This window comes from Thermobia domestica, chromosome 3, assembly GCF_964235325.1.
Source record: "Thermobia domestica chromosome 3, izTheDome1.hap1.1, whole genome shotgun sequence".
Taxonomy (NCBI): Eukaryota; Metazoa; Arthropoda; class Insecta; order Zygentoma; family Lepismatidae; genus Thermobia; species Thermobia domestica.
This window is the reverse complement of record NC_137456.1, coordinates 194,235,670-194,307,758: the sequence shown is the minus strand read 5'-3', so window position 1 is coordinate 194,307,758 and position 72,089 is coordinate 194,235,670.

Sequence of the window (72,089 nt, the reverse complement as noted above, 5' to 3'; positions counted from 1 at the left end):
TTCTATAAACAAGACCAACATAGTTCGCGACCATAAACATACTAAAAAAGTAAAAAAAAAAAAAATGTTACTAAAACATGAAGTTGAATCATTGTACTTTAAAAAAAAATGTATAGCCTAAGAAAGGTGGAAAATGTCTTCCCAGGCTGGGAAGACTAAATTAAACTTAGAGACAGGGAAACCAAAACTTAGAAGGGGGGAAATTCCCAGGCTTCCCTGGCTACAAATAAATCCCTGGTCTCAGCTGTAGATACGGGCTCAAATCCCGGGGAAATGGAAGACGTTCCCCCAATATTGGAACTGGGGGACTTCCCCAATAACATCTCTGTTTCCCTTATCCTCCACAGCATTGTTTCCCAACTCATAAATATTTTGAACATCGCTTAAAAAAAGATTATGGGGACGGTCTTATGGGGAGAGTAAGAGAAAGATAGAAAGAGGGTCCTAAGAATTAGAGAAACATTTTTAGGGGACCCAAATACGCGTATTAATGCTCGCTCCCCAGAAAAAATCTAAGTTACGGCGCTGGCTAAATATATAATGAATTTGTATAAAATACAAACTGCGTACGAGTCGGTAAAATTACTGTACAAGAGGAAGGGCAAGAAGCAATGTATTTGTGTGTAACATTTTGTTTATCGCGTTCTTCTACATGGAGTACTGCCTGGACCAAGGTTCGGCCTGGACTACTGTATTCGCTGTATTCGATTCAAGAAGCGAATTCTTCACCCGAATTCGCACTCTTGCGCAGGCGCAACAGGAACAATATTGCCAACGATAGCTGCACGAAAAGGAAAGAAAGAAAGAAAAAACTAAAGCGAAAGTCAAAAATTATTTGTTATTGTATGTTAGCGATCGTTTCTTTCGTTTTTGTATTTTAAACTAATGAGGTCTAGGAACCCTGTAAAAGAATAAAAGTCATCATTTCTTGTAGCTGAATTAAGATGCGGGGTAAAATAGATAACCTAAAATATGACTGAATTGGTAACACTGCAGATGAATTCGAATACTAAAGTATCCGAGTCTTTTCTGTCTGCTTTGCAGCTTGCTTACATTACAGTCAACTTTAGCAGCGGAAGTCTGTTGCTTTTTCGGGCTGGAGGCAAGGAAATGAGGTAACCGTGTAATTCTTTGTTATTTGTGATATTCTCATTATGGAGATTTAGCGTGGTACGAATTATCAAACAACACTTATTCTTCCGAAAATAAATTGTGAAAGAATTAGTACAGCACAAAGTAACAAAAGCGAATACAAAAAGAATTCGAATTCTTTTCCGTAGTACTCGAGGTATCCGAATTCTTGGGCGAATCGAATGAATCGAATTCGCTGTATTCGATTCGGCCCATCACTAGTCAGTTGAGTCATAACAACTGGTGAGTTAGGTGTTTGTGTTCAGCGTCTCTGTGAAATACTTTGTGCTATATTGCAGGAAAGATTTCCCATCTAAAGCTGTTTAATAATAAAAGAAAAATAGTTCTTTCATTCTAAGTAACAATAAAAGAACTCCCCCAAACGTTTTGAATTGTAAATAATCCTAATAAAAACAACTAGGCCTAATTAATCTTGAGTGCGATAGGGTTAAGTAATTAACCTGTCGCCATATTAATGTTTATTTTAGGCTTATAAATATTTTTATAGCTTGTATTGTTTGATAACAATGGCCAGTTCAAGTTTCTCATGTATTATTTGTGGGGATGAATTGGAAGGAGATACCGTAATAGTTAAAAAGGGGCTGAAAACGATTATTGAAACTAGCTTAAAGTTCAACGATGGGCTTCATGAAAAGTTGGAAGGAAAACAAAATATTACAGTTCATAAAAGATGCAGGCAAAATTATACTCGACCTTCGAGTATTAACGCTGCTATTAGAAAATCAGATAAATGCGAAAGTAATCCATCCTCAATGGCATCTTCGGTTTTGAGGAGTTCGGAAGTGAAATTTGACTTTAGAAAAGATTGTTTTCTTTCTGCAAAACCAGCAGAAATTGACACAAAGGTACCTTCAAACCGAAGGAAACCTATTCATATTGTAACGACAATTGAAATAAGAGAAAACATGCTGAAAAAGTGTGAAGAAAGAAACGATACCTGGGGACAGAAAGTAAAGGCCAGGCTTCTCAGTGTTAGCGACCTTATAGCTCCTGAAGCAAGGTATCACAAATACTGTTGCAGAGATTTTTGTAGAACTACCAAACATGATCACGGGTCGTTTGGTAGGCCAAAATCAGAGTTGAACGAAGCATTTTCTAGATTATGTGAACATATAGAGAATAGTGACGAATGCCAGTACACAATAAAGGAACTACAGAACCTTTCAACCGAATTTTCCGGTCTCCAGGAAACGTACACAGATAAACACTTGAAGAACCTTCTTAAGGAACATTTTAAGAATCGTTTATTCATGTCAAATATAAAAGGACAACAAAATGTTCTGTGTTTATCTGATAAAGCTAACAAACTGATTGATCAGTGGTACAGAGATAGAGAGACAGATCCTGCTACAGAGCGAATGAGAATAGTGTTAGTAGCTGCAGACATTATTAGAGAGGATATACAGAAAATGATGTACGATTTTCAGAAATATCCAAGTGTTGATGAGATCAGAAGTGGAGGGGAAAATCTTGTTCCAGAGACTCTTAAATGTTTTACTAATAGAGTAACAGAAAAGAAAGGAGCTCCAGATACGAAGAAAAATGAACGAAACTGTGCGGTAATAAATCACACAATAAATTTCTGCTGTGAGACCAAGATCGTTTTTATCTCCCATTCAAACAGGTTTGGGATTAACACTGCATAGGATATATGGATCAAAACATCTTATTGATCTTCTAGCATCAATGGGTGTTTGCGTCTCATACAATGAAGCATCTCTATACATGAAGTCACTCATAAATGCTGGATCGCCTAAGGTAAATGATGAAGGACTCATCCAATACGCATTTGACAATGCAATGTTAACGTACGAACACTAGACGGGTTAAACACATTCCACGCGATGGGAGGGATAAAATGCATAACACCAAGTAAATGTGTTAAAACAGAAGTGGAGGTGAAGCGAACTCCGTTGGGAACATTTAATCCTGAAACTATTCGTATTCTTTCGTATGCCAAAAAAAAGTCACCGTAGTGGGCTCTCCAATATTTTTGTGGAAGATTTTAATGACTTGAAAGTTACCAGAGGAATTGAATGTCGAACGGTACACCCCATATTTCCAATGAATGTTTTGTGGATTGCAGGCGCAGATATGCAGCCTGGGTGGAATGGATTTATGATCCCCGTAACAAGTAGAAGAGAAGATTGTGAGGATACATATATATTAGAAATTCCCTTTATAAACATAGATCCTATCAATCCATTAACAATTTTCTCTGCTCTCAGTTATGCTGCAGAACAATGTCAGAAGCAACGCCGTGCCTGTATTGTTACGTTCGATCAACCATTGTTTTTAAAGGCGGCTGAAATTGTAGCGTCAGCAAATCCCAACATTGAAGTGTCAAAAATTATTCTGAGGCAGGAGGATTCCATCTATTAATGTTTTTTATGGGTGCTATTGGAAAGATAATGGAGGGGAGTGGTTTGGAAGACCTATGGGCTACAGTTTACGGTAAACTGACTGTGAACCACATGTTGAATGGTCACGCATACGCAAGAGCTGTCCGAGCATATAGCCTTACTGCTTGTGCGATTGTTAAAGTGATGAAGAGCAGTTTTCCTGAAATAAATGGCTCTCTTGCATATTTGGAAAATACTTCTAAAGATCTTCTTGAAAAGGGTTTTAATGAACAAGATGTTCTAGAAGAACTAGCTGTTAAAGAAGCTTGGAGCAAATTTAACGATTTCTTGCACGAAATTAGAACTTTAAGCAGAACAATTAAGCTGTAGGTTAATCTCCTTAGGTGCATTGACCTTATAATGCTGTTTATCTTTGCAGAAAGATCAGGAAACTGGGATTTACATCTGAATACAACAATTCAAATGCTCCCATATTTTCATGCTGCCGGACATCTCCCCTATGCTAAATCCGCCCACTTGTATGCACAAGAGATGTGCAAACTTGAATCAAAACTCACAAATCAAGAACTAGTTCTTTTTAAGGAGAAAGGGTTCTTCACTATTAGGCGAAAAGGCAAGTACTGGTCAGGAACGTGGTCTGATATGTGCATAGAACAAGATTTGATGCGACCCATGAAATCTGTTGGAGGGCTGACACATGGCCGTGGCATTACTGACAATACTCTTTCAAAATGGGTACTTGGAACACCATTCTTTCTCAAAGTCCATGAGGCTGTAGAAGATTTTTTCGGAACAGCAACGCAGTTTAGCGAACAGCACGTTGAACTACGAGAATCCAGAAAGAAGAAAGACTTGTCAGACTTACAGAAGTTTACATCTTGGTTACAAGAAGACAATCCTTTTACAAAGTTGTCTGATAAACTGGTCTCTTTGGCCACTGGGTTTGTTCGTGATGATTCAATAAACTGTGATCAAGCATACGATGTCGGTTTGTCTACCATAAACAAAATTAAAGGTAAAATTTTCCAACAACTCAAACTGCACAGAAAAGATATGGTGAAGACACAGGCAGCACAGAAGTCAGCAAGAGTAACATCAAAAGAGGTCAATATCAAATCTCAACAGCTTTTTAATCGGATGTTGTGTGTCTGTGACAGCGGGAGCAAATTAAATACATAATTTGAATATGAATTTGCAGTACGCCCACCAGCTCTGTTTGATGAAGTTTCTCTTCGAAAAGGTACAAAATCATCCTTGATGAAAGTTTTTGAGGAAGGAATCATCGAAGAACTAGATTGTAAAGGATGCAACATATATTGTAGAGGAGGGTTTCTTCTTCACCATCTGCCATGGCCAAAAAATTGTACCTTTGGAGCTGTCTTAGAAAACTATTGTACACATGTTCTTAATAAATATGGTCAAAAATCTATCGTTGTTTTTGATGGTTACCCTAGTGAGCCTACCACGAAAAATGAAGAACAAAACAGGAGAGCGGCGAAAAAATCTTCACAAGACAATTTTTTTGTCAAAACACAGTCTGTGCCACGGGAAAGGACGAGTTCTTAGGTAATAGAAACAATAAGAAGAGATTATCGTTGGCTCTGGGGTCTGAACTCGTGAAACGGGGATTGACTGTAATAACAGCAGAGGAAGACGCAGATGTTGACATTGTAATGACGGCCATTCAACAGATGAAAACTGCTTCAAAAGTTATTGTTGTAGGATCTGATAATGACCTGATAGTCTTACTTACTGCTTTGTCTCCTGAGAAAGAAAGTGTTTCTGTTTACTTCTGTAAAGAGAAAGGTGCTGTGATTCCGAACACACGGTACTTCAGGATTGAAACATTGATTGAAAAGTTTGGAGATTGCCGGCAACTACTTTTGTTCTGTCATGCGTTTACAGGATGTGACACGACATCGTGTTTTTATGGTATGGGCAAATTAAAAGTAATAGATATGCTCAAATCACCGGAATTTCAAAACTGGGCCAGAGTGTTTTTGGATATTTCAAAATCTAAAGGAGAAATATTATCTACAAGTGAAAAATTAGTTTTGGCTTTGTATGGTTTGGGAAAATACCCAAATTTGAATGAAGCCCGATACCACAGATTTTTGTCTTTGACAAAGAAAAGTTCACTAAGATCTAACTTTGACCTGGCCAAACTACCTCCAACTTCTGAAGCGTGTAATGAACATTCGCTCAGAGTATTTTTGCAAGTACAGAAATGGTTAGGAAATAAACTTCCTGACAGAGAATGGGGTTGGAGGATAGAATTAATTAAAGAAAACGGACGCTCCAAAAAGACATTGAAACCTATTCCCACATCCAAGCCATTTGCACCAGACGAGCTTCTGTACATAATATCATGTTCGTGTAAGCAATGCTGTGGCCAATACTTTAAATGTAAAATAGCTAAAATAGATTGCTCTGCAATGTGTGAGCACTGTAGTGGGCTGTCTTGCTTAAATTGACATTTCTATTCCGAGCAAGAACTTGTAGAATCATCATCCGAAAATTAAATAGTATACTGTATAGCTACGCAAGATTAAGTTGAAAATACTGCAGTAAGCATAGGGGACATGTTCAAAATTAAGATGTAAACATAATAAAAATGTTATAGATATAATTTCATATGCTAATTGACTGAGGAGATCCAAGACAAAAAATAGGGAAAGGAAGAGCAAACAAAATATTTCAAATTTTTATATTTTATTTGTTTATCTGGAAATTGTTAGATTTATAAAAAAATAGAAAATAAAATAATTTTATCACTTTTTAAGAATAAAACAGAATGTAAAAATTATCAGTGTGTTGAATAGTTTTGGAGATAATACCTTTTGTCAGAAACGCTTATTTTTAAATTTGGAATGGTAATGGCGATAGAGTAAGGGTTAAAGCTTCACAGGGCAGGCAGGACTAAACAAAAATGCTTTTCTAACAATGCAGTGGTTTATTATTTGAAAAAAAAAGCTTTGTTATTATTTTTTTTTCTTTCGAAATGAAACATAGTGACTGATATTTGAGGCGAAAATTTGAGACCGCTCGTCTTGAAACTTACCTCGCTACATGGCTAATTTTAAGAGTAACCCCCACAATATATACACCGTTGGAAAGATGATTTTATGCTCTTTAAAATTTATTTGAAACATTTTTCCATATCACAACTCACTAAGGAAATACAAGAGGAAAAACAAAATGGCGCGGGCGATTTTTTAAAGTTAAAATTGCCAAGAAACCATTCGATTTATGAAAACCTTTAAGGAATACGAAATTGTAGAGCACATCTCACAGACTACGAGGAAAAAAACAAGCATGTCAATATATCCATTAGTTTTGAAGATATGGCATTTTTTCTAAAACGCCCATTTTTTAACTTTGAGGGGGCGTGGGGGGAAAGCTCCAGGGGGAGGGTCGGGGACTTTTGGGAGAAAATCAGGGTCTATCACTTGGGAGAAAATCAGCTTTACCCAAATTTTTTCCTTGCAAAAACCTTTATTGACTGGGCTATGAGGTTTCAACGATCATTATCTTTGTTCTACGAAGTATTTTGTTGACACGTGAATCACACCAACTTCCGCCAAAAATGCAAATTCAGATAGTTGCCGTCGTAAAGTTTCGGGAACCCAGTAGGGAAGTTGGGGGAAGGGAGACTGCTCAAGGCGTAAATGATTATGAAACTGGAGGGGTAAACACGGGTTTCGCTTCTCAAATTGTCATAATAAATCCCTCGTCAGCATTTGTTCTTCAAAGAATGTCATCCGTAGTAATTTATGAGGTTTGCAAGTGGTCTTTTGCAGTGGCGGCCTAAGGCAAACTGGGGCCCGGGGCAATCATGATTTATACACTTCTATTTTTGACATTTATTTCCATAATCGTTCTCTCTGTTTACTCCTCCCCTTTCCCGCTGGTGTGTGTGTTTAAACCTTCTTAATCTGGGATATATCAAATAAATGGGGATGACATTCAGCATTTTTTAAATGCTCAGAACCGCCTTCAGGCTGGTATCTAAAACTAAAACCGGACCAGAACTATCATTGCATATTTTTTAAAATTCATTTTTAAACAAAGGACACGATAGAAAAAGGATTAGGGATACAAATGTAATGGAAACAACAATTCACGATAGAAATAACATTATCTTAAGAAGAAACGAAACGCAACAACAAAGAATCCAGAATTTATTATACACCTATGCTATCCTAGTTTAAACGTGTACTGTAATTAGATGAAATAGTGGAAGTAATGCTCCTAATAATACATTTAGAGACAAATTTACATTACAAATGTAACAATGAGCTGATATTGAGAAAAACGCAAATAATAATACAACCGCTGCGATTTCTAAATGTAAGCTCTATGTTTCCTAAAATTTTCTTGTTCAGTTCCCGCTTTTGGTGTTTCCCCTCTCCAGTTTCTTATATGATTAAGTTTATTAATGGTTTCTCACATGTCAAGTTTATGCTATATATATATATATATATATATATATATATATATATATATATATATATATATATATGGGTTTTATTTGATTAATTTTTCTCCTGGAATTAGCCCCATTCACTTTAACATTCGGTTTCTCTCCATTGTTGATCATACTTAAACACTTTTTTTTTTTTTTAAATCGAACTATCAGTAAATAATGGCTAGAATAGATTTCTCTCCTGCGTGTCTTCTTCACTTATTTTTTACTAGGTTTCTTTCCAGTGATAATCTATTTAGTCTCGTTGCTTTTGCCGAATTATCAATGAATAGTTAAGCACTATAATGGTTTCTCCCCTGCTTGTCTACAGAAGAAAGTAGTAAGAATACTTGCAGGAGTAAAATGGAACTCTTCTTGCAGAAATATTTTTAAGGAACTTGGAATAATGACTCTTCCCTCAATGTATTTGTTCGAAATATTAATGTATTTGAAAAAACATAGTAGTGAATTTATTGTTAACAAAGACATTCACAGTTATAACACAAGAAGTAAAGACGACATTCACTTGCATGCACATAGGACAAATATATATACAATAAATCAGTTACGCACAAAGGTACTCTATTATACAATCTACTTCCATCATGTATAAAATATCAGGTCTCTGGCAATAGCTTTAGATCCAAACTTAAAAGGTACTTGATAGAGCATTGCTTTTACTCGGTTGAAGAATATGTAGAAAATAATTCGTATACGTAAAATTAAATGTATAGTACGTAAATTAGTGAAACCATAAGAATCTATATGTAATAATAGTATGTATGTTTATGTATACTGGTATATATATAAATGACATGTCCAATTTCATTGTATGACGATGAACGGATGCGATAAATTATGATTATGATTTTGCTATTGTTTCCAGATTTCATACTTATTTTATGATTATACTATTTTGTATTTAATAATTCAGTTACGTTTACATTCTGTCACTTACGACTGTTTCCATTACCGCTTATTAACACAGTATTAGAATATATTATAACAAAAAATCCTGAATATATTGAATAATTGGGGATATATCATAGATTAAAATTCTGCTACGGGTTGTACCATCCTATTTTCCATTCGCACCCATCACCAATCAATTGATAGATCTTGACGGCCTTTTATTATTCTTGTGGTACTTTTGTAATTTTATTAAGTTGAAACATGCTCTTAGGGGCTAAGATCGCGTTTCGTGGGGACGGGTGTGATTTTTAGTTGCAAAAATTTGATTACTATTTCAGAACACTCATGCTATTAAAATAATAAATTTTCAAAAAGTAATGTTAGCTTGAAGCACACTTCATGTTGTGCTAAATGTAGAATATTTTCTGCAAGCCTATGTAATTGGTTGTTTTTTAAGTGAATAATTCATTGAAGAAAAGTAATATTTGGGGCATTCAGAGCACAATGGATCCAAGATCATTTTCAATAAGGTTCAGGTTTGCTCAGCAAATGAATTCTATTTCCAAACGTTATATCTTCGCAGTCAAGAGTCCGCAATAAATATAACTAAAACCTCGTGAAAGTTTCATATGACAGCCGCTAGATAGGGGAGTCAGTGGGGCAGGAGGGTATCCGCCCCCACCCCACCTTGAATTTCAGATTTTGGGTGCAGTAAGGCAGTTTTAGAAACCTTTCGATAAGCAAGGTCCAACGAAACAAGTTTGAGGTCCTTACACCGAATAAATAAGGAGGAAATGCAGATGGTCGAAACTGGAAAGTTGTTCCAAATGATGGTTTTTCATCTATAAAACTAATGTTAAACGATTCCAAGTTGAACGGAGACTGACAAGGTACTTTCGCGAAGTGTTCCCTCGGGATTCGTGTAAAATTGATTCAAATGCGAAGTTCTCCGTGGCCCAATGTGTATTGTACTAATTTAAGCTGCCCATACCGGTAATTTCCATATTCATGGGCCTTCATATATATCCGAAATCAGTGGCGGCTCGTGAGTATATAATATGGTAGTGCCAAAACGTATAAAATAAATAAGCGCATATCCGCAAAAAATAGTACATGTAAAGGCACAAATAACATTATTTTATTACACACACACTAACTAACTTACTAACTCTATGGCCTATGGAACCCGGAGGTTCAATGCTGCGTTCACAAAAGCTCTCCACTAACTTCTATCTTTAGCTACCTGCATCCAGTTTCTACTTTGTATTCCAATCTCTCCGAGATCCATCTTAATATCCCATCCTCCTATCTGCAATAGGTCTTCCTAATGGTCGTTTTCCGATTGGTCTTCCAGTCAAGACTTTGAAAGCGTTTCTACTTTCTTCCATTCTAGCTACATGACCCGCCCACCTAAGCCTCCTAGACTTGACGACCCTAACAATGTTGGGTAAGCCATATAAATTATGTAGTTTCTCGTTATGAAGTTTCCGCCATTCCTCATTCCCGTTCCTCTTGGGTACGAATATTCGTCTCAGGATCTTGTTCTTAAATACTTTCAGTCTATGTTCTTCCCTCAGAGTAAGTGACCATGTTTCGCAACCATACAGAACAACAGGCATGATTATCGTTTTGTATATTTTAAGCTTCAGATTCCTCGACAGAATTCGCGACGACAAGAGATTTTGAACCGAATAGTAACACGAATTCCCTGCTTTCAGTCGACATTTAATTTCTCCGTGAATATCATTTTTCTCTGTTAATATTGATCCTAGATATTTGAAAGTATCCACTTTATCAAAAGTATTATTTATTTTAATGCATCCATAATTTGCTGTATTCCGGTCCCGACGCAATTCCATGTATTTGGTTTTCTTTGCATTTACTTCTAAACCCATGTCCCTGCAAGCGTTTAATAAGATCTCTGCATTTCTTTCTATTGTTCTTCTATCATCCCCTATTAAATTTACATCATCAGCATATTCCATAACCTGGTGAATACCGTTCAACTGTATTCCCTGGTTGCTATCATTGATTATCCTTATAGCGAATTCCAGAACGAAGTTAAATAATAATGGCGACAACGCATCTCCTTGTTAAAGGCCATTTTCGACGTGAAAGCTCGTGGACAAAAATTTTCTTACCCGGACTTTACTTTGGGATTCATTTAAACATACCTTAATTAATCTAATTAGCTTTCTTGGTATTTCAAGTTCTGTAGGAACGTTGTATAATGTTTCTCTCCTAACCGAGTCGTACGCCTTTTTAAAATCAATAAATAGTTGATGTACCGGGGTATTGTATTCCCACTTTTTTCGAGTATTTGGCGAATGGTAAACATTTGGTCGATAGTTGATCGACTTCGTCTAAATCCGTTCTGATAATCTCCAATAATTTCATCTGCGTATGGGGTCAGTCTTGCTAATAGAATATTTGAAAGGATTTTATAGGATGTTGACAGAAGAGAAATGCCTCGATAATTATTACAGTCAGTTTTGTCGCCTTTCATGTGAATTGGAACAATGATTGATTCTTTCCACTCTTGTGGCAGTTCTTCCTTGTTCCAGATAAGGAGAATGAGTTTGTGTATCTTGTTCCACAATTTTTCGCCTCCAGCTAAAATTAACTCAGCCGGAATTTCATCTACACCCGGAGATTTGTGTTTCTTCAATTTCTTTATAGTGGTTTCTACTTCTATTCGGTTGGGTTCTGGAATATACAGTTCTGCGGTGTGTATCTCCTTTTCTCCACGCACACTAGTTTTTGGTTGCGTGTTAAGCAAATCGTCAGAGAAATCTTTCCATCTATTTAAGATGCTATCCGTATCAGTGAGAACTGTACCGTCAGATTTCTTTAATATTTAAGCACGAGATTGATAGCCATTCTTAAATTCGCTGATCCCCTTATACATGTCCCGGATGTTTTTATTTTTACTAATATCATCAAGTTCCTTAATTTTAGCTTTCAAAAAATCGCGTTTCTTTGTTCTAAAAGTTTTGGAAGTTTCCCGCCTAATATCTGCAAAATTTTGTGTATTTATTTCATTCGGATTTTGTAGCCAACGTGAGTTTGCCTGTTTTCTCTTTTCTTCTAGTTTTATGCATTGCTGGTAGAACCATGGTTTGTTCCTACGTATTTCCGCGTGTCTCAATTTTTCTTTTGCTGAAATTTTAATGCTATCGCTAATTTCAATCATGGTATCCTCAACACTAGTGCACTCCGAATTTTCTAAAGCCGAGAATCTATTCGAAACTTCAATCTGGTATTACTCTCTTACCTGGCTCTCTTCTAATTTCTTTAAATTGAATCTCTCCGTTTTCGGACAATGTATAGGCTATTACCTTTATTCAACGATAACCTCTCCCATATTATCGCTGCTACCAGGTAGTGATCAGTGACACAATCAGCCCGTTTAAACGACCGGACATCATTTATGCTAGATTGCCTTCTTCTATCTACTAAAATGTAATCAATTTGATTATGTGTTTTTTCGTCCACACACACACACACACACACACACACACATATATATATATATATATATATATATATATATATATATATATAGAGAGAGAGAGAGAGAGAGAGAGAGAACATTTAGAATGAAGTTGTTTGTGCCTACAATTAACTTATTATAAACATAAAGCAGATTTTGTCGAGCTGGCGACCCCCCTTCCCCAAACAACACACGGAAAACAAAATAAAGGATTGGCTACATCACAACCACAAATTCGAACTGTTTTTCAAATATCTATATACGTTCATGTTAAATTGATGCAATCTTTCCTTATTACGGATCACTTGCTTAACACATAATTTTAAATTAGGCATTTGCTTTCCTAAATTTCCTGCTTCCAGTTAGTTTGTCGTCATATGAAAGGGATGAAAACGGACATTTCACTAAATTACTTGCCGCATTTATCGTAATGTATTGTTCTGGTTTCACGGAAAGTAGTTACAAATATAGAGAAAGAAGAAAACAGCACTATACTTCAGTGGCGGATCTAAGGGGACGATCGGGGCGATCGCCCCCCAGAAGAATAAACTTTCTTATTTTATACATATAAATAAAACCCACCCCAGAGTTTGAAGCTGTTAAAAGTAGCTCTAAGTAGCAGTATGACAACCCCCCCCCCCCAGAAGTCGGTTCTGGATCCGCTCCTGCTACACTTAAATACTCATCAAAACTTCGCAAAAATATATACCGGTAATTGACAAGTTCATACACACATCAAATTCAACACCACAAAGACTCAGGCACACAATGTGTTTATGTTTCAATCAGGGGGGGGGGATCATACCTGGGTTGACAACACAATAACGAAATAACCTCCAAATCAATTTTTGGGAGGGTCAAATCTAGATGGTACATATTGATATGTAATAAGTAACTAGTTTGGAAACACTGCAATAGGAACAAGTGAATCAGGAGTCACGTGTTAGAATTCCAGGCGACTTAACTCCAAACCAAGTCCCCTTTCCTAGAGCATCAAAACATAGGAAGAAACAAATCTTCCGCTTCGAGCCACCTTCGATCGTGGCACAAAACGCTAGTTATTTCTCCGTACATTCCTCCTGCTCTCCAACTAACGAGCATGCGCACAAACCATTTTTAGAACAGTCGGGAGAGCACGGGAGAACTTGGCACGAACAGAGTAGATAGGCCTATGTACTGCTAGCGTGCGAGTAATTCTGAGCGCATTCAATCACTGAGCACGACTCAAACCAGCTTCTCGTGGGCAATGATGACGTTGCAAGTAAAGTATTGTGAATAAAATTAAAAAGTTTGTATTTAGTAAGATTCAAATATTATTTATATTATTTTTGTATTATTTGTGGTAGTGCCACGGCACATTGGCTCCCCTTCAGCGGCCGCCGCTGTCCGAAATTCAATCATACACTACTATAACACTCGGACACAAAGTTGGTTTTAGTTTCTTTAGATTTAACTGGACATGAATGTGGGCATATGCAGAACAAATTGAATCAAGTACTGCTTCTCTGACATATGTTACCCACCTTGGCCACCATCTTGAATTTAACTTTCGGTTTTTCAAATGGCAATAAGTGCAAATGATACATCAAAATAATGTAAACTTTTCTCGGAATTTCATAGGTTTACTGAGTTTTACCGTAGCTTGTATATACCATTAAATGTAAAGCATTTCATATTGAACTAAACAGAAAGTTATGCAGGGCCCCGTGTGTATATGCAATATTTTACGTGAGTTATCGTTGATAAAATATTGATTGATTGATTTTGAGTTTTACGTCCCGTTCAGCAGCGAGGCTATATGAGACGTGGACCTACTGATTAACGTGGAATCCGAACCACATGAGCTCCCGCCGGGAATCGAACCCGGGTCTCCCGCGCCAAAGGTTGATAAAATATTCTCTGAACTTATATACATGCAGACACACAGATGTCAATACGGAAATGGTAGGTCTTCACCCAAATCTGACCGTATCTGGATCTACATTAGGCATTTTGACCGTAATACAATACTTCCTTATTATAGTATAACATGGAAGTAATAACAATCACTCACGGAAATGTAATAAGATTATGACACCTATGTTGTAAAGAGTTTCTACACTACTACTATACCTATAGTATTTTTCCAGTTAGAAATTGTTTTGATTTGTCAACATCAAAAACGTAAGCGTAACTGATATTAATCTGCAATGTCTATTCGCGAAGTGCCTGGAGGGAATGAACATGTAATACATTCCAAACGGTACAAGCTACGATAAAATACACTACTCCAGTGAATTTCCCAGAAAACTGTAAATGTCCGATGTATCACTTGCACCTATTTCCATTTGAAAAACCGAAAGTAAAATCTGATATGGCGGATCTAAGATGGCGGCCGGGGTGGGTAACATGTGTCAAAAGCAGTACTTGATCCAATTTGTTTTACATATGCCCACATTCATGTTCAATGACATCTAAAGAAACTAAAAGCAATTTTACGTCCGAGCGTTATAGTAGTTTATGATAGAATTCCGGATATATGAAGGCCCATAAATATGCCAATTACCGGTATGGGCAGCTAAATTTAGTACAATACATATTAGGCAGCAGAGAACTTTGCATTTGAATCAATTTCACACGAATCTCGAGCGGACGCTTCGCAAATGTACCTGGTGAGAACCAACATGTAGGCTACTGTATCAACTAATACCAGCGATATTTTAATTTCAGAACCGCAATTTAGCAAAGAATCCTTTGTTTATTTTCTGAATACAACACAAAAACTTCTTTCCATGATAATTCTTTTATTTACTTTATAATATCAGTTCTACAATACTTTACAATACCTTCGACTATGACACTTACTCGCAAGTTAACTTAGAAGCATTTAAACAATACAATGGACGTTAAAAACTAAAGGGAGAAAATGAGACAAAATAAATTGTAGATTACCACATTGACCTGCTGTAGCCACGAGAAGTCAAAACATTCACATGAGAAGAAAATAGTCTTTTAAATTGGTAGCACTTTTTGACAATTTTCTTTCTCTGGCAGATTTTTTTTTTTTTTACAAATAATAAGATAAAATAAAAATACGTTTAAGTCTTAAAAAATACATGTGTTTAAAACAAAATGTTTAAAAAGTATATAAAATTTAATTTAAACAAAACCAATTGTTTAAAATAACACCAGATTCGTATTTCTAGCTGCCATGGTGACCTGGCACTCCGGAATTTTTTTCAAACCCCCCATATATATATATATATATATATATATATATATATATATATATATATATATATATATATATATATATATATATATATAATGCTTGTGTGTGGGCCTTTTGAGATGAGTTTTTCGCTACGCCGCTGATGTGTATTTGATTTATAAACAAAAATTGCTTGCAAGCAAATGAAATGTTCTTCCTGCTTCCCTGGTGGCCAGTGTTCGATCCTTGGTGGGAAGTGAGCTCAAGCTTCAATGACATTGGTCAGTGCAAGGCTGTCTTAAAATAGACATATCTGGTGACAATCGGCAGTGAGCTCCTTCATGGGTACGCACCTTTGGCCTGGGAGACACGGGTTCGATTCTCGGCGTGAGCTCATGTGGTTCGGATTCCACGTTAATCAGTATGTTCCGTCTCAAAAAGCCTCGCTGCCGATAGGGACGTTAAACTCCAAATCAACTCAACTACCGGCAGTGTAATCACAAGAAGTAAAGTCTTATCAATAAGCTTGTATTAAAAACTTCACTCTTTGATCATTTTGTTTTCCTCTTTTTAAATACGGAACAATCAAAATAATGCTTTTCTCAAAGGACATGTGCCCGGGGTCTAAGGTGTTTAGTGAATCTTAATATGAGGAAAAAGAAAGGAGACTGAAAAACCTGGAATTTATTTACTAGTATAATGGAGATTGCTTTTAAGCCCACCTTAGTCCCCCTGTCGCCAAAGATGTTTAAACGTTACTCAAGCGTAACTCCAAGACCATCAGAATTGAAGAAGAAGAAATACAGGTACAAAAGGTAACCGAGAAAGAAAAGAAATGCATAGAAATGGTACTCATCATAACGAAAATATGTCTACATACACAAAAATGTTCTGCAGAATTTCAACACATTTCATATCGCTAAAGTCAAGGAACAAAACACCTTAGGTTCGAGAGAAAACTGGTATTTATTGGAACCAGTTTTATCTTAACAATCTCAAGTAGGTACGACATAGGCAGGTATTTGGAGTAACGCTAATCCCTTGGTGACTGTAACTACAGTACCAAAATGCAGAATGTTCCAGTGAGTAAGGTTATTCAGTGTAACGTTATTCAGAGCTACCATTTTAAAGGTTACACTGACTAATAACGTTATTAACTAGGTGCAGAAATGGGTTACAAAATAGTAACCGTAACACATAACGAATTGTAAATATTGCACATTTCGTTAAGTTATCCACCCTTGTGTAATAATAATAAATATCAAATAATCATCCAATTCAAATATTAAGAGTCGGAAGGAGTCAAGTGACCTTGACAAATCGAAGATATCGCAGTGCAAAGTGTTTCCTTATTTTGGCAACAGATGGGGTTGTTGCTGAAATGCCGTCAAAGCAAATGGCACCCCTCATTTTCCTTCGTTTTCCCCTGCATGTGGTCAAAGTTGGACAGCGCAGGAGGGGGATGGTTACGGATGTAAATGGGACAGAGGAGTGAAATTCCTTTCTTTTTGCTAAAAGAGAAACAGAACTGAAGAAAAAATAAATACAGAGATAAGAGGGACCAACATGATATCAGCCGTCAGCCACTCAAATATCTACAACGGTCACAAACATACCATAGAGAACTAAAGCACTTGTCGCCTGTCTCTTTCTCAAAGGATTCTACCTATGGTAAATAACGCGGGAATAGTGCAGGAAGAGTCTGATATAAAATGAAGAACCATGCAAATATTTAAAAAAAAACAAAAAAAAAACGGGAGAGTCGATATTCTAATTTATTTTGGGCCTTCGTGGTTAAAAAAAAAAAAAAAAACTTGGAATTGAAAGGCAGAAAACCCAGACAAAGATCTGAAATGTATTGGCAATGTGACTCTTTTTTAGTGAATCCATTTCTTTATTTTCTTTTCAAAATATGATCACCAGATTTACCCTCTGTCTCGCCTTCACATTCGAATGGTCCTGGGATCGATACCAGTAGCTGACCATCCTGAATTTTTCCTATTACAACAGGAAAGGGACGCAATGTTACATTTAGCCTTGGGTACCGGCTTAGAAGGACAGGAGGGAGCATATGCTCTGCTTGGTATTGGTTTTTATTTGGGGAAATAGACCACTTCATTAACAATAGAATTAAAAGATGTGTCACCTTCTTCAGGAAGGTACACTCATGTCCAAAATTATTGTCGCATGTCTATAAATATGTTGTTGTAGGAATATAATTTGATAACGAATTCACCCGGTATTTCTTATAATGTTAGTATGTGTACAATCGGCAGAGACATGTATGCAAGTTTCATGTCAAAAGAGGAGTAAATAAGAACAATAAAACGAAAATAAAACTTTCGTGTCCATTTAGCAACATTATGATTTACTCATTCTAATTTTCGTATTTATAAATATTTTCCTATGAAATTTACCATATATACATTTTCCGATTATACACATAGTATCAGTATTAAAAGTACCCAGCAAATTCAGTATTACATTATATTCTTACATGAAGACAGTTATAGATATGCGACAATCATTTTGGAGATGAGTGTACAAGGACGTAACAGGTGTTTGTTTCAAACATTGAATAAGTGTTCGTATACATTGAACTTATTTCCTGACGTCATAGAACTAAGAACTGTCACAGAGCGACGTAAGTCCGGCGACGATACAATATTTCATTTTTACTTTCATACTTTGCAATATATCTATTTATTTTAAAAGCAAATTTTAATATGTTTTATTTTCAACTATTTTATCCTAAAATAAATACTAGCCTTTAACCAGCCCTTATTTCCCTGGTTGCATATCACTTTAGGATTTGGAAAATGTGTCCAACGAATAAAAAAAATGATAAAACACCTTTTAAAGACATTCTTTTGTTAATTAATTCGCACTAAAAAGTTAAAAATAATCTTATTTATGCAAGCCTAAATAAAAAGAATGGGGCGCGTCATTTTAAGAATTTATAAAGTAACTGTATGTAAGCCTATATTCGAGCGCATCCCATTTTTTTTTTTTTTTTTTTTTTAGTCATGCATAACCAAAATTGTTTTCTACTTTTAAGTGCGACTTGATTAATGAAAGAATGTCTTTAAAATGTTTATTAGTATGTTTTTCTATTATTATTGTTAATGTTTGCATCCTTGGCATAGGATGTTTATTTTGTAAGGTACCGTATGGTGCGTTTCTATACTACTAGGGTATATAAAAATTTAGTTTCCTATGCGATACATTAAACAGCACTTTAAAAAAAAAAATAAAATAAAATAAAAATTACTACCGAATATAGAGTATTTCTCCGCTAATAAGAGGGAGACAGATTGAGGATACCAAACACCCCTACCATTGATTGAGAAATATTTCGGTGTCGACACTGATGAACAACATTTACATTCGAATTTGAATGTTTTATGGGCTTTAGGCAATTGATTCAGACCGGGATACATGGGGGACAGAATGTTGGAAGTAAGTAGTCCAGTCCCTAGTTTGAATGTCTGGAATGAATAAGGACTCTTCCCTCCTTGGTAAAACCTGCCGGAATCTGAAGCAATATCAAAGAAACACTGCTTCGAAAAGAGAGGGAGCAAACATGCATAAATAGATAGTCAGAGTCGGATTTAGGTTTCGTGGGGCCCCAAGCTGTTTAAGGTAATGGGGTCCTTTATGTGTCCAGATGAACATAGGCACCCTACATAGAGAAATGAACAAACTAGAGATAATTTAGGAAGCAGACTAGCAGAAGGAGCCCCATTAATTACATGAACGTAGGCTACACAGCAGGAAGCATTGTTGCTACGTATATATACATTTTATTTTATTTTTTAATTTTCTTATATTTTAGAAATGTATATCCAGTTTTTCTTTAGATTTTTCGGCCCCAAGAGAGCAGGGCCCTAAGCTATAGCTTGTTTAGCTTATACGTAAATCCGGCACTGTAAACAGTATACACATACAGGCGCGGATCCAAAGGTGGCTATAGAGGCTATAGCCCCCCCCCCTTGACGTTCAGGTATACACTGGATAAAATGGACTTCAATCCTGTTTACTCTGGATAAAGAGACAAACTATGGTTTAGCTCCTCCCTTGATCATATCCTGGATCCGCCACTATATATATATATACAGTGGCGGATCTAAGGGAGGGGCTATAGGGGCTATAGCCCCCCCCCCTTGACGCTCAGGTTTACACTGGATAAAATGGGCTTCAATCCTGCTTTACACTGGATAAAACGGCAAACTATGGTTTAGCCCCTCCCTTGATCATATCCTGGATCCGCCACTGTATATATATATATATATATATATATATATATATATATATATATATAATGTTTGTGTTTAGTATGTTGTACGATGGAAGCTGATAAAAGAGCTTTATATTATTCTTGATTTTTTGACAGGTAAACAAAGAGTATTTCGGGGATTAATCTACTCGATTATTATAATAAGATTATAATAATGTATTTTATTTTTTCTCTTGTACCTAGGTATGTATATTCTCAGTCCTGCAGGAAGTTTTCATTTCTTTCTTGGAATAGATAAACGAAGACTTTGGTTCGGCTTCTCCTTCACAAATCTCTGTCGAAAGGTTGACTTTATCGCTACCAACACAAATTACTTCTTCTCATAGAAACCATCTACAAATACACTGTACTGCTGAAACAAAAACCATCAACTAAAGAGGTCATAAATTTTGCTATTCCTCGTGTTTGAAGTTCCCGTTTTTCACAATGCTTTCCTTTCTCCCGCCCCTGTTAAGAAGTTCAAAGTAGGTTTTCAAAAGGACTGGCTCCCGCTGAGAAGGAAAGTGGGATGAGGAATGACTATAGTGCCATCTAGCAGTTAGACGGCCAAGTACGTGAACACGAAAAAATCTGATTTCTGATTTCTGTAGATTCAATAATGAAGGATATAATTTCTTATCGATTGTGTAATGAATGTCATTGGAAACAGCGAAAAAATAGTACAGTAGCGCACAAATACAAAGGTAGTACTCCATTCTCAAAAAAGTCCGAAGTTTTTAGCTCTTTTCCTTACTGTAAAAAAACAGAAGACTTTTCCCTCTAATTTTGATCATTTTCTTATGGGAATTTGGATTATAATTATCTGTATTTATAAGAAGAAAATATCACGCACAGCGTTCAAATTGCACCTTTAAAATGAGATGCATCATATTGAGTGAGCTATTGAGAGATTTTTGCGAAAGAACGAAATGAAACCATGATTTGCCTAAAAAATGGTTGAGATCCCATGTTAAATTGAACACCAATATTCCGGCCGCTGTGGCGCACTCCTTCTCCCTCTTAAGTTAATTTAAGCAATACGTAGTTCCAAATAGAATCCACGTATATATGCGTCATCTCGAGTAATTCCAAGTCCATAAAGCTAACCGGATCAGATGTGGCTAGGCGTAATCAAACAAAGTACGCCGGTATCTATAGAGGAAAATACCGTTAGCGTCCGGTGCTGCGCAGCTGGCGCGCGGGAAGCGGATATACAAAGCGGGCGGGCGGGAAACTCACTACGGTAATGGCGCCATCGGAAACATACGTGATAAGATGAAAGGATTATCGATCTGGTGTAATTGCAATCTTATTAGTTCAATTGAATGTAATTACCATATGTACATCATAGTATATGATGAAATGTCACCTTCTTAAACTAAAGTTCCGGCTTAATCCCACGTTAATCCTTAGCTACCTGGCAAATAAGACCATACAGGACTATAATACCTGCTTAATCCTTAGCTCCCTGGCAAAATAAATCTATACAACGCAATAATCCGAGTCTAATCCCTATTTAATCCTTAGCTACCTGGCAAAATACATCCATACAACGCAATAATCCGAGTTTAATCCCTGTTTAATCCTTATCTACCTGGCTAAATGAATCCATACAACGCAATAATCCGAGTTTAAACCCTGTTTAATCCTTAGCTACCTGGCAAAATAAATCCATACAACGCAATAATCTGAGTTTAATCCCAGCTTAATCCATGGATTAAAAATCCCTGCTTAATCTGAGTTTAATAAGCGGATTAATTTCTTTACGTTTGCTGTACACTCCTACTATTGTTATCATCAAGTTTGCATGGATCAGGCAGAAACCTGGCGATGGATAATTGGTTTACATCAGTTCCCCTTGCAGAAGAAATGCTGAGATACAATCTTACAATAGTTGGAATATTACGAAAAAATGAGCCAGGGATTCCGCCGTCCTTCCAGCCTTCTCGCAAGAAAAACATTAGAACATCTGAGTTCGCATTCCATAAGGAAAAATTGATGGTTTCGTACTGTACCAGAGAAAGAGAAAGCGTTTTGTTGTTATCAACCATGCACACGAGTAAGGATATAAATAAAAAGACTAAGAAATCGGAAGTTATTCACTTCTATAATGAAACTAAAGGTGGCGTTGACACCTTTGACGAGCTTTGCCATACATACATATACAGTGACACGCAAAACTAGGAGGTGGCCTCTAAGATTCTTTTATGGTATTCTGGATCAAGCTGGTGTCAATGCTTTGGTTTTGCTCAAATTTGCTAATCCTGGGGAGAAGCTAACGGAGCTAGGAGTGGAATTAGCAGGAGAGTACATGGTTCAGCGTTCCATTTCTCAGAATCTCAATAATGAACTAAAAATTTCCATAAGAAATATTCTCGGAATTCCAGAGGGCAATGAGAGATCTGAGCTAATCAGGACAATGACTCACAGAAACGTGGAAGATGCTATCAGTGCCCGAGAGCGAAAGACAGAAAAGTACGCGGTCAGTGTGGAAAGTGTCGAAGGCTAATATGTGGAGAGCACAAAAGAGACATTTGCTCTTCATTAGGGTGGATCGAAAAAAAAAAATAGTTACTGAGTTGCTATACCGCGGAAAAGTTGTGGTTAGTGATGACTTGAAAAATAAATGAAAAGTGTCTAAATCGGTTAATATCTTCCGATCGCGCGAAACGTCTGAAAAATTTTTAAAAGACACGAAAAACTTAATTTTCTCGTACTCTTTATTAAAATAAAATACTCTCGTATTTTTTACGCTATAGTGCCTTATTTAATAATAAAAACAATTGTTTTATGATTTTAGAGAATATCTTCCGATCGCGCAAAGCACATGAAGTTTAAGAAAAATGTCTGTTGTTCGTATTTTTTTTTTAATAAAAAATTATAAACTGCAATATTTTTAATGCCTTATAGCGCTGATGTAATAACATGCGACCTAATATGTTTTATAATGTTTAATATTTTAATGAGAGGGTTGCAAGGTTATGAAATTTCCAAAGCTAACACAAATGTACAGCTCTTTGCTTGTTTTTATATATAAAGAACCCAGAACTCACCACGAGCAGGTGGCTGGACTTCGAGTTCCACCCACACCCTTCCCATCCACCCAGCCATAAAAGGTGTGTACTATTTACAATATTTACATGTTTTTTTTCCTTCTTTTTTGAAAGACTTACAAAATTGAAGCGACTTTCTAGTCAGATTTTGTTCTGAACTCAGGCATCAAAGATCTGGATTTCAATGTTGCTCTGATGTAGCCATCTCTTGATTTGGATTCGCATACTTTGAGCGAAGTTTCACGAATCGCACCACGGCTTCCGTATGGCGGTGGAACTTCTTGATATCCCAATCTGGTATTTCACCTTGTTGAATGAAAGAGTTGATGTCGTCGTTTGGAACTTTTCGAAGAAGACGTAGAGAAGAATACTTGCTTCACTCCAGTCAATCATGTCAATGTAATCTGAGGCTTCAAAATTTACAGTTGGATTAAGAAAGGTTCTGATGGTGTTTCCTTTCGAATCAGACTGCCTGGCTTTCAACACTCTTCTAAGCCCTAGTTCTCTAATGTGCTTCCTTTCATCAAAAATCATGGCTATTAAAAGATTTTCGAGGTGGACAAAGAACGAGTTCCTTTCAGTGACGGGGAAAACAACTTGCTTCAAATTGTCAGGCAAGTATCGGGATGTTTCAATTGTTCTATATACATGAATGGGTCCACTTATGAAGGTATTTCTGTTTTTAATTTCAAACCACACTGGCATGCAAGATTTCAAAATGAAAGTCACTATGGTTGTTAACTCATTTGAAGGATTTGCTTCACTTATGTATAGTCTGAGGACTCTATTTGCACAAGTGAGCCATCTGGAATGTAAAAGTGGTCCGGGATCACGAATTGATAAATCACTTGGACATATATATGCCACTTGACACATATGTAGCTCCTAGTTTAATTCTCATCTGCCATGGAGATGGAGGTTCCTTTTTCTTAGAGTCATTTGGTTAGTATTCAGGTTCAATTTCAGAACACACTTCGGCTCTTCTTCAAGTAAACAATCAGGGTTATCTTTATTTAAAGTATAGATTCTTCTTTCAAGTCTACGTTTTAACTTTGATGTCTCCTTCCGATCCAAAGCGCCAATTTTTCCTACTCCATGCTTCCTCTGCAGATATAAGAATTTTCGCTCAATGACAGGAATCTTGTTAGGACAGTTCATCTGAATTGGACATTTACACAGGTCTGGGAACTTCATTTCACACTTCATAAGAACAAAACACATTCATTTCACACTTACAGGCCGAAACATCAAAGAGTTTTCTTCCTTGTCTTTTAAAGTCATCAAGTTTTTCCTTGAAGGCTGGCTTCTCCTAGTCTCGATTGTAAGATTTCCTAAGTTTCCAATACTTATCATAGAAAGCACTGACAAGCTGGACGATCCTGTAATACGAAACTGTAGGTATTGAGGCCTTGTCAAAAATTTCTTTCACTTTTTGTGACACTGTATTGTTAACAGCTGAAAAACTCATTTTTATGTTGTTGAGCTTTCTTGCTAACTCGAATCTCTGTTCGAAACAGCATCGGAGCACATCCTCGTATGTAGGAAGTTTATTTGGTAAAAATTCTCTCGGACGCCCAAAAATAGGACACTCAAAGGACTGTCTTGTTATTTTCTTTGACATTGATGAATCCATTTCTCAAGCGAAAAGAACAGATGGTACAACGTCCTATGCCAGTATTGCAAAAGACTATTATCAACAGAATGCACTTCACACAGCACAGAGACATACGTACTACGTAAACTCGTACAGACTCACTGAAGAGTGACAATGAGATACAACAACAGATACAAGATAATGGTGCCGTGTGCACTGTACTTCAATGAAGCAATATAACTTTGAGTGCCTTATATGCCCTCACCCGGCTTATTTTCAAAGACTTTCCGCCCTATTTGTTGCCACGTTGGGAAGCATTGAGCACTGGTCTCTAGCGTGCTTAGCAACAGACAAGTTATCATATGATAATACAGATTTTTCTGTGCCCATTGTTGATCTTCGTTGAAAATTTGTTTCAAAATTATTAAAAAGAATTACCAAAAGAGAAGCATTTTTGTTAATTTCGTGCACTGTGCGCGATCGGAAGATACTCCCTAAAACCATACAACATGTGTTTTTCTTATTAAATATTTTTAGTTGTAACGTTTTATCACTATAGCATTAAAAATACGAGAGTATTTTGTTATCATAAAAAGTACGAAGACATTAAATTTTTTTTGCTTTTTAAAATTTTTCAGACGCTTTGCGCGATCGGAAGATATTAACCGATTTAGACACTTTTTTTTCAAGTCATCACTAACCACAACTTTTCCGCGGTATAGCAACTCAGAAACTAAAAAAGTTTTGTTTTTTTCGATCCACAATACTCTTCATGTCTGTAAGTGAGATACGAAATGTACGAGTATAAATCACATTTTTGAATATTTGTGTTATTTGAAAGCTACATTTATAAAATTATTTTATATTTTTGGTAATGTCCCGATATATAATTTCAAATGTGTTATTTTAATTAAAAAAATACTTTGTGATCATAGTGACAATCACATCAATAACTTTGTGCTTAAAATAATATGTTATTTGTAGTTACATATATATATATCTTGGTATTTATATATGATGCAATTTATTAGTTTTAATTACAGAATAACATCTGAAAACAGGTTCTATATTACTTTATTTCTATTACAAAAAAGAGAGTTAAATAAACTCTGTTTATCTATGTTCACAAATATTATAAAAAATAGTAGTATGTATCTAAAATTTAAATGGGGTCCATGTAGACCCCACCTATGCGTAAAATGAGTAATTTTCACCTATGCAGTTTCGGGTTTCAATATGAATAAATCGCTGTAATTATAATTATAACGCCAAAAAACAATGAAAAACAACTTTAACTTAGATATAATTACTTTATTTGTAGAATCATATTCTTCAAACGCAGGATACATAGCACTACACACAGTGCCGTAACAAAACTCTTCGGGGCCCCGCTACAAGAGGATGATTGGGGCCCCCCAAAACATAAAAATGTTGCGAAAGTTACCAGTAATCTAGATTTTCACAATGAATATTTCTCACATATAAGAAATGTCCCTATAGGCTTGAGTTGCTGCTCCCCCCCCCCCTCCCAAAAAAAATGGCGATCGAATGAATGGTTTAGGAGTCCATAAAGGACAAACAGACAGATAGATAGATAAGATCTCCGCCTCAAAAATCCTGGCTACGCCACTGAGGAGAGATGCACTATGCCCTACCAGAAACCTTCGCGGGAGTGTACTGAATAACTTACTAAAGTTTCATAGCGATCGGGTGGTTATAAGTAAGGTCACCCTCAAAAAATCCTGTCTACGCCACTAGACATACATTTAATATGCCAAAAATCTTCCCGGGAGCGCACTCAACAACTTCCCAAAGTTTCATGGCGATCGAATGGTTGAGGAGTCCATAAAGGACAGACAGACACACATACATACTTCAATGTCTATATATAGACTAGTAGAAATCCCCCCCCCCCTTCGTACATCTAGTTTAGAACCCCTCCCTTAGAACTTCGATTGTCCAGTACGAGAATAGATGCCACATCTAAACGAAACATTTCGTTAGAAACATCTTGGTCATAACCTCTCGGTAAGAACACCTCGCTAAGAACCTCTCGTTAAGGAAACACAATCGAAATGTCTCGAGAGGTTCAAACAATCGAAACGTTTCGATTGTAACATCTCGCAATAGCGCACCTCTAGATAGTAGCCCATTGACATCTAGTGATAAGCGAGTTCAGATTTGTGTTGCCTAACCCTGCTGCCAGATGTTCTAGCATTTGAGTATTTTTTGGTTCGATTGTATTGTTAGTTACTAAGCGTGTTTCCTTTGGAGTGATCGGATTTGTCGCGTTGTGTATTTTTGTGGTAGTGTTTGTTGCGCATCTGCGTTTCAAGAAAGTGCTGAAAATACGTTTGGTTACATGCAGTGAAGTGCAATGTCCCGTGGTTGTAAAATTATTTGGTTATGTGTGTGGTGAAATTACATTTAAAACTCAAAAAGTAGCCTTACACTTTTAGTGAAAAATTGTTATGAACTGTACTTTGGCTGCAGGGTTGGAGATCAGGATAAGTCTTGGGCCCCACACATATGTTGCACTACGTGTTCCAGGAATTTGAGAAGCTCGTTCCAAGGAAAACTTATTTCTATGAAATTTGCTGTTCCTATGGTTTGGCGCGAACAAATAGATCATGTAACTGACTGTTACTTTTGTTTGACTGATGTAAAGGAGTTTTTCTCTAAATCTAAACATAAGATTCAGTACCCTAATTTAAAGTCAGCCATCTGACCAGTTTCTCACAGTGAAGATCTTCCAGTACCTAAACCTCCAGAACATTACATTATTGATTCGGAAGAAGATACCTCAGACGTTCCAAGCAGCAGAGAAGATGTAGACTTTCAGCCTTCTACATCGCAGTCAACGTAACCTCATTTGATCACACAAAAAGATCTTAAAGATCTTTGTTCAGGACTTAAATCTTCCTAAAAGAGAAGCGGAATTATTGGGCTCCAGGCTTCAAGGATGGAATCTCTTAGCTCAAGATGTTAAATTAAGTTTGTGTAGAAAACGACAAAGTAATTTTGAGGACTATTTTGTTGAAAATGGAGACATTGTTTATTGCAAATATGTGGAAGGCTTATTTCAGTCTTTACGATATGAACATAGGGAATGCGGCGTAGGATCGAAACTGCGTAGCATCGAAACTGCGTACGATCGAAAAATTCAGCTCAAAACCTGTTTCGATCCTACGCAGTTTCGATCGTACGCAGTTTCGACGCTACGCAGTTTCGACCGTACGCAGTTTCGATCCTACGCAGTTGCCCTGAAATAATTTAAGTTTTAATCATGCGCTCAAAAAATATATTTCTTTTTCTCTCTCTTTAATTTGTTTAACCTGTGCAGCTATAAATTAGGGTTATATTCATGGACTCCACACGACCTAAACTGCGTAGGATCGAAACTGCGTACGGTCGAAACTGCGTAGCGTCGAAACTGCGTAGGATCGAAACTGCGTAGCGTCGAAACTGCGTACGATCGAAACTGCGTACGGTCGAAACTGCGTAGCGTCGAAACTGCGTAGGATCGAAACTGCGTAGGATCCACACTGCAGGTAGGATGGACAAGTTACAGGCGTATGGATTGAGAATCAATTATGATTTGTAATGATGACTATGTCAGAAGTGTAATACTAACTTTGAAACAGCTTCGACGGAATATAATGTAAAATAGTTATGTAATATGAAGAATTTAAAGTAATGAAGAATATGATGTATAATGAATATTGAAGGATAATAATAATAATAATGTTTAACGAATATTTCGATTGTAAAGATATTATTTCTAAAGGCTATCAGAAAGTTAGAGAAACAAAAGTCAGATAAAGATTCATATGATGTTCTGTGTGTACTTGTCTGCGTAATATGAATGAAAATTTATATGATTTTATGTACAGCTTAACGACCTAATCACCAGTTATTCATATGTATGTTAACAACGTTACAATATTGTACTTCGCTTTGGGAGTTTCTCATTTGTACGCTGAACCTCAAATCGATTTATAATTGGAACACGTACCCGTGGGGGTAGGAGCATTTCAATGTATTCCGTTACATTTCACAAAAATATTTTTAACCGTAAAAGATTCGAAATTAAACTACTATTCAAATAGAGAATAAAATTACGAAAGTTTACAACTATTACTGGAAATCAATGCTGTCATCCATTTTGAACATTTTAAAAGAACATAGTTTCTAATGTATTGAAATTTCATTTCTTATGAATAGTTTGAAACGTTGTAAATAGTTGTAAAGAACCTGCAGAAAATTCGTCAAAATCCTTCTACAATGGGGAAGCCGTGTTAGACATGGAGTTAGTGGATGCAGATGGTGGCATTGGAAAAGTCCGGGTCTCCCGAGCACAGTGGTGATATCAGAAACCGGGCCCCAGCCATGAGGCTCCAGAAAAATGGGGTCCCGAAGTTTTGGGCGCGGGTTCTTTCTATACGCCTATTAAACATGGAATTGTATGTGGGTGGGTGGTGAAGTTTTTAAATGTTCGGGTCGTCTGAGCACAGTGTTAACGTCAGAAATTGGGCCCTTGTCTCAAAGGTCCAAAAATGGTGTCCCGAAATTTTGAGCTTGGCTTCATTATATTTTTCTTTTAAGCATGGAGTTATTGGATACATATTGTGGTGTTGGAAAGCTCCGGGACCTGAGACTCCAGAAATGAGATCCCAAAAGTTTGGGTTCAGGTCTCTTTTATTTGCCTATTTAACATGGTGTTGTACTATAGTGTTAGCGTTTGAAAGGTCGGGGTCGATTAACGAAAGCGGTAATGTCAGAAATTGGGCCCTGGCCTCGAAGCTCCAGAAAATGTGGTTCCGAAATGTTGGGCTTGAGTCCACTCTATTTCTCGTTTCAGCATGGAGTTGTTGCATACAGATGGTGACGTTGGAAAGATCCGATTCCCCTCAGCACAGTGGTGGTCAGGAACCGGGCCCCCAACATGGGGCCCCAGAAATGGAGTCCCAATGTTTTGGGCATGAGCCCCTTCTATACGCCTATTAAACATGAATTGTTGTACGAAGGTGAAAAACTTGTATCTTCGTTAAAAAAAAAAAAAAAAACTTGTATCTTCCTTATAATTATTAGATAATAATCTCAGCTCCTAAACACGTATAAAAGATACCGAAGTTATATTTCAGCAAAAAACAATTACCATAAAACATCTCTTTGCATGTGTAATGACTGAAATGTATTATACTTTGCTTCCCTCCCAAATAAATAAATAAATAAATAAACGATTACAGTCGATAAGCGTAAATCTGGCAGAACCTATTTTCCGAAATCTAAAACAAATCACGCAGATTGTTTATTGCTTGTTCGCGATTGTCCACATCACATTTTCGGTTTTTCATTGTATGTAATTAACTATACCATAACAGAAATTCCCGCTACGAACAAATTACACGTTAGGTATACGCCTATGTGTCTCGTCTCGAGGACTTCCGGGCCGCAGTGGCTTAGTGGCAGAGGGTTCACACATGGTGCGGGGCCCTGGTTCTATACCAACTTGCGCAAAGTGGGGTTTGTGGTGAACAAACACCGTGTGTGAGGGTTTTCTTGGAGTTTCCCTTTTCCACAACTCTTTCATTTCACCATTCCATTTATTCTCATCATCTGCGTCTCCTTTAGTCTACCCAGGATGACAGTCGGACATAAAACTTAAAGATTGCATTTTCATTTTCACATTTGGAGACCCTGTATCTGTGTTCCTTGAGTGCCCCAAATGCTAAATAATAATGGGTTGGAAGGCCCATGAAGTTTAGTACCTGGTACACTCATTATCTCAACTTGCCCAAAAAGTTAAGGGCTCACGTTAAGTTAACGCCCCAAAACTTTGATTTTCACACCTTATTAACTATATTGGCCCAAAAGATGAAATTTGTTAGCCCATCGATCTTTATCTCGACTAGCCCAGAAAGTTGGGAGGCTCTGGTGAAGTTAGCCCCCAAATTTTCGGCGCCTATATCACATTAACTATGGGAGAACGAAAGCTGAAATTTGGTAGCCTATCCAGCCCGTAGACAGTACTATGTAGGCCATTCATTCTCTGGACCAGCCCAGAAACTTGGGGGGGGGGGGGGCTCACGTTAAATTAGAGCCCGAAATCTTTGGCGCGCATATCTCATTAACCCTTTCGGGACAAAATCGATTTTGGGGTTTTTGGTAGACTTTCAGTTAATGATTTATTGCCCAAACACTGTTATCCCGATTGATATCGTTTACGTCTTGTATTTTAGAAGAGGGACATGGCTATTTTTTGGTGTAAGTTAGATTGCAGTGTTGCTAACGGGAGGGATTATTGAAAAAATGTAGGAGTGAAATTTAAAAAAAAAAATCCCTAGCCGAATTTCATGATTTTTTCTAGCTGGGAACACCGAAGCCACAGGAGTTCAAGTCACCTAAAAAGAATTTTCTGGTATGTTGACAAGGTACAGTAAAAACCTGAAGTCGCTGGCTGCCATACAAAGAGAGAAAGAAAAAAACTCTCTCATAATACACATCAAATTTTGGCACTTCTTACGCGTCAGAAGCAAAAATCAGCATACATGGTGGTTCACCGTCTTCCCTAATTATTCAATCGTGCTCCTCTATGGTGCGTTTTGTAGGCCAAGAATGATTCCAGACAGTTGTACGTTGGTTTGAATATAGCCAAGGACACTGAAATAATAGGGGGGAAAGGATAAACTTCCCAAATTTTTTACAAACAATTACAATTAACATTTTCTGTAGCTGGCAACATTGCTACCACTCAGAAGCAAACAATTTTAAAGTAATCTTTGGCCCACCAATAATATATTCAGCTAGTATCATGATGATATCTCTCAAATTAAGCATGTAATTTTAAAAAGTATATCATTTTTCCTAGAAAGTCACTATTATCCTTAAAATTATGTAATATGGTATACTGTAAGACCGGAATTGTAGTGTCCCCAATTATCCAAGTGAAACTTTTTATAGTGCGTTGTGTAAGTCAAGGATGAGGCTTCCAGAATCTGGTATGTTCGTTCCAATGTAGCCAATATAAGAGAAGGAAATAAGAGGCAAATTTTAGAAGGGAAAAAAGGAAATTTTTACCAAAAAAAGTCTGGAAATAAATAGTTCTATGGCTGGAAATACTGCTAAGAGACAGATGCAACTATCTTCAAATAAACCTTAGCCCACCACTAATATATCCTGAAAGTATCATGTCGATATTGAATAAACGAAGCTAGTAATTAAAAATTAATAGATTATGGTAAATATAAAAGTGAGAAAAATCAAGGATTAGAACCTTAATACGAAAATGAAATGAAATGAAATCTTTTAGTTTCACGTCCTACGGTTATGCCGGTTAGGCTAAAGTAGACGCTGATGATGAGAAATGAATGAAATGGTGGAATGAAAAAAGTGGAAGGAAACGGGAGAACCCCGATAAAACCCACACACACGATGTTTAGAACCTAAATACGAATTTATGGTGCGCCTCCTAATTACGCAATTGCAACGATCTGTGCCCAAGTTTGTTCAGTAAGGACCGATGTTTGACTGACGTAGTTCACTTGCGCTCGGACGTATAGGTACGGAATTATAAACATAAACTTCGAAAATTGACAAATCTGAAAATACTTTATCTTCGCATTGAATTTGGACCCCTCCTCCAAAGTAAGTTCATGCGTATGGTACGTACCACCATACTACGATTTTTAATTTCAGTAAAAATCCCTTTGTTTTCTTGCCCCCAGGATAACTATATACTCTGCCAGTTAATATGTTTAAAACATTTGGAGTGATGTATCGTCATGTGTATAGATTAACCTCTTGCACACAGAGAATGTTTCTTTTCCAAGATTTAAATAAAACTGAAATGTTTTCCATTTCCATACAGAATTCAATTCACCTAAGATGTCCAAAGTTCACCTAAGATGTCCAAAATTCAATTCACCTAAGATGTCCACAACAATTTTTATGGAGGTAGTTGGAGAATACTTTATATCATAGGCCCGTAGTTAAACTCCCTCTATAAAAATTGTTGTGGAAGCACCTCAGGATTCTGACATACGCATTTTTGGATAGGACACATACTAGTTCCTAAGTTAAGTCTTGACCCAACTGCGGTAGGTCCCATAGTTTTGGAGCTATGGACCTTTAAAATTCCTTTTTTCATGTTTTTGGCAGCCTATAACACGTAAACCGTCGCTTGTAGAGGGATAAATTCTTAAGGTCTTTTGAATTTGGCTAATCAGAGTGCTCCTTTAACCCGCGTATATTCGACGATAACCGTTCGGGATAAAATCTGCTCGCCATGTAGACCTAATTTTATTACAAAATGACGACTGTCTATTTACTTTATTTTGTAGTTCTTCCATATTCACTTTCAAATGATCGGCGCCAGTTGCCATCTAATAAAGTTGATGCGTTTGTTGCTTCTAGTACACAACCGCTTTGAAAAAGAAGCAATAAATGCATCAAATGTGGGAGATGAATTTAGAACACCAAAATGGTACATGCCTAGCACATCTTGTGCTGTTAGGGTTTCTTCAGAAACATTTTGTAAAACAATTGAAAACACATCGCGCGGTTTGTATTTTGAAATTTTGCGTATACTTGGATTTGTTTAAGTATTTCTTTCTACTGTGTTTGCCTGTAGCTTCAGTTCATAAGCCTTTATAATTAGATACCCAACATATATGGCAATCACGCAGAAAACAACACCGAAGATTCTACACTTGTGTTAACACACAGGCTGTGTGTCATTTCAACTAGCGGCATTTGACACACAACTCCAAACGGAGAGTGAGTTGTTCTAACCACTTGTTTGTGTTATATTTTAACACAATCGTGCTAACACATAGGCATGTCGTTGAAATAATACAACGATTTTTTACAGTATAGGCACTTCCAGTAGAACTACAAGGATTAAATTTGGCAAAGTTTTTAGCCTCCTGGGACTATATAGAAAATTTCCAAAAGTGAATATTTTCCATTTTTAGCAGCTTTAAAGAGACAAAAAACTGTGTAATTTAAATAGACTTTTTGGATGTACAAAATCTCATATTTTAGGTACCGTAATTGAAATCGGAATAAAAACTAGGAATTTTGGTATGTTAGTAGGTTTATGAGGCGCGAGGCCGTAGGATGAGAAATTTTGTATCTGGCGACAAATTCCCACCTACTTAAAACTAAACTGATTATATAAACATTCAATTTTGCCAATTGCCAAGTTCATAAAGAAATTGAAAATCACAGCAACTGGGTAAGTAAGAAAATGCTAATACAAATGTCAATTGAAAGAAACGGAAGTCTTTTAAGTAAATATTGGCAGCAACGCATTTTAATTTTCCAACTTGGTCAAAAGTTAGCAGGGTTGGAAAAAATACAGTTTTTTTAAAAAAAAAAAAAAAGAACAAAACGTGTGTTTAAAACATGAAAAAAGTGTTTAAAATGTTTTAAAGATGTTTTAAAAAACACACAAAAAAGTAAAAGTACATGTTTTAGGGCCATATGCATAGTCGACCACGTAGGGGTCCCCTAGACGAACCGTACCTGTGGGCAGGGTTGAAAAAAAACATGTTTTTTTTTAAAAAAATCATAAAAAACGTTTTTTATGTTTAAAACATGTTTTTTTTTGTTTAAAACGTTTTTAACGTTTAAAACAAAGTACTTTGTTTTAAACAAGAAAAAAACATGTTTAAAACGTTTATTTTGTTTAAAACAATAATCTACATAAGCATATATATTACATTTTTACACTCTTAGGTACTGCTTGCCATCTATATTCAACCGCTAGATCAAATTTCGGGAACTTCCCTAATCTCGATCCGCCCAAATGTTCAATTCCGGAGAAAAAATCGGGATTTTCCCGATCTCCGTTCACAGAATATGTAGTTTAGTTTCTTTGTGTTACGTTCTACTGGTCGTCTGCATTCTTCATCTTTAAACTCCCATTGACGCAACTGCTGTGTCAGGGCTTTAAACCTCAATGGCTCAGTCTTAAACCTCAAATTAAGGCTGGAAGATGGTTTTGGTACTAATTTATTCCTCAAAGATGCAACTTTCCTGGTGTGCATTTTATGTATGTGGGAGGAGGGTAAATATCGTGTTTTTTTTTTTGTTTTCAACAGTTTTTTGGGGGCCGTTCCCCCTCTTGGGGGATAGATTCATAAAAATTGTTACATGAAGCAATGAAGTAGGTTACTACATGGTAATATCGTGTTTTTGTACCAGGGTTGGCTGGTTTAAACCAAAAAACGAAAAATGTTCCTAAAAGTGTAAGTGTTTGTAAAATCTTGATGAACACACGTTTGTGGGTTATCACGTTTCACTCCCGTATATTATTCGTATTATATTCAGACCTAAATTCCCCATTCATTACTCAAAAAGATTATACTGCATAAGCAACTTTATATATATATATATATATATATATATATATATATATATATATATATATATATATATATATAAAGTTTATAAATGTTTGTTTTGTGATTTTTTTTGTAGTTGTTATTATTGTTTTTATTTAATTGCAATCAAAGAAAAATTCTAAATATTGTTTCGTTTTAATGTTTACTATTGATAAAATACATCGAAATGCCGTACTTTTTGTGTGTGGGGGAGGGGGGTCGGACCCCACGAGAGACATTTAGTGAAATGAGAAGTGTCTTTGGTATTTATTTATGTATAAATGAGTCTGAGCCAAAGTGGACTCAAATAATTCGTATCTTTATTCACTTTTCTTACTAATATGCAAATTAAGTCGTTGTATTTCTTTAATTTGGACCAATAAAAGTTGCTGTTAACTAACTCGAACTAAATTAGTTCTTCTGTACTCCGTAGTACTTTGAAATTGTCCATATGTAATTCTGTATAATGCTTTCACTTGTGCAACTGTTTATCTTTTTGTTCTTCTTAAATGACTCTTGACAGTTATATTAAGAAGCATGTAAAGATCAGTACAACGTATTTTTATCAGGATTCCTTCGTGAGTGAGTCGGCAGACGTATCGCATTTGTGGCCAATTAGTCCTGGTTCCGAGTTCAAATGGAGGACAATTTCTCTCGGATGTAACTCGAGAAACGATTTTTATTCCGCTTTAAGCTTATGTGATCCCTTCCAGCATAACCCGGTAGTTGCATAATAACATCAAGGCGAAACAAACTTATTTCTGTCCATATATGATATGAATATATAGAGCAAATTATTTAAACCAAAAGAACCTGGTTTAAACCAAAAAAACGTTTTTTTTTTTGTTTTTTCAATAAAAACCATGGTTTTTGACAACCCTGATTTGTACTTCTTGCTTATTATGGGGAGCAGGGAGGGAACAAAGTTAGCCAATTTTTGGAGTTTCAGTTTTTTGACGTAAATTACGTTTATTTTTACAACAAACATCAATAGCTCAGTCCTTAATTAAGCTAGAAAGGTGATTTGGTACCAAAGTATTTTTGAGAGATAATGCTTTCCGTCACTTGCATTTTATGTATATACGGGGTACGTATGTACGGCCGAGAGAGGGAGGATGATTTTTTTTTTCATCAATTTTTTTTTCATCAGGTTTTGGCGGGTATTCTTCCCCTCTGTGTGGTACATCCATAAAAATTGGTATGTGAAGCAATGAAGTAGTCCCCTACATGATAGTAACCTGTATGTGTACTTGTTGTTTATAGAGGAAGAGGGGGTCAAATTTGGTTAATTTACATTTATTTTCGGGACGGTCCCGTATAACACAAGATATATTTCACTGAAGTGGTCTAGAAGCATAATTCTTGTTCGTATACATGATGTGTGCAGCAAAAATGATTTGCATATGGACGTGGTACTATAGTGGGGGAGGGGAGAGAATGTCTAATTCAATGAATGTTTTTCTGCGCATATTTTTTTAAAAAATATTTCCTACATAAAACGAATTCATTACGCAATGGCAGCAATGGCTACCATTTCTTATATTATTGTCACAAGTATGTGGCCTACACATTAGCATCATTTTGTCAGCGCAGGTAACTGCAAGGGTTGCCAGGGCCCCGCAAAGTCAATATTTTCATATTTTTAATGATTTTTTATGTCTGTTCTTTTTCTACGAATACGGCGGGAATTTGACGCATATTATCTCGTTGGAAGTTGTGGTCTATAAGCTTTTCAATGGTGTATATCTCATGAAATGTTCAAATACTTCACTTGAACTTCTGTTGGTTTAGTTATAAGCACACTGATGTGCAGAATTTCGTTCAGTAATTGCTGTTATAATAAGAATATAACTCTGCTTGTAATTTACTCCATGCACAAACTCTGCGGAGGATGGGTTGTTTGTTAGAAAATTAAATTAGCTTATTCAATCTGATATTTTAGTTGTTTTAAACATGTCCAACCAGCATCGAAAAAAAACACGTTTAAAACAATTTGTTTAAAACGTTTAAAACAAACTGAATAAAACAACAACCCTCGTTTTAAACATGTTTTAAACACTTGTTTTAAACATTTTGTTTTAAACATATCAACCCTGCCTGTGGGCTTCCTCACCCATACCCTTGACTGTGCAATGCATAAAGCTTCCAAAGTGATCCCTCAGGTACGGTTAACACTGAGGGCTGATTGGTCTAGTCACACCTCGAGCGAGGCTAAAATTTTGTCAAAAAAAGTTGAAGGCAAAACTCCGGAGCTCAATTCTACTATGATAAAGAGTTAACATCGAAACAGTAACTGCATGGATACAACGTATGTGATATCAAAAAATGAAATAAATGTTCTGAACTTTGTTCTTGCAAAGGCGGAAAAATAATGGTGTAGATTATGAATGCAGTTCTTTTTTTAATTTTCAGATAAAGTCTGTTAATTTGCAAATAGTTATAAAGTGATATAGAAAAGCGGAAACATATCGGTGTAGATTAGCAATACATTTCTTTTTTTTAATTTTTAGGTAAAGTCTGTTAACTCGCAAAAAGAAATAAGAAGGATATGTAGCTAGAAAACGTGTGAGGCTGTAGCTTTATAATAGAGATCCCACTAGAAATAAATTCCGTATACACTTTTTTTTTTTTGACAAAATCAGCCCATAGTGTTTTTGAGAATGTATTTTCTAAACAATTTGCTAGTAAAAGTTAACCTTAGGAGAGCATAAATGTTATGTCTATAAATACAGTATTTTTTTGGGGGGGGGGAATTCCATGCAAATAACGTAAAACTTCTTATCTACTTATTCCCAGAGTGTTATCATCCAATTGCGTACAATTGTATAAGACATCGTACATGCATATAGTGGAAGCCACACGTCTCAAAACCACGCACCAAACTTTGCAAGCTGCTTATTACAAGCGATTTTTGTATCTATTACGGTTTATGCCAAGGTGAAGCTGGAGGGCTATAGTCGAGGTACGTCCGTAGGGAACGGGTGAGTTTGCGATGGTGGTTATACGTGTAAGCGAATTAGGGGTTCACTCGAGCAGGCACTTCCACGAAATAGAAAAGTTATAGGTAAAATACGATGTGAATCCCTACATTTTTCGTGAAGGAATGAGAGTAAATAAAATTAATTACTATCAATGGCAGCATATTGAAATGAATTTTAAGTGATAATGAAAGTATTGTATGTGTAAGTGTGCTCTTCCATTATCCTTGTATATACGTATACCCCCCATCGCTGACTCGCCTGCTACGTATGAACGCACCCGCTCACTATCACTTGGGGCCCCCTGATGCGCTCCTACCATAACTCAGTTAGGTAGCATTCGTGCTTCTAGTCACATAGCACAAATTGATTCGTATCTTATGCACTGTAGTTTTTATGCCATATGCCCACACTGTATTTATACTGAGCCCCCCTGAAGTCAATCTGCAAGTAGTAATGCAGCTTTTCATATAGTGCATGCTTTGCTAAAAGAAATACAAAGCTCTAACCTAACCTGAAAATGTAAGAAATATGTCAAAATTTGGTAGAACTGTTTGCTCGAATAATGATCAAATTAGTATAAAAAAATATGCATCAATCTGTAGTAGATGGTCACAGGTACATGTGAACCGATGCATACTTGAGCAATTACAGCACCAAACTGGAGGTCGATGATTCCCACTTGTCTTTCCTTATATACATACCACCATCGCTAATGTGCCTGCTTCCGCGGACAAAATCACGCGTTATCCCTCAAATTGTTCCCAGCTTGAAATCGGAATAAATGCAAGCTTAGCTTGTGTTGGGCATGGTTTTTCGCACTTGTTTGTTTAGAACATATACGTTTGCAAGCATATTATAAATGTGTACGCAGCTGGTGGTCAGGTAAGAAACCAAGAATGCAGAAGACGATAGATCATAAGTGGAAAAAAGGGATGGTAGCGCTCCTCAACTTTACCTATGCTAACTGAGAAATGAGGCAAATACAAACAGGGAGAAGGATGTAAAAGATATTAGAATAACATTTCCACGATGAAATATGTATAACTGTTGAATCAATTTTTCCCATCAGTGATGATTCCAGTTTTTTTTTTTTTTTTTTTTTTTTTTCTTTCTTGGTGGTGCTGGCGATTTCAATATACTGCGGAATACTGAGAATTCACATTGAGCACGATAGGTTATGTGGTCCTGAGGGAATGTCATGGTTCTCGGGGAGAAATTCCCCCCGCCCGATCCTTGAAGTCCCCACTGGTACCCTCAAATCAATTCTTAATCTAATCTAAAATCTACTACAGTACCAATATTGTAACAACAAGTATCTCTCGCTTATTTTATTTCAGGTAGAAGTTGTTAGTCCACCCTTTGATCTTGTATTCAATATTTGTACGAGCGAAAGCAAAATATCCTGCAATCTTCTTTCAGGAATTGGTACCGTATATATTTTTAAAATTGGTTGCCATCAAAATATGTCATTTATTATTTTATTATTGCTTAATCAGCTCAACGAATTCAGTAAACTCATTAACATACTCAAATATTTTGTCAGCACGGAGAATATGCATTTTATACAACAACAGAAACAGCTACGGGCTAGCAAAGGGTGCGTTGAAGCACCCCTAGCCATTTCCTTGACTTACGGGGAGGTTGCGGGCTTGTTTGACCCTGCGGGAGAACTCTGCAACGCAAATTATCACGTGTCCCGTACGTAGCCCCTAAGTAACCCGCAGAATAACTATGCATACGGCCCTTAAACATTTTGAACAGTTTAAAATATTATTTTAAACATATTTCAAAATCGTGTAATCACGTATTTATTAAGACTTTTTGCTCTTTCAACCGATCTTTTCATTTATTTTATTCTCTTTAAGACTACACAGTGTTGGGTACAGAACATTTCCGTATAGATTAGTAATTTTCAACTTATTTCATATAACGACCCCTTTTATTACACCCTCTTGCCAGTGACTCTCATACAGTAAGTATTTTCTTGGATATAGTAAGCTTTTAAGGTAGATTTTAAAATTTACCAACTATAGAGGTTTCACACAATCTATCAATATACATGGCAAAACAAAAGTCCTCACAATCCTTGTGCGTTGACAACGGGTTGAGGGAGAATGATGAATCTTGGAAGTGGTCTGACACATCAGATGGTGCTATCAAGCATCATGGCGAACATCTGTGCTTAGTATTCGAAATTTCAAATGCAAATGGTGTCATGTTACATGAGGGCTAGAATTTTACCAGAAATGCTGTTGTGAGGTTATTTTAACCATAAAGAAAATCATTTCGAGTTACCGCTTCTAAAAGTTTTGTAGTTATGCCTTTAGGGGCTAAGCTAGCGTTTCGTGGAGGCGGGTGAGATTTTTGTTGCAAAATTTGATTACTACTTCATAACACTGGTGCTAATAAAATTATTTTATAATAATAGGGCTACGTTTTCGAAAAGTAATGTTTGAAGCACACTTCATATTGTGCTAACTTTATATTTTCTGCAAGTCTATGTAATTGGTTGTTTTTTGAGTCAAAAATTTATTGACGAAAGGTAATATTTGGGGCGTTCAGAGTACAATAGATCCAAATCCATTTTCAATAAACTTCAGTTTTCCTCAGCAAATGAATTCTATTTCAAAAAATAATACTTCGCAGTCAAGAATCCAAAACAAATGTAACTAAAACCATGCGAAAAGGCGTGGGATAGTTTCATATGACAGCCGCTAGTAAGGGCGTCAGTGGAACAGGAGGGCAACCACCCTCATCCGCACCCTGCATTTCAGATTTTGGGGACGGTAAGACAGTTTTAGAAATCTTTTGATAAGCAAAGTCCAACAGAATAAGCCTGAGGTAATTACACCGAATAAATACGAAGAACATACAGATGATTAAAACTGGGAAGTTGCTTAGGTCCAATTTCCTGAATTTTAAGCAGGCCCGAAACTCGAAAGTAGAGCCACCTTTGAAATCCTTGGGTAAAAAAATTATACAAGAAAGCAATATAGGCCTATAGCTCCTTACGGCCAATGATCAAAATCCGTATTTATTCGGTGCAAGGACTTCAATTTTTAAATGTTGGACTTTGCTAAGCAAAATGTTTCTAAATCTGCATTACTGCCCCAAAAATCTGAAATTCAGGGTAGAAGGCGGATGATTTCTAAACGAACGCCCCTATCTAGCGGCAATCATACAAAATTCTAGATTCCTTTTTTTCAGGTAGTTTTTCTTTCTTTCATCTCGGATTCGTGGTTGTGAAAATATGACATTTTACGTCGATGTATTCTTTTGGACACATTCTGCATTTATGTAACGTAATTATGCATCATTGACTATGACATTCGGAGCTTGACTTGTTAATCATTCCAACGCTGCAACATACACAATACAAGTATAATGTTAATATCTTAAATGTATGAGCAAGGAGGGGGAAGGGAAAATTAGCTCTCCTCCCCATTCCGTCAACGCCCTTGTCTAGCGGTTGTCCTATGAAACTCTAGTCCACACGCTTTCCCGTGGTTTTTGTTTCATTTATTTCATACCCTATGCTACGAAGATATTACGTTTGCTGAGCAAAAGTGAACCTTTCTGAAAATGAACTTGGGTCCCTTGTGCTCTAAATGTTGAGTTGAAGCCAAATTTATCCTGCAACCCAAGTTTGTTCGAAACATATAAAATTAGTTTGTTTAGTTTGATTGATTACATCTTGCATCAGTAGCAAGGCTATATTAGACAGGGCTTTTTGTTTAAAGTGGGATCTGACCCACTAATTTTGAAATTTTACGTGGGATCGCAGTCAAAATCTATACAGCAAATTCCGACGCCTCGTGTCTCTATCCTCAAAAATTAATGTTAAAAGACTGAATATTGCACCCTGTAGCGTGGTACATACATACAAACAAACAAATTGAGATCAAATTGTCCCAGACCTTGACGTTCAGCACTAACGTTATAATAAGTATCACACTTGGTTAGTTACGTGATCGACTGCCATACCTTGCGTTTCTCACCTGGTCTCTTCATACAAGCTATGCCAAGTTGTAAAGTTTCAAAGAAAATTTAGAACTGTGGTGGGGAAGAGGTACGAAATAAAATTTTCATAATATAATGAAAAAGATATTGTTGATACAAAATTAGTTGTTACCTGAAGTTTCCAGTTGCATCTCAGCCACACCACTGACGTTAGATTCATCAGAAGCAATTTTCGGATCATTTTTACCATTTGTTTGGGTTTCCATTTTTACCAAGCATTGCATTTTTTATAATGATTTTCGTTCTTGGAACTAAACCACCCATTTCTTTCTTACACGTTTTGTGACAAACTCGTTTGATCGTTTACTTACCTGATTGAGTTTGAGTTACTCTAATAAATTTGTATCAAATCATGTCCTTCTTTTCTTCACGCATAATCCATGTTAAACGATTCCATGTTGTACGGAGACAGAACTAACATGTACTGTACAAACGAATGCTTGCGATATTTTAATTTCAGAACCTCAACGTCGCAATGAATACAACACAACAGTTTGTTTCCGTGATAATTATTTTATTTATTTTTTAATATCAGTTCTATAAGTAATCCAACCTTCGACTACGACACTTTCTCGCAAGTTAACTGAGAAGCATTTAAACAATACAATATACGTTAAAAATAAGGGGGAAAAGAGACAAAATAAATTGTAGATCACCACATTGACCTGCTGTAGCCACGAGAAATCAAACCATTCACATGGGAAGAAAATAGTCTTCTGATTGGGGAGCACTTTTGGACAGTTCTCTTGCTCTGGAAGATTTCTTTTTTTTACGAACATAAAATAAAATGCAAATAAACATATGTTTAAGACAAGTCTTCAAAATTAACGTGTTTAAAACAAAATGTTTAAAACATAAACAAAATTTGTTTTAAACAAAATCAATTGTTAAAAAAAAGTTTTAATCATTTGTTTTAAATATTTTGTTTTAAACAAAACAACCCTGGAAGTTAGTAAATTTGGGACGAAGCCCAAACTAGCAAAAACTTGAACTAATTACATGAACCTTCGATTGTGCCACCTGCAAAGTCTATAAAAGAAGTGACAATTCACAGCAACTAGGTAACTAAGAAAATGTTAAGCTAAGTCAATTGAACTTAACGGCAATCTTCTGAACAAGGAATTTGCCAACTTGATCAGAAGTAGTGGCTTTTGGGGGGAGGATTCTCCTTTCTCCCTGCTGAGACAAGACTTAGCTTTTTTGGTCCTCCTGAATAAGTCATAGTCCCCCAAGAAAAACTTCCTGGGTACACCCCTGTATGATTATTTAATTATATTTGTCACTATTTTATTTCTCAGTTTCGTATCTATGCACTTTCGATCGTACGCAGTTTCGACCGTACGCAGTTTCGATCGTACGCAGTTTCGACGCTACGCAGTTTCGATCGTACGCAGTTTCGACCGTACGCAGTTTCGATCGTACGCAGTTTCGACGCTACGCAGTTTCGGTCGTATACAGTTTTGATCCTACTCCGATTTTTCCCTATATAACTTCAAAAAAATACTATTACTTAATATTCTGTGATTATAAAATAATTGTTTTTTTATTGTTCGATCATAAGACCTTATCTGTTTTCGATCCTACGCCGGTTTTAGTTTCGATCGTACGCAGTTTCGATCGTACGCAGTTTCGATCGTACGCAGTTTCGGTCGTACGCAGTTTCGGTCGTACGCAGTTTCGATCGTACGCAGTTTCGATGCTACGCAGTTTCGATCCTACGCATGTAACCCATGAACATAACCCTACCGAGCGGCGCTTCTTTATTGACAGCTCGTAACTAAGTCTGAAGCCAGTGCTTATCCATATTGGAAATGTTCACCCATCTGTTCCTGTAGCATATGCGGCTCATACAAAGGAGACGTATGAAGTTATGAGTGCGATATTGGACTTCATTGAATACAAAAAAATTCAAATAACATGCGTGTGGAGACTTAAAAGTTATTGGTATTCTCACAGGAATGTAACAAGGATACACCACGTTTTGTTGTTTTCTATGTGAGTGGGATAGCCGTGACAAAGCAAACCGCTACGTTCGTAAATACTAGCCTCAAAGATATGATTTCATTCCCGGCCCCAAGAACGTATCTCGTACACCAATTGTGAACCCTCAAGATGTATTTTTACCACCACTAATATCAAGCCTGGATTGATGGAGATTTTTGTTAAAGCACTAGATAGAGAAGGTACTGATTTCACGTTAGGGATGGGCACGAGTCGAGCTAAAACTCGACTCGAATCGAAACTCGACTCGAGTCGAGTCAAAGGTAATTTTCTTGAGTCGAGTTCCGAGTCGAGTCACTGTTTTTGAGGTCGAGTTTCGAGTCGAGTCGAGTTTGATAAATGGCTCGCTCGTTTTAACTCGTTTTGAAATCATGGCCTAATTAGACTGGAAAGCGAAAGCCATGAGAAATGTAAGCAGTAATGTGGAATATTTTTAATGTTCCTCATGAGAGGGGACACTGCTCGCTTCTCGTCTCGTCTTGATAACGAGACAACAACAGATTTTTATAATGAGACAGCCTCAAATGTCGTGAGCACTATGACAATACAGGGTGGCCCAAAAGTAGGTATAGAGTCCAGTACTGATCGGCTCATATCATTTTCTTATTTTCCACACAGGTATTAACTTAGTTTCTTCATTGTTTGTTCTTAAAAATGAAAATGAAATGAAATCTTTGAGTTTTACGTCCCACGGTTATGCCGGTTAGGCTAAAGGAGACGGCGATGATGAGTAATGAATGAAATGGTGGAATGAGGAAAGTGGGAGGAAACGGGAGAACCCCGAGAAAACCCACGCACACGGTGTTTGTCCACCACAAGGTTCACTTGGCGGGGGCTGGGATCGAACCCGGGAACCCTAGCACCAGAGGTGAACGGTCTACCACTGAGCCACCGCGGCCCCTGTTTGTTCTTAATGTCTTTTCAGTTATACCTGAAGCTTTGAACAGACCGAAGTAAATAAATGCATTATCTTAATGAATTAAAATGTCATACTTGATCGATGCTGGTCTGTATACCTACTTTTGGTCCACTCTGACTGTAATTCTTACCATCAAGGCTGGGACTTGCACGGTCGAATTTTTGAGCCCAAACAGAAGCCCAACCCGAGTAGTAATATGAACTGACTGGATCCAGTTCAACTGAGTGAACATCTCGAGCCGGCTCGGTTGAATTAGCCATCGACTCGAGCCGGCTCGGTTCCGTTCGGCTCAGGTGAGCCATCGGCTCGAGCTTGCTTGACTAGAATGAGCCATCGGCTCGAGCCGGCTTACTTGAGGTGAAGCATCGGCTCGGTAGGCGTGACATGTGAGCGGTCATTCTGATAGCTCTGTGGTGAACAATCCGTGAGTCGATCCATTTAAACCAACTGCACCATTAGAGTCGGCAAAGATCATACAACACGACTAAATGGACCGAATTTTGTTCGCTAGAGGTCAGATATCGGTTTTAGAAAATTACTGTATATCCGTCTCAGTGGGTTTCTTGTATCTGGCTTCTCGTTTAAAGAAATCCTTAGTTTGATTGTCAGGTGTAAATTTCCAACTCGATAAATTTCTTATATAACTATCTTGAGAAATAAGCGGATTGAACCATTGTTTAGTAGTTTTCATTGGTTCAGGTGGGTGGGGCGATGGGTCCCATGCCACTCCTTTGGGTATGACCCTGGTACCCTAAATTGTCTCCTTAACTCTAAAAGCTTTCTATACATACAGAAAATTGACTAAAAGAATAATAAATTTGGTTCTACTGCTTGTTTAACCCACAAACGCTCCTTGTGCCACCAGTGACCCACTTTATTTTTCACTACGTTACATGGGCTATATCATTCATTTAGCCAAACCCCCGTTGTTCCACTTCAGGCACACTACCCGTTCTCTTGTTGTACGAATTTCGTTCAGTTTTCTTCTCAGGTTTTCGATGTAACACGGTATTGTTCAATGCAGTTGTTAACGAATAAAACTGGTCTTGGGCGTTTGTGGGTTAAACTGAGGCAAGGAAACTCGCCGAGAATAGACCCGGGACCGCACATATAAAAGGCAAGTATATTCGCCATTTGGCAGCGAAAAGGCAGCATTACTTAAGTGTGAATGATATTAGTAACACCTATCAACTTGTGTAATTTGCGTCATATACTGTATATAAGAAAAAGTTGATGACAAAGTAACGCGTTACATTTTAAAAGTAACTTAACCAACTGACTGAACTCTAGACAAGATATTTCATCTTTCTGTCAAATTATGTTTCGTTATCAATGAAATAATTTATCTTTTTTTTACTGTGCCCATATTATTCAAAATTAGCCAATTTCTAGTCAATTATATTTATGATCATTTATGAATATTCACGCTTACGCTGTGAAGCCTAAGAGAACCTCAGTGTGTCGTTGTTTCCTAAATTGATACTCATTAAACGCTTTTACTGATAAATTCAACAGACCAGCAGAGTTCAATAAGAGCAAAGAAAATGTGGGTTAACTATCATTGGTATATATTTTCTCCAATGAAAATGTTAACAATTCAAGGCACTATCTAAGGATTTAAAGACTAAAATCATAAAACAATTATTTTGCCTGTATTGCTGTTAATACAAGACAGAAAGGACATTAAAAGCTTTTGAAAGTGACCTTTTGAGATCAGCTTGTGAGGGCTCGAATCGACTCAGTTGGGTAAGCTGTTGGTTCGGCTCACTTCTCGGTCCGGCTAGATAGTGAGCCGAGCCGCTCGAGTCATTGATAACCCTAAACCCGGGACGGTCAGTTTTGAACATGTTTGGCTGGCATCTTATAACTTCCAACAATTTTTGGCTCGAGCTCAAATAGTTGCTCCTTCGGAACTCAAACCCAGAACTTCGTGAACGATGTCCTTCCTTGCCTCGTAGACTTCTCGAGGACCGAAACCGGCAGTTAACCAGTAAACAAATAATATATTTTTTAGTATTCAGATATGTTTATACATGTTGTAATATTATTTTTATTTGTATCATCCATAGTAATGGCATTATGTAGAGAAAAACTAAAAAAAATCGTTTCATAGCGTGTAGGTGAAAAAGAGAGAAACAAATATTCCCTTTCTTAACCAAGAGGACAAACGAGTGTTCACACATAGAGTTGATATATCAAATACATCTGGGCGCCTTTTCTGCACAGTCAGAAGTATCCTAAAAGTACTCCGACATATTTATGACAAGTCAGGTAGCCACTTTTTTCATTTTTCTTTCTCTTTCAATAGTCAGTATTGTGAGCATCTTCAATTGTACGATTTCGTTTAGGAGCGGGCGGTGGACATGTGTAATAAACCAACAACCCCAAAGACCATTGACCTTGCCTTCGACTCGATCGTTCCCTACCTTCATTGAGAGAAAATTACCTTCCACCACTTCCGTAAAATGATTCAAACAGAAATATAAATAAATGACTGTATATGAGGTCAAGGCAAACGAAAAAAGAAATACGTAATATTCTGCTGTTTGGCAGCACAAGTGGCCTGAAAATTCCCCTCAGAACGATTAATTTTCTTGTTACTCTTAAAAATATTTTCATTTGCTTGCATGCTTTATTATCAATAGCGTACCCACGATTGGTTTTGCGTAAGTGGTATAAACACCTCTTCTGTACTTACCATATTATATACATATCATATAATGATTCATATTGATTTCTGAGGGATGGGATAAGGTGGCTCTGTGGTAAAGGAGCCTAGTTCGAGCCCAGGCCATGTGAATTTTTGGCGGACAACACGGTGTCCATGAGTTTACCCAGGGCGCTCCTACACTTTTCATAATAATTCACTTTCTTCATTCAGTCACCTTTTGGTCCAAACTTCATAATTATGGTATGTAAAGCTAGAAATTTTTTATTTATTTATTTTCTACCTTAAGAACTCTGAATTTATGGCTTCGTCAGACAATAGAAAATGTTGATAGTAACAACACTTTTCATATGTTCGTATCCTTGATCTATTTTCTATGCTATATGATATATGCTTGTCAGGGGTGTTGCCAAGGGGGGGGGGGCATCGGAGCCGGGCCTTCCCAAATGGTTTCCTGCCCCCCCCAAATGACCAGCATTTAAAACATCATAGTAAAATTATCTCGCTTCATTCATTTAAAAGTAACAAAGTTTATTGACAATTAATAATTTATGGTAAAATAGTAAGGAGAAATATTGTTCTTTTCCATACCGATCGAAAAATAGTACAGTATCTCTTCCTTATACCGATCGAAAAATAAAATACTTTTTTTTTTTTTTTTTGTGACAGCGGATTACACAATTTACTGCGATTTATATTTGACAGTTTGAAGACAAACGTTTTAACAAGGTACTACAAATACAGCCATAAAACAAAGGTATTAAACTGATTTGTAACTACAGTATATTTTTATATGCTTTAGCAAGTGTTTTAAAAGACATAGAGGATGGAAAATTTGGTGAGAAACAATGTTTTTATTCAATTTGGATTTCATTCGCTCTCTCTCTTATTTCTACTCAGTGTAATAAAATAATTATGTTTTTTTAGTCACGAATAATAAATATTTTTGTCAGGAAACCGTAAAGAAATTAAGTGAAATTTCAAAGAAAATCAATCTTGTGTAGATAGGTTCTGTATACAAGGTCTTAAATTTAAATATAAAGGTAACCAAGAAAAGTTTTGTTGCTTTTTCACCCACCACCTTCGAACATTGATATGTCACCTAACCTGGAAGATCAAAAATAGTCCTCATCAGCATCGACGACCTTCTGAAAACGTTCTGGAAGGCCATGGAATCCATCGCGGTAGATCTTGGTGGGCCGTGAAACGAAGAAAGTATCACGTGCATTTTGGACTTTTACTAGGGATTTGAACTGGCGTCCTCTAAGGTGATTGTTCAAAGAATGGAACAGTTGATAATCGGACGGTGCAATACCCGGGGAATATAGTGGTTGCAATATTGTTTCCCATCCAAGGCGGAAAATGGTGTCCTGAGTCATCTTAGCCATGTGGGACTTAGCGCTGTCCCGTAAACGAGGACCCATTTGCAATTCAGAAGCGATGGCTCCAGAGTTTTGAGTTTTTTCTTGAGCACAGCTCAACTGCTGACACTACACAGTTGCATTGATACTCTGACCAGCTGTTAGCAGTTCCCGATGCACGATGCACCAAACACACAGAAGGACCTTATTCTAGTACAGTGCTGGTTTCGGCTGTTTTGAAATCGGTTCATGGGATGCTAACCAATGATGAGGGCGCCGTGGAGCTTCGCATAGGACACACTTTTTATCACATGTCAACGACTCCGAAATCACAGAAATGGCTCCGAAACAGTAAATAAACACAGGAGACTGGCGCGTTGCCTTCTGGCCCGGAGTCAAAATATGTGAAACCCATTGACCCAACTTGTAGTGCTTCACAAGTTGATGGATGTGCTGCCGAATGGTTTCTCCACACACTGAATTGTAGTCCCAGTTCCTCTTTGTATACGTGTTGGTCTTCTGGCACTGGTGTTTTCCGGTGTTTCGTCATGGTCCTTAAACTTGTTAAACCATCGCTGCAATGTCCGCGTCGTCACGACACCCTCACCAAAGGCCTGGAATATCTTCTGTCCCGCTACAGCGGCGTTTGACCTCCATTTGAACTCGTTTAGCATACATGCTCTTATGACGCTCAGTAGATGTCCCATGTTCCCTCTGTCTTTACGCAGTTCACGGTGTGTCTGAATTGCCACAACCAGGTGGTATGTTGGATATACCTTCACCAACAACTGACGTTCGCCTTATCTCCACTCGCATTCAACTGACGGTGTGTGGTCCAATTGAACACAGACCTCCTCGAAAAGATATAGAACTTTCTTGGTTACCTTTATAGTTATGCACAAAAGTATAGCGTTTGGTCCCGGGCAGTAGTTCTTGATTAAGCATAATAAAAACTATCTTGAATATTATTTATGGATAATAATAATAATAATAATAATAATAATAATAATAATAATAAGAAGAAGAAGAAGAAGAAGCTAAAATAGTGTTTTTAGTTTTCCAGAAGAAAACCAAAATTTTCCTTTATTTCAGGCCTCAAAAATATTAGCAGCAACACTTTTTTTTTTTTTGGCTTTGTACATTGTAGCTGCCCCCCCCTTCACAAACCTGCTGGCTACACCCCTGAATAATTTTGCTGATACACCCTTGTGTATCAATAATTTTGTCAACATTTTTTAAATTGGAAATTTGTAATTTTTTAAAACAGAAATTGTAAGTATATTATACCTACTTGGAGTGTATCGAGTTCTGATATTTGATTAACCTAATATTTTGTATCTTTCTATATATATAAAAGAGAACGTACAAATCCTTTGTCCGCTCATCACGCTAATACGGCTGAACCAATTTCTTTTATTTTTGGGGGGTTATTAGGATTTGGACCCTAGATGGTTTTTATCATATCACTTTAATTTTCAATTACCAGTGTCTTGAGATAATTGACCATTCAGGTGTCCATTACGTACAAATCCTTTGTTAGTTCATCATAGGTATAAAAATAAACGTATTTATATGCAACCCGCATGACCGTGTCACTCGGCGGGTTAACATACATGACAGGCGTTATAATGGTTTTTATCATATCACTTGAAAGCGAAAAAGTAAAAATTATCTAAGTAACAAAGTTTATTGCGTTCGGGGGTGACCGCAGCGAAGCGGGGCGGGTTAACATAAATGACAGGCGATATAATGTTAACATTTACTGCAATCTTCTATGGTTTTTATCATATCACTTGAAAGCGAAAAAGTAAAAATTATCTAAGTAACAAAGTTTATTGCGTTCCGGGGTGACCGCAGCGAAGCGGGGTGAACGCTGCTAGTATGACATAGATTTAATACGTGAGGAGGGTAGAGAAATTCATTTCGCATTAGGGCTAATTTAAAAAGACGTCGTTTTCATCTTTATTTTAATACGTAGTGCATATATGATTGAATTTATGCTTTATTTACAATAATTTGCAGCATAATCCACTTTAACTTTTGTCAATTATTTCCCTATTTCTATTTGCGTGATAGACTCTGCATGAATGGTTAACGGATATTAAATACTTTTAGGTACTCCTTCAATACATGTAAAAAAAAAAAAAAAAAAAAATGAGATTTTTAAAAGGTGGGGTTTTTGATAAAATGGCGTCTTAATGAAGTTTTCAGCATTTCATTCATCATGCTATAACGTGGGATGTAATAATCAGAAACGTAAGTCCTTTACATTTTCAAGAGACCTTATGGAGTAGATTTCGTTGCTAGAGGCAGATGGTTGATATTGCTCGTGAGGACAGAAAAAAAATGTGTGAAGTTAGCACAAATTTCACCAAATTTGGCAACATTGTGAGTTAATTGCGCGATTCCTATTGAACCAATATACGAATTTTGGCCCTCGACCGAAACATACAACTTTATACTCTTCCTGCTATTGCGATTATGTTACTAAGTACACTCGTTTCTCTATAATAAAATTTTTAATTTGACATGTTTTTCAGTTTTTCGAGCAATCCGAGAGGAGAGAAGCCATTTTGGAAGGCTGTATATCGAAGGAATATTTTTTTTTCAGCAAAAAGAAAAAATACGGGTCTATTAATATTGCATGTAGATCCCATTAGGGATGGCCATATCCGGATAATTTTTTATTCGGATATCGGATAGAAACTTATCCGGATTTGCAATATCCGGATGACGGATAACAAAACGGATAACGGATAATATCCGGATAGCGGATAATATCCGAATAACGGATAATATCCGGTTAACGGATAATATCCGGATAACGGATGACGGATAATATCCGGATAACGGATGACGAATAATATCCGGATAACGGATAATATCCGGATAACGGATGACGGATAATATCCGGATGACGGATAATATCCGGATGACGGATAATATCCGGATAACGGATAACGGTTAATATCCGGATAACGGATAATATCCGGATAACGGATATATCCGGATGACGGATAATATCCGAATAACGGATATATCCGGATGACGGATAATATCCGGATATCGATATATCCGGATGACGGATAATATCCCGATATCGATATATCCGGATGGCGGATAATATCCGGATAATGGATAAAATTCAAATAACGGATAATATCCGGGTAGTAGAACATTCGGATAGCGGATAATATACGGATGAAGGATAAAGGATAATATCCGGATAACGTATATGGTTTTAAAAAGATGATATGGGAGAGGGACATATCAGTCTATTCTGCTCATGGAGGTATTAAAACCTTCGGGCAGTGAGTTTTACCTTTGAAAGGCATTGCTTCTTAAAATGTTTCCTAGTAACTTCTAGTTTTCTTATGTTGTTGTTGTTGTGGCACGGTGGCTCAGTGGCAGAGCGCTTCCTCTGGTGCGTGGGGTCCTCATTGTTTCGATCCCCGGCCAAGTAAGTTTGTGGTGGATAAGATCGTGTCCGTGGGTTTTCTCAGGGTACTCCCGTTTTGTCCCACTTTTCATTCCACGAGTTCTTCTATTATCATTCACTTGCTCTAATCATCTCCCTTAGCCTAACGAGCATAATTGTGCGACGTTAAACTCAAAGATTTTATTTATTTTTTCTTATGTTGTTCTGAGATTTTGACAAACAAGATGGGAAAGTATCCTGCATCTGGTATGTTCCGCACGAGTAGACTATATATAGTTTTATTTTAAGTAAACTTTTAAAACTTCCAACTCAATCAACATTTGTGTGTGGCCGTTTAACCCCGGAAACCTTATCCAAGTGTTACAAAATTTCGAATCTTTCTTCAACTTTCCGTAACAACCCCATTTTTGGGTCTACATTTCCCAGTCAAGAATTTTAATATCAGTAAAGCCAATTCCACTCCAGAATAAAATATGTAAAAATTATTCGATTTTGATTTTTGATAAAACATTGTATCACGTATTTTAGGGCGTCAACATAATTCCCATCAGTTTATTGCAAAGACAAAAAAGGTCCAAAGTAGGTAATATCCCCTCAAATTTGGAAGCTTCCTCATTTAAATTATATGATAAAAATTTCTAATAATTCTCACCAAATTCTTCTAATTATGACAAATGATACAGGATTCTGTTCTGATGCAGCATGCCGCATATTTTCTTTAATGCTTATTAGTCATCCCACTATTTGAGGTTAAAGTCTCTCAAAAATATAAGAGTAAACTCCCAAATTAAAATTAAAATATGTTTCACGATAATTTTCATTTAAAAAAGAATACAATTCCACTTTGAAGAAATATGGAACATATAGGCGCTACTATTTCTTTTAACCTCCTGAGACCTGACCATTTATTTGTCAAGAACTTTTGATGAAACTTTGTGTATTAGGTATCAATAGACCCAATAGTACATCTTTAAAAACAATTTTATCATACTGCTTTCCTATTGATCGGTAATGGGTCGAATTGTATGCAGTACTTTGGATCTCAAATTGCTATGTATTGCTTACAATACACAAGGAAAATTTTATATTTCCCTTCGTAATATAAGCATAAAATATGTAAATCATTAAACTTGAAATTTACTTCACCATGTTTTATTTTCTGAGAAATTATTCAATCAATGCATCTGGATCAGATGCGTCCATAATCCCAATTGTCTTCTTTTTGCCTTCAGCAGACAATAGAGCCACCTGTAGGTAAAAACAAAAACCAGCTACCTTTTCTGCAGTAATTTCGACACTTCCCGAATACAATAACCGAGATTCGGGCATGTTCTTAAATATTCGTAGTCATGATAGGTGTTCGAAAAACGTATTGTATGCAATACGCAGGGTCTCAAAGGTTGTTTAATGATTTCCATTGCATGAAGATAAAGTTAATAACGAATAACAGGATATCTTATACTTAAACATGTTCCACGAGAACTTTCGTAAAATATTTGATTTTGATGGACTATGGATTATGTTTCTGGGGCTTTAAATTCATAATGAATGAATGTTTTTGTAAAAATCAGTGAAGAATAATAGAGTACTTCTTCTTACCGCGATCTATACCTATGTATTATTATATAAAATAGTAGAAGTTGGTAACTTGTCTATTCAGGGTTCGAAACTTCCCGAACAGCAGGCTAAGTAGAAATGCGAGTATAGTGGAAATCTTCTATTTAACATTTCTATTTCTAATTTTACCTGCCAGTAGTTTTTTTTTTTTTTAATTTTTTACGGGGTAATAACAAAGAACAGTTTGAGGTCATAACTGGAAAGAGGCAGCTTAATGATTTAATGTTTATTAACACGAATGGTCCATTATAAAAGGATTTAGTCTAACCTCATCAAAATGCGGCTCTGAAGTTCACCCAACACCCAAGCCTCTTTAAATTCAGTAGCTATGGTCAAATGTTCCCACTCTGACTTAACTTCACTCATCCTTAAACTCATGCCATCAATCGGATTCACATTGATTCAACCTCACACTCACATCTTCCTTTCGGCATCACCCTCACTCAACCTCACGTTTACATGCCAATCTGTTCTAATGCTTACTGGACCTCACATTCACAGTATCACTTCGAAAATTCACATAATGCTCACTCGCCTTTAAGTCGACAATTGATATCTCAGTCCGACATTATACTTGCTCAACTTCACCTCATAAAAATCCGACATCACGCTGACTTCATTTCCAGGATATTTATACTTAACCTAGTACTCACATAATTATTGGGTTGCGATTGAAATAAGAGAAGGATTAACGAGTAGAGAGAGAGAGTTAATTTCCCCAATTTCGTTTTTCTTTATTTAAGTAATATAAAAAGAAAAAATGGAATGAAATATTTCAGTTTAGCGTTCCACAATTATGCCCTTTAGGCTTCGTTAACTTTTTTTTTTCTTGAACTGGACACTACGCATTACAGAACAAAGCTCTAATACTGAATCCCGCAGCCCAGAGAAGAGAATCAATTCATCCAGTTTTATGAAAGCATTTTAACGACAACGTTTCTTAAAAAATACCCGGTTTTCAGGAAATATCGCATATTATTTCCTTTACGCTTCTCAATGAGATTTACTGCTCATGGTTGATATCACTCAAGGGAAAGGGTACAAAGTCACTCCAACAATAAATTCATAGTAATTCACATCAATACTACTACAAATAATAATAATAATAATAATAATAATAATAATAATAATAATAATAATAATAATAATAATAATAATTATTATTATTATTATTATTATTATTATTATTATTTTTATTATTATTATTATTATTATTATTATTATTATTATTATTATTATTATTATTATTATTTGGAAGGTAAAGAATTACTGGTGTTTGTTGGATTCGCAGCTGGTAGATCTTGCATTTTCGTCTCATAGAGAATCGGTGCAAAAGTAGGATGGTAACCTCAATCAACAAACCAGCTAACATTTTAAAAAATCCTATCTGGTTCATCACTTTTTTTTAATATACGTGATAAAGGTTAAATTTTCCATAAAATTAAAATAATCAAAGTAAAATATATTCACTAGGGAGGACAATGTGATACCAATATCAATAATATAAAAATTATATTTTCTTTATATACAAGGGATTTCTTTTTCTGTGCTTTCGCATTTCCGCGTGCATTTATTGTCCGCCGTTTTAAGTGTAAAAAGGATTAGGGAAAAGAGGGATCCCTATTTACCCTAAAATCTTATCATTTATATGTCATGACTGGACACTGGATGAGATATTGAAGCTAAATAATGCAATACGCAATTGATGAAAGGTAAGACAATGAAAATGTCAAAAATCCGCTCGCTTGTACAATGCGGAGCGTCAGTACCTTCTTTATTTTGTATTTACCTAACCTATATATTTTTTTCAAAAAAATTGAATTGATTTGAAGATGGAAACAAGAATATATTATAAACATTCAAATACGTAATACGATCAGTAAATGACAATATCCATAATTCCTCCCACTTGTTTAAATTTTATCCTCGCAATCAATCAGAATGAGAACTACATTTTTATGATGATTACCGGCACCTTTCATTGCGTCAATAAAAGCACTGCCTAGGATTATCCTCAGCCAGTGATATGAATTTCTATAGCGGAAAAATATATAAATAAACAAACAAATATTCAGCTTTGTATATAGAGATAAGATATGAAAATGGCAAAATATAAGAAGCCACTTTTTGTCCATTTTCTGCTTCTTGCTCCGGTGGTTGGTAATATGAAGGTCTATGTGGTGGAAAAAGTTTATAAAGTCTTACCGTTATTTAAAAAAAATGCTTATTTAGCTGTGTAGATAGACTTATTTTTCGTTTTCACTGGTGTACTGAAAGTATTTTAAATTTAATGCATAAGGTTGAAATTCCCTTGAATGTTCAACTACACATCTTGTGTATGCCATCCTTTACAGAACTTATTTGTTTCACACTTTCATTCTCAATTTTAAATTCTAAATCTTAAAATTTCTACTTCTATACGCAGGAACGCCTACAGGGCTTTTTTCCAAAAGGTGGCAAAGGATCGATTCCAAGGGAAGGGGCAAAGACTGACCCCCAAGCACAGTCACGAATGCTCACACATACATCATATAATACACATAATACACACACATAACACATCATACATCACATAATACATCATATAACATAACATTTATTAAGCATTATCCTCATTAACTACAGTAAACAAACTATAATACAGTAGTATTAAATATAAAATATATTAAATATTATATAATATGCGAGAAAAGATTAGTATTATTTGACATGTATTTACAAGAACTAACACCCTTCGAAATTCCTGGGGGAGGGACTGTACCTTTGATCCTCTTTGCTGAGGGCATACCTATGTGTCTATTATGGAACTGTAGAAATAACCAATTATCTTTATGACGATTTTTATAACTATAAGATTTTGTTCTCGCCACTTTAATCTGTTTTGCATACATTATGCTAATTTTCCTGCATACTACTGATTTTGGTTAGAAAACACCATTACATTTAATTTTTGAGAAGATCTCCTCATTAGGAATATAATATGCTGATAGGATGTTCACACCTGCTAGAAATCTTCGTGGTTTCACGGCATGTGAGTTTGACATAGCGCACTTTTGATACACGGAATCTGGGGTTCAATATCAGGTGGAAAGTGTTGAAATTGTAAGCATTATGACGGTTCGGATTCAACCTTAAAATGTAAGTCCATGTCTCATATAGCCCAGGTCCGCGGTGGCTCAGTGGTATTCACCTTTGGTGCATGGAGTCCTTGGTTCGATTCCCGCTCGCGCCAAGTGATCTTTGTGGTGGACAAACACCGTATGCGTGGGTTTTCTCGGGGTTCTCCTGTTTCCTCCCACATTCTTCATTCCAATATTTACTTCATTTTCATCATCGCCGTCTCGTTTAGCCTCACCGGCATAAGCGTGGGACGTAAAACAAAGATTTCATTTCATTTCATATAGCCTTGATGCTGAAACGAGCTTTAAACTCAAATCCAACCAACCTAATAAACTAACTTGTCTCAATTTTAGATTTGCAAGTCTTAATGTTGAAAGGGAAGTGAATAGGAAGAAGTATTTTTTAAGATAGAAGGCTAAAAATTAGTAGAAAGAAAACAATTCTCGTTAAACGGAAAAGGAAATTTGGAAGTAAAGGTTACCAGAAGAACAATTTAATGAAGTTATTTTTTTTTTAATTAGGTTCAACTGTTTCCAAGAATTTTGATTGAGACTTGGCAATAACGCACAGAATGCAAAGGGATGTCGAAATAGGAGGAAAGTATAAGTCGTTTCGTGTGACTGCAGAATCACATTAAAGAACAAAGTAATGGTTTATAAAACAGTGGTTATGCCAGCAATGATATACGGAGCAAAAACTTGATTAAGAAAGAAGCCACAGGAAAAGAAATAGAATGTTACCGAAATAAAAATGTTGTGGTGAACATGTGATGGAATAAGAAGAGACAGACTGATGAATAATAGAGTAAGAGGAGCAACCAAATTTATATACATATCTAAGAAGATCCAGAAAATAGATTGCATTAGAATGGCTAACTAATGAAAAGAACAAACGACTATGTAGTTAGAGGAGCGATGGCAACAGGGACGGCACTAAGGATGGGCGGGGGTGGGCGACCGCCCACCCAATGAATGGCCTTGCCCACCCATCCGCCCACCTCAACAGAAGTAGGATAATGAAGGTGACATCCTGTACTTCAAAAGCAATAGGTATTACTATTGATTGTAATGTAATAGGTTCTAGAACCCTGTTTACCTCTGCAATGAACAATGATTTTATTTACAAACATAATTCCAGATACAGCTGAACGCCAATTTACACTGGAATAAGCCGTCTTCACCCTAAAAGTGAACATTTCCTCTCATTTCAGAAAATTGAACCACTTGTACGTCATTATGGATGTGATGTCGATAGTGTAGAGTAGTGATGAGTACAAGAGTCTTGGTCTTGCAGTTTTTGCAAGAGTCTTGCATGCAAGACCAAGACCCAGACCGGGAATCCCGATGCAAGACCAAGACCAAGACCATGGGGTGCAAGACCAAGATCAAAACCAAGACTATACCAGCAAGACCAACATCAAGACTCTTGTGTAAGAGTCTTGCACAAGTACCGGTACTACTTTATTTTTTTATAGAATGTAAAAAAGAAGATTTTTTTTTATAGAATGTAAAAAAGAAGGGGGGAAGTCATTACGTCTTCTACTTGAACTTCTTGGCTTCAGTAAAAATGCCGCTGGAGTGAATGTGTTCCCAGTAATTTATGCAAGCCGTGTGAGTCGATCTGCCCCTGTAGCATGTATGTCGTTTTCTGGATTGGTTGTTCGCATTTTCTGTAGACATTGCTCGTTTTCAAGCCACACATGTGTCATATTGAGCCATGTGAGCTTTTTTGGTAGAAAACACCGTGTGCATTGGGTTTTCTCGGGGTTTTTCCGTTTCCTCCTTTTTTCATTCCACCATTTCAGTTATTTCTCATCATCAGCTATTCTACCATTATTGACAGGTTACTTGCTGCAACTGAGAAGCTTCGATCTACGATGATCCTCAGGTAGTCTCTTCGTCTTGACGTAGCAATTTTATGTTTTAATACCTTCTTTCAACTATAGTCTCCTTCGCTCTCTCCCTCTCTTTCCTTACACCATACCCTCTAGCACGTCCCTCATAATATAGTTCCTCCTCATCCAATATCCCAATCACTTCCTCCTCCTCCTCTAAACAATATCTAAAATTCTTCTTTTCTTCCCCTACTGCTAATATTTCTAACACCTCATTCGCTTTCCGTTCAATCCAGCTAATTCTCTCCTTTTTTCTACATGCCCACTTTTCGAAAGACTGCAATTTTTTAATCGCTTTTGCGTAATGCTAATGTTTCTGCCACATAGCGTACATATTGGAATCATTAAAACAAAATCTCGATATTTAAATGAAAGTTTCTTTAATACAAAGATTAGCTAATCGTGGTTGAAAAGAAAAAATCTGACGCCTTTAGAGTGTAAAAATAATTTTGCAATTCATGGCATTTCAATAATCTGTGTCGTCTTGATTTTCTTTCATGCGTCTCAGGGGTAGTCTCTCCAGTTTGGGAACCAGTGGAGTATTAGATCTGTTAAAAAAATATAAAAAAGATTACGAAACGTTGTAATTTATCTTATAAGTAGTGAAGCGTGGGGACCCATTGAAAAAAAGAAAAAAGGGTTAGCGCCTATGTTGTATATTATCATCATACTTACAAGGAAGGTAAACTATATTACATTTAGAAACATACATTGTATTTTTTGTTACTATTGGCGCATTGTAGAATTTATCCAGAGTAAAATTTACCTATGAAAAGCATAAGCTTTCATAAAAGCAAGACTTGCAAGACTCTTGCAGCAAGACCAAGACCAAGACTGGGTGTGCAAGTCCAAGACCAAGACCAAGGGTTCCAACGCAAGACCAAGACCAAGACCAAGACTGGATGTGCAAGACTAAGACCAACCCGGTCTTGGTCTTGGTCTTGCATTTGCTCATCACTAGTGTAGAGGTGGAAATGAAACTTCTTCCGAAAGTTTTAAAACGTTATGAGGAGGAAAAGCAATACAAAATTACCTCCGTTTCTCAGTTTACTGAAGTGATGGATCGTTTCAAAATTGCTTTTCATGAAATTCACAAATTAGCCGTAATTGCTGTCACCATTCCTCCATTAAAGTGCAGGTATAAAAGTTTATTGTAAGCTTGTTCGTACCATGTGATCAGCCCTTCATAGTTTAAAATACATTGTTGTTTATATGGGTCATGATGAAGTTTTGTTAATTGCTATTTACTTCTTTATCCAATTTATAATTGTTTTATTTTTTTTTTTCAACTTAAGTTTCAATTTCAAAGATTTCTGTGTAAGGTATGATCAAACAATTATGCTGTCGAATTTCCCTATTCTTTTAGTAACATAGATCTTTGCTGTTGCATATACGTAGAGGTCACGTCAAAAAATCAAGTGTGCACAAATTAAGAATATACGAGAGAAAATATAAATGATTTATATTTTTTGTCTCTTGCTTTTTTGTAATAAACCCTTCAAAGATGAAAATGTTTGCAATAGCCTATTTTAGCCTTGTTTTACTTTACATACTTATTGTGTATTTTATGATATTAACGAAAGATGGAGTATATCTGTTATTCTCTGTTGTTTGAACCTTCTTTTATTTCTGTGCATTCATGTGCATTCTTGGAGGGAGAGAAAATAAAGCTGTTTTGAACTTCATCGACTACACAGTACACACCGTTATTATTGTTTTAAAAAACTGGAAGTAGAGGTAGTGTGTCTGCCACGCGGAATTCGGTAGGTCGAGCATATAGCCACGAACTCCCGCAGCCCATCCTAAGTCCTGCATCTCTTCAGACCCACCAGGTGAATGCCGGAATTGTACCTTCTGTAAGGCCAAGACAACTGTTTTCTACATCCTTGTCCCTCCCCTATTTCGGTCTGAGCCTTAGCTAACTAAAGAGTTTAAAGATTGAAAATTATTGTCCAAAAAATGTCTACATTGCCCAGTTCTTATTTTCATTGTCCGCCCACCCAGCAACTGGATCCGCCTCTTTCCGCCCACCCCATCAAACGTTTCTGGCGCCGTCCCTGGATGGCAATGGAAGTGGATAGAAAGAGAGGTAAAGAGACACTAAGAATGAAATGAATGGACAAGATTAAGAATTACTTCTGGTGGGAGGATTCCGGGACAGACTTTATAGAGAAAAGTTAAGAGAAACATCGAAAAGATTGAGAGAAAGAATACTAATTTAATTAAAACTTTATAACACAGGCTTCTCGCAAGTTTACGATTTCTATGGACTAATAGCTACAACATTTATTTTTGCAATATAGTCTGAGATTAGACTCTCATTAGAACAAGATCCAAACTCCGATCTATCGTGTACTTTGAATCGGATCCCATAATAAAGATTTAGCTGGAATCAATGGCGCACGCAAGGAAGGTTCGAGGTTTAATTCCTCTTGAGTAAGATGTAATGCAGGAATTTACATTATTAGCGTTTAACGAAAAAAAAAAATGTCGAAAGATGAGAAGTCTACTAATCGACAGATATCATTAAACGGAACAAAATGATATGGGTGAGTGTAAATCCTCATGCGTAGTTTCCGATAAAGCCGAGAAAACTAATTTGTTTCTAAACCTACAAATGCATGTTGTATAGAAACAGTAATCTATTAAGAAGTTCAGCTCTAGGTTACGATGTATTTGAAAGCGTATGTGTGAAAATATTAACTGTACCTATATCAACGGCTCGGCTACCACTGAGAGATCTTACAGCAGAACAACACCTCTCAGAAAACGACTTGGAGTCTCATCATCGGACTACAATGCATGAGGATTTGTGCTGAAGGAGAAAATGATTGTAGGTAAAGGATTTTTAATTGAGTTTCTTGAACAATATGCACCTAAAAGGTAGAGACGGATCAGTAAGGTTTAAATAAGGAGAGCCTTTGCTACAATTATTGCATAATTTTTTAATAAGCAAAACGGTGCTACATTTAATAATCTGGTACAGACGTAAATCGTCTGGTATTAAATCTAATATGATCAGACATTTGCAATAAAATGTAGATAATCATATAACTTCTAGATATAATAAGTTGTAAATAGTTTCATGACTCATTACTCTAATTCGAAAAAAATGAAACGAAATCTTTGAGTTTTACGTCCCACAGTTATGCCGGTTAGGCACAAGGAGACGGTGATGATGAGTAATGAATGGAATGGTGGAATGAAGAAAGAGGGAGGAAACGGGAGGATCCCGAGAAAACCCACACACACGGTGTTTGTCCACCACGAAGTTCACTTGGCAGGGGCTGGGATCGAACCCGGGACCCCTAGCACCAGAGGTGAGATAAATGAACAAAAATCTCGCTTGGCCTGAAAGGAAATGATCAAACCCTGAGAACGTGACTCACTGGAATCATTATACAGCACATACCATTCGTTCTCACTGAACTTTAGCTGTATGAGTAAACCGAGAACAAAAGTCTAGATGGATTCTGGTGTCTGTAGCTTTAGATTCATACTAGCCTTTGGTTAGCTGGCGGCTCCGCCCCCAGAGCCCAGACTCCACGTTTGCTCGGCCTACGGCCTCGAATTTCTTGTGTATCAGCCTTTGCATCAAGAGTGAATTTCGTGTATTTGTTCTTTAATTACATTTCCTGAATTTGATCCACCTGAGGATTTCGCCCACTGACTCGGCCTACAGCCTCGCACCTGTTAAACCCACAATTCTATCAAATTCAAATTTCTTTTCATATTTTAACTATCTAAAAGATAAGATTTTGTATCCGAAGAAAAGTCTATTTCAATAATATGGGGATTTCTTCGCCCCTATTTAGACCCCTTAAAAACTAAAAATATTTAATTTTGGCATTTTCCTGTGGGTTAGTCTTGGAAGGCTACAATCATGCCAAATTTCATCATTGTAATCCTGCTGGAAGTGTCTAAATATTTTGGGGTGTAGAAGATGTCCCATAGAAATAACATTGAGAATATTTTTTAGTTCCCCATAAAACAACTCTACAGTTGGAAATTTGTATTTTTGACGCTTTACTTAGTTAACGCTAAGGAAAATGTACAAGCACATCGATTTTCAAGTATCTATTCCAAGTATCTAAAACATGAGATTATAGATCCCAAAAAGGGCTCATTTACATAACATGGGGGATTTCTTCATTCCCTTTTAGACCCCCTAAAATTTAAAAATATTCGTTTTTGGCAATTTTCCTGTGAGTTAGTCCCGAAAAGCTACAATCATGAAAAATTTCAACTTTCCACGTCAACTGGAAGTACCCCTCTATTTTATGTCAGTTCATGTAGTTTTGTTTATAGTTAGGATTAGGTTAGGATTTTTTGTTAAAGGCGGATACAAAACATCGGATACAAAACTAAATAACTTTTTTTCCGACTTTAATTAGGTCATTTCTACCTCAAGAAACTGAAATAAATCTTTTCAGTTTTACGTCCCATTCATATACCGTGTATAATATATATGATGATGATGAGAATGAATACAATGGTGGAATGAAGAAAGTGGGAGGGAACGGGACAACCCAGGGAACACTCAAGAACACGATGTTTGTCGACCATAAAGCCTATTTGGCGCGAGATGGGATCAAACCAGAGTCCTCATGCACCAAAGATTTTATTTTATTCCATCTATACATATTTCTGGGCATTACTGGTATCTATGGCTATAAACCCGTAACATATTAGAGATCACATCTTTCGGCGAGCATAGTATGTATCAGGGAAAGGAGGGAAGCGACCTGGGACCTGTACGTTAGGTGTCATCCCGGCATTTGCCTGGTGTGAATGAGGAAAATCCCACTCAGGATGGCTGGCCGGGAAAAGTTGTTACGTCTTTTCGATCGAGTGTCCCCACTGGAATCGAACCTCGGACCACTGCACCAAAGATTAGGATTTTATCACTTTCTAAAAGTTAACTGATTAATCGAACATTCCTCAGTAACTTTATTTCTGTAATTACCTCTATTGTACCTAATTTCACGCGACAGGGACACGAATACACGAATGTCGAAGACAGTTAAAATTTTACATATGCTTTCCCATCTGGAATCGAACCCAAGACTATGTGAACCATCACGCACTAGACTAGCAACTCGGGGTCCCATTTTCTCCACAAAAGTGTTCCATAGTCATAAATATGCTCACTTATGAAAAGAAAGTTTACGAACGAAAGGAATTTACTCCAGATAAAATCTACGACTTCCATCCAACTCTCAGATGACATCAAAGTGTCCCAATTCAATACAAAAGCTGTGAACTAAGCACCACCCATAACATTTCTTTCATTTGCGAAGATTTTGTTAGGCGATAAGATGACACAAATCCACCACCCGCTGGAATTACTCGCTCTCCCCTCGCTCTCGCTATAGTGGTTGAAAGGACCGGGCGGTATGATCAGTCACATAAACTCTTGTTCTGCATTTGTAGTTTTACAACCCCTCATAGAGCTGGAAATGATTCATAAGGTCAAACAGGTTTCAAATGTTTCTTCGGAGTAGCAACAGCGGATGTATGGAGAACGAACACGGTTCGTCGCAACAGAGCTCAGTTCAATTCCCGGTAGGGACTCATGTAATTCGGAATGCACGTAATAAACTAATAGGATCTAATACTACTACTACTATTACTATTACTACTACTACTACTACTATTACTACTACTACTACTACTACTACTACTAATAATAATAATAATAATAATAATAATAATAATTTGGTTTTACTATATACCTGTATTCCTAATTCTAATTTCCAATCTATCCAACACCTATTGGAGGCCGCGTTGGCTCAATGGTAGAGAGCTCACCTGTGTTGCGTGGGGTCTCTGACTCGATCACAGATCTCATCAAGTGAGCTTTGTGTTCGACAGGCACTATGTGCGTGGACTGTCTATGAATTATGTTTGCTCCTACTTCCTGCATTCCAGTATTTCTTTTGTTATCATTCCCATCTGCCTTTTCTTTGCATAGGAGCATGAAGGTGGAACGTTAAACTCGAAGTGAATATTTGTACTTCACGTGTTTTTTTGCTTTTAGTTTTAGTTTTTAGATACATGTGGGAAAAGAACTGACCACTATATCAACCTCATATGAAGAACTGACCACTATATCATCTGCCCTTCCCTCTTTCCTAGTCGTTAGAAAGTGTGCCTCATATGAAGAATAAAACTTCATGTGAAAAAATAACTGGAACGCAAATTACGGTGGTTCATATCATATCTGAAATTTTAGGTCCAAATGTAATACTGTATACTCTCTGTACACGGTACTGAAAAGACACGCTAAAGTTCAACTAGCAACAATCTCTCATCTACGGTGATAGTGACTCCACCAAACGACTTTAAGAGAGCCCACCTCAGAGCAACTTAGAGGCGGATCTAAAAGGCAAAAACTGGGGAGGGGAGGCAGCGAGAGCCCAGCTTATGACATGTATATCATGAGCTTATTATAAACTTTCAAAAATATATAAACAATAAACAATAGCTTGATAATTTTTGCTTGATTATTTTTTCAAAAACTGGGACTAGGCTCCCGGCCCCGGGATAGATCCGCCACTGGAGCAACATACTCAGACAGGAAATATCTATATTTACTTAAAAATGTGTTTAAAAATTTGCTCTGAATATCCAACCCAATAGGATAAAACACCCTCTATAGCCTAAATACAGACACATAAAAGTCAAACTCTACAGGATGTTCTGTTCAGATGGATATTAAATATTTGCCATCACGTTCAATGCTAACATCACGCTCACAATTTACAACAAAGTGCGAGAAATGTTTTGTTTCGATTCTCGTCTCGAGGAGATTGATACCTATTTTTTAAGTTCGAGACGAGATGAGAAACATAATTAATCTCGAGGGGAACTCGAATTCACCCACGTCCTACATCTCAAACACAACTTTATTGTTACATGATTCATAGCATAAAACTAAAAATTGGTAAAGTGATTGCACGAACACCATGAAGATCATTTATCAATGTTTAAATATGCACAAGTCTTATATAACTAACTAACTAACTATAAGAAAAGGATAGTATTGAGATTATTTCAAGTTGGATTAAGTGGGACACATGTCTGCAATCAGGGACAGCGCTCCACTGTTTCTCTGGGTGGGCCAGATGTAGGCCATAGAACAGTAGTGATAACCTAGCTTGTTTCGACGATTAACTAACTAACTCTATGGCCTATGGAACCCGGAGGTTCAAAACCTCATTCACAAAAGCTCTCCACTGACTTTTATCCTTAGCCAATTGGATCCGATTTCTACTTTGTATTCCTGTCTCTGCGAAATCCATCTTAATATTGTCCTCCCATCTGCGCCTAGGTCTTCCTAATGGTCGTTTTCCGATTGGTCTTTGAGACAAGACTTTGAAAGCGTTTCTACTTTCTTCCCTTCTAGCTACATAACCTGCCCACCTAAGCCTCCTAGACTTGATGACCCTAACAATGCTGGGTAAACCGTATAAATTATGTAGTTCCTCGTTATGAAGTTTTCGCCATTCCCCATTCCCGTTCCTCTTGGGTCCGAATATTCGTCTCAGGATCTTGTTCTCAAATACTTTCAGTCTATGTTCTTCCCTCAGAGTAAGCGACCATGTTTCGCAACCATACAGAACAGCGGGCACGATTATCGTTTTATATATTTTAACCTTCAAATTCCTCGACAGAATTCGCGACGACAAGAGATTTTGAACTGAATAGTAACACGAAATCCCTGATGCTTTTAGTCGACATTTAATTTCTTCGTGAATATCATTTTTGTCTGTTAATATTGATCCTAGATATTTGAAAGTATCCACTTTAGCAAAAAGTATTATTGAATATTTTAACGTATTCATAATTTGCTGTACATAAACATTCATAAGTCTTATATAATATACTTTAATAATAAATATGGCTTAAATGTTGTTACGTACATACATGTACTCTTCCTGAACGTGAACCTCTCTAACAAGGAAAAATTCTGCTAACTTCTAGATGAAATTAAGAAACACAATCAGGCCATAAAATTTAGTTGAGTTTGAGTTTAACGTCGCTTTCACAGCGAGGGTATACGAGATGGAACCTACTTATTAACATGGAATCCGAACCACATGAACTCCCGCCGGGAATCTAACCCTGATTTCCCACGCGAAAGGTTCGTACGCTAACCGTTAGTCACGAATGAGCTTGATAAAGTTTATGTATAAGTTTACGAGAACGAGAAAAGTTTATCTAGCATCGAGACTAGATGAGAAAAAATGTTTGAGAGTCGAGACAATACGACACTTTCACCAGACAAGACGAGAAAATCGTGCCAATACTACTAATTTTATACTTACCTAATTAATCCGCTATTACACTTACTCGGCCTCACACGCATTGTCATAATATCATTTCGACATTACGCTTACTTAGCGTCATGATTACAATATAAGTAGAAAATCACACTCACAACACCCTTTCGAGCGACTTTACATTTACTCATCCTTACACTCACATCAATTCGACAATCGACATAACGCTTACAACATCTTTTCGACCACACGATCACTTAACTTCATACTCACAACATTAACATCTATCACATTCGACCTCACACTTAGAACGTTTCAAGTACTCTCTTGAATTATTCCATATAGACAATATAATTATTATCAATGTTACTACTTCTACTACAATTATTATTATTATTATTATTATTATTAGAACACCGTGTATAAACATGAAAGATAGGCAGTTTGTATCTGAATACGAAGAACTAGTTGACTGCAACTTAGGTAGTCGTGAAGTCTAGGAGGCAAGAACGTTGTTCATGTGGTTGGAATTTGAATCCCGGGGGAGCAAGTATTCAGGCTCGAGCCAAAATTTGTTAAAAGTTATAGGGCGCCGGCCAAACATGTTCAAAACTACTCGGCCCGGGTTTGTCAACGGCTCGAACGGCTAGGCTCATAGCTCATTCGCTATGGAGCCGAACCGAGAAGTAGGGATGCGCACGAGTCGAGACATGTCTCGAATTTCGACTCGAATTCGAGTCGAGACAAACTTCTTTCTCGACTCGAATTTCTCAGTCGAGACACGAGTCGAGTCGAGACTACTCGTAAAATTCTTGATTCGACTCTAATGTCTCGAAAATCTTTGCTTATTTTTAAAATTATTTCGAAGTAACTAATCACACAGAAACAGGTATTTTCCTTGAAACCAATACCATACCAGCATTTATTACTTCGAGAAGGTACAGGTATTTTTAAAGTTAATAGTTAACCTTTCGCCAGCGGGCTTTAATTTTCTTCTCATTTCAGTTAATTAAAACTAATAATTATATGTCATGATATCTGATAGACTTTAAATATGCTAACAACACTTAAGTAACTATCCAGATATCTAATGTGTATAAAACTGTTGCGCTGAAGTGAACTTCGTAAATTGTCTAAGTGAGCAATTGGCAGTCTATAATAATTTATTGGATTTAGTAAAAATTTAGTCAAATGCTATATCTGAAGCATTGGATTAATTCTGATAAATCATTATGATTTAAATCAAGATTTAAATCATTTGATTTTTTTAAACAATCAAGTGATTATTAAAATCAAATTCCGAAATAAAATAATTTGAATTGAAAATAAGTAAAATCTCTTTTCTGTTCTGTTATTTCAATTATGGAGGATAATAATCATAATACGATGAGACTCAAATGTATGTACAGGGGCCGCGGTGGCTCAGTGGTAGAGCGTTCACCTCTGGTGCTAGGGGTCTCGGGTTCAAACCCTGCTCCCGCCAAGTGAACTTTGTGGTGGACAAACACCGTGTGCGTGGGTTTTCTCGGGGTTCTCCCGTTTCCTCCCACTTTCTTCATTCCACCATTTCATTCATCTCTCATTATCACCGTCTCCTTTAGCCTAACCGGCATAACCGTGGGACGTAAAACTCAAAAATTTCTTTTCATTTCATTTTCAAATGTATGTACAGCACAGTATGAAAATGAGTGTTATGCAGAGAATGAATAGGGAAAATCCCATTTTGAACGGGTAACAAGGCAATCCTGCTTTCTTCTCTTCGTAACATAGGATTTGTAAATCATAAACTATTCCAACGAGGAAATCACCATTCGAATTTAAGAAGAAAATTCTTTTATGTGCATGTCTGTTTGTTCCCAGATTTTATTTTATTTTATTTATTTATTTATTTTAAGATTTTATAACTTTAGGCGAAATTTATAGATTTTATATGTATTTCGTGCCGCAAGCTAGTTCTGATTTTTTAAAATATGCCCTACCAAATATCAATAACGTTTGGGAAAAAATGCAATGTTGATAAACGTTGTTGTACTTTTTCCGTAATGCTTAAGAAACTTTGTTTGGGATTGAAATAGGTTAACGATTGGGGATTAATTGAAAATTCAACTCCGGTACTTTCACTTAAATTGTATAATTAATATTTAATACTAATTCCTAATGTTTTTTTCTTCAGTTCGCGATTTGTAGTATAAGAGGAGAAAGATTTGGTTTAAATAAAAAAAATTAACAAAATGATTTTTTCCACCCTGCATAATTTACACGCATTTAGCATCTAGCATCTTGATTCTCACTTCTGGAGAACAGAAAGAAAAATTAAATAGTTCAACGACCGTCGGGAATTATCCTTTTTAGTTGAATCGATAGTAGGAGTAATAAAACCAGTCAGTATTTACGCTGTTGTATTGTCGAATTCACAGAAATGTTCAAAAATAAGCAAAACGTGATTCTACAAAAGACTGTTTACTACCTACCCATAGTTTTATTACTGTCAACTGAAATCTGAGTATGTGGTTATCTGGAATGTTTCTGTCCCTTTTCAATTTACAACTTGAGAAGGTAGGGGGTATGAACGTCAGGGGACAGCCAGTTAAAGAAATGTTTCAGGGCTATGTCGGAAGCTCGGAAGCAGCATGTTTTGTATATACTTCTTAAAATGCTATCCATTCATAAAATATAAATTCGGCCTTCCCTCTTTCCAATACAGAGAACCGACTCTTTTGCTGAAGAAAGATGTTCAGAGAAAAATGAAACAATCGTTTCAAGAACGAAGTTCTTTATCGTACACAATGAACGTAATTCTTTTAGTTTCTGAGTGTGTTTAGCTTACAGATTGTGACAAGTTTGAACCCTCCACGAAAATGCTAAAACCAATGACAAGTGCAAATATATATGACAAATCTGTGGGTGAATCAAATAATGCAGACAAATGGGAAGATGATTGAGCTCCTTCGTGGTTAAGCGGTTAGCGTACCCGCCTTTGGTGTAGGAGACCCGGATTCGATTCCCGGCGGGAGATCATATGGTTCGGATTTCAAGTTAATAAGTAGGTCCATGTCTCATATAATCTCGCTGCTGAACAGGATGTTAAACTCAAAATCAGCTCAGCTCAGCAAATGGGAAAATAAGTTGAGTTGATTTTGAGTTTAACGTCCCGTTCAGCAGCGAGACTATATGTGACGTTAATGGAAAAACGAAGAAGTTTTGTTTGAAGATAACACTGCTTGATGCAGCGCAGTCTACCACTTGTAAAAAGGTCTTAAAGTGTTGATATTTGGTATGCGTGCGTGTGTGTGTATACACTTGTTTCTGAATATTTATATACATTCGTGTGTTATAATTGTTATATTAATATCCACTGGATTAGGTGAAAATATAAAACGGATTTGATGGCAGTCAAATTCATGTCATCTTGGTAAGCCATTAAAAAAATAGTAATATTAAATTAGATTATAGTTTAGTGTCCCTTTCAGGAGCAAAGTTGTATGAGACGTGAACCTACAGCTTAACGTGGAATTTGCACCATATGAGCCCCTACCGTAAATCAAACCGCGGGCTCCCACGCCGAAGAAGCGTACGCTAACCACATAGCCACGGGGAGGCTCAATATTTAGTAATATCTATTAAATTGTAAAATTGCATTTGCATAATTTTCTCTAATATAATCTTCACAATGTAAAGTTTCAGCTAGGCACATTATCTTGTTTAAAATCAGAAAGTCAATCTCTTGTGGTTCACTCTTGGGTTGGACTGTGGGATTATATAAATCCGAATTAGATACTTTTATTCTATTTTGTACAGTACATCCGTTCCTTCATAATCTCCTAAGCAGGGGCGTAAATAAGGGCCCCGCAGACCCCACATTGCGGGGGGGCTCAAGCCATCAGGGACCCCAAATCATGAAGTGGGACGTAGAGAAGGGGCCCCACTCCACGCTGTTTGCTGGGAGGCCCCCAAGCCTTTAGTTACGCCACTGTTAATAAGAATAGTTACGAATATAAATTTAAGTCACATTCAAATGTATCAAACTCTTCGATTAACCTGGGGATGGTTAAGAAATTAAGTGCGTCTGGAGGTAGACTATTTCGCAATTCAGTGGATATATTGTGAATGTATTAAAAGTCTACTGTTGCACCCATCAAATTTAAATTTTGAAAAAAATATTCTCTGTGAATACTAAACAGGATATTTTTTTTAAAAAAATCAATTGTTAATTTAGGCTGCTAATAAGGCAGGTTTTGTGAGAAAGGAATTCTCCAGGAAATAATTACTCAGTTCGTTGTTATAGTGCTATTTATTAATTTATTTTATTATGTTGTGACACAGCGTCATATTACCTTTGTACATGAATACTATACTTGCAAGATTTCTCCTTGCGAGACGCCACAAAGCTAACTGAAAAAACATCCTGACCAAATGGACACTCTCTTTGTGTGTGTATGTTTGAAGAAAGAACAGTCTATGCGTTGTTTTTCTGACCCTAATTGTTCAATTTGTCTCTGTGGTAAAGCTCTTATTTCGCTAAACTTGACCAATAATATAATAAAATATAAATATAATAAAAGCAGTAAATTCTAAAGTACCCTGTAGCATCTGCCCGAAATTAAATGCATAGATCTAGATTATTATTTCCAATTAGAAGTCATTTTCGCTTCTAGGTTACTAGTGACTGAATTATTCTTCTTTGTATCTTCCTAGTCGAGAAAATAATAATAAATTCATAGAAGAAATCCAATGAATACGAAAGTAATTCACAATTTCCTTCATAATGAATGCAATTGTCAAGTACTTTCGTATTTATTGGACTTCCTTTATGAATATATAATTACTCATTATAGTGCATAAAATGCCCTACAAAATTTACAAATTTGCGTAAAAATTGAAATTTGTATCGCAATTTG